The following is a 72,089-nucleotide window of genomic DNA, read 5'->3' on the forward strand; positions in this document are numbered from 1 at the left end:
CATCTTAGGACACCACCTTCAGGAGGCAAGGCTGTCTGGGGTCCTGCCCACCCAAACCCCAGGGAAGTGCTCAAGCAAGGAAAGACAAGTACAGAGACTACACAAGAGGAAGCAGCAACACCTTTGGTGGAAATGATATGGGCACATGGGCCAGGAAGAGAGGCCTGACACTCCATCTTTGGATCCACGTCTGGTGCACCTGGATATATCATACCCTTGATAACCAAGGGCCAAGGCTTAGCTGAAACATCTCCCTCATGCTGGGCTACTCACCGCATTAGAGCCTACAGGCTGGTTTTTTCAGAGCAGAAAGACACAGCCAGGTGCAAAGCAATAACCTGTAGTCATGTTGGGGCTTGCAGCTTCAAGAAGCCCAGCATTAGAGGTTTCCACACACAGTTACCCTGGCAGAGGGAAAAAATTGAGTTATGACCAGCAGAAGAAAGTCTGCTGTTAAAAGCAAAGCTGGGGTTGGTGTTCACTGATCTGCCCCTCGTATCTCGGTCTGCAATGCAGAGGGGACAGCAAAAGGTAATTACAGGAATATATAAGAAAGAAAGCCTCTTGGCCCCCTTCCAAAGAGACCTCAGCACTTGCTAGCAAAGGGCAATCTTCACCTGCAGCCAGACATCTCCCTGCTCTTCAGTCTGGCCAGCAAGATGAAACCTGAGAGCTTAATCCATAGTAAATTAAAGAACCAGTATGTGTTTTAACAATTAATAAGAACATTCCAGGGAGTAGCAGAGTTTGTGCATATAAACTGGCTAGGACAAAAACCTAAAACATTCTTGCATGTCCTACTCCACAGCTGGGATGGCCACCTCTTCTGACAGAATCTGTTCTGGTAGCACAAGCTTTGTTCTTATTTCTCAATGAAAAACAATAGGAATAATGAGATCACTATGCTCTTTTATACATTTTTCCCTTTGCAGAAATAAAAGGCCAGATTTATGTTTTGTTTCATACTTCATTCCAATTTGGAAAAAGACACATATATCTTGTTAAGCAGCCTCATGCTGCAGTAGGACTGAGCACTGCTCTCCCAGTGTGAACAGATCACATAGAGATTTTGATATCACAGAAATGGGTCATCTGAAGTTTCCTTGGTTCTGGATTTTGCAAGTAAGCCAAAGCTTTCTGGGAGTAAAGGAAGGGTGTTTGTTACCAAGGAAACTCAGCTGGTCCTTACAGTAACAGAAGATGGATTATATGAGCAGAACAAAACTTCTGGTTATACCTAACCACAATAAATACCAGATGCTTCCAATATATTTCTGCTCCCCTCAGGGTGGAGTTCCCAAGCTTTCAAGACAACGCCGTACAAGTCCTTTAGACACCTAACTGTAAAAGGAGGACAACAGCCTGCCCAAAGAAATCTTTCATGTAAGGAGGTACAAGTATCCCAGTTGAGTTTCATATTGTTGCAGGAGGAAAACAAAATTTTTACATAGCCCTTACAATGATTAATAATTGAATAAGGAGTTGCATAGGAAAATGTTATATTGCTAAACATCTTTCACACAGATGAACGTTAGAATTGTTTCTCCCTTGCATTTCAGGAATTAGTAAATAATGCTGGGGCCAATTCCCAAACACAAGGTGATTTTAGTAGACCCCCTTGTTTGGGACCAACCCAGTGTCACCAACAGTTAAATATAATTATACACCACTGGTACTGTCTGACAAATGCAAGTGTAAAACAAACTCTGGGTAGCACTTCAACACCAAAGGCAAGGGCAATCTTGGGATTTAGGGGCAGCAAAGTCTCTTCATTCCCAAATGGCAGATACATCAGTGTCTCCAATAAGGGGGTTCATTGACAGGTTCAGAGCATGGACTAAGAACACATGGCAGGATGCAGACACACATGCTGTGTCAGGCATTTGAACAGGGAGGGCTGCAGACCCTGAGGGGAACAACACCATGAGCTACACTGTGAGATGCCTTAATTCTTTCTGTTCCTTGCATCACCTGGGATCCCAAGCAGGCTCATGAATTTCAGTTCACAATCTAGAAACAGAAGAGCTAATTGGAACCCAGCACACCAATGCAGCCAAGCCCATCGCCAAACCTCTCTCTGGGGCTTGCTGTAACCACAAAACTTCTGGGTGCATTTCAAGCCATAGCCCTCACAGCAAGCCCAGCCCTTCCCTAGGGAAAGGGATGGGTGTTAAGGAGGAGATCCTAGGGAAGTGCTTTGTTAATCACACTTTCAGCTCCAGGAAAGTGTTCATGTCCCCAGGCAATGTTTTTGACAAAATTGCATCTGAATGCCAAAAATTAAGGAAATGAAAAATGAGTAAAGAGCAAATTAAAATCCCATAGCATTTAATTGTGGAATCAACAGAATGTTGTGTTCCTGGAACAAGCACCGTGCCCCAGGCACCTCAGCAACTGCAGCCCGGCACTGAGAGGGGCTGAGTCTCCTCAGCGTCCCACTGTCCCAGCCAAATGACAACTCGGAACGCACGAGACTCAAAGCTAAAATCCTGGTACACGCCAGGGTTTCTCCTCCCTTTCCTTTTTAGTGTTTGCAGCACTGTCTTGAACGTGACTAACGAGAACAACTGAAACAATGGATGTGGCTTCTGCAAAGGGGCCCATTGTCAGAGAGGGGATCGCAGGGCTGGTGACTCAGTGGCTGCCCAGCATCCCTGTTTCCCCCACACGTGTCCTTGCAGGCTGATCTGCTCATTAGGATATAACTACAGGATGCCATGTGATCTCTGTTTAATGGAAGCATAGTCATGGTGCATTCATACATTCCTTTAAAAATTTAACTGATGGACATGCCTCCTTGCAAATTGCTTTCAACTGTTAAAGCTACTTTCACAAGGGGGAAAAAAGGGGTTAATTAATAAGAAACATGTAATTCAAAGTTAAGAAAAATCATATTAATACAGAATGAATTTGTTAAGTTCTTACTTATTATCACTATGATAACATTGTGCTGAAAACTGTTTTCTTTCCTTCACCAGAAGATATGTTGGCTCCTCCCATCCCTTAAGTTTACAAGTTTAGAAACTGCAGCTTTTGTGATGTGAAAAATCTAATAGCAAATTCCATCTGTGCTGAAAGATCATGAGTCTCTCTAAGGCTGCCCCAATGCCTGCAATATTAATAATTACTCAACCTGTCTGAATATGAGATATATCCTTCTGAAATCTGTCAATAACAACTGGAAAATCTATTATGTCATTGGAAAAAAAAAATTGTGGACTTGAGCAATGGGATTGCTTGGTACCTAAGTTTCCACATCACCTGTATTTTATTTTAATTACATTGAGCAACTGACTGCAATTTCCCATGTCTCTGGTGCAAAAAAAATATTTTTGTAGCTTTTATAAGATTCTGAAAAAAAGAGATGTTCCACTCAGTTTGCAAAAGCTGATCCTAGAGATGAGAAGGGACCCTCTCTGATAAAACAGGTAAGTAATTGCAACTATGGCCAAGTAACTCAGTAAACAGAGCATTACCCCCCCTCCCCCCACCCCACGTTGTACATACTGCATGCACTAAGCATTAAATATATTGGAGGTTGTACATAATAATGAAGATACCAGTGCAGAACTAAGATTCCAAATTCCTCTGTTTCTGACTGCCAAGTGTCAGAAAAATCAGAATAAAAATCAAAGCCAGCTCTGGAGAGGAGGAGTCACATAAAATCAACATAATAAAACAGAATTTGTCAAAACCCATGGAAACTGAAGTCCTGGACATGTACACAGCTCTGCCGCAGACTTAAGTTTTATGGACACTTTCCCTTCTGGCCACAGGGCCCCAACTGTCTCAGGTCAAACCTACTGACAGGCCTGTGGTTCCTGCTGAAAGTTCTGCCCATACACTTGGCAGAAAAAGCACTTCATGGCCCCTGCAAAGCTGCCTCTAAAGCTCACTGGTTTAAGGTTACATTTTGACTTCTCCTTACTTGGAATTTGACTGAAAATACCACTCGTTTTGGCAAGAAAACTGGAAGAAATTCAGTGTAATCGGGGGGAGCAGACCAGTTATTAGCATCTCAGCAGGAGCCACTCAGGGATGCACTTCAGTCTCCACATACTTAAGAGCTAAGACAGTTTCAGTCTTGCCTGAAATTTCTGTCCACTCCCCACTCCCACAGGATTTACTTCACTCTTTGGTGAACAAGTACTGAGTTCAGGAAGCCAAAGAAAGTCAATCATACCATAGATGGGTACTAAGCAATCCTCCTTGAGAGTTTCTATGCAAACCACAATCCCTACTTACAAAAAAAGCACTCCCAAAAGACAAAACCCCACCCCAACACATAAAGCTCTCCCCTCCTCCTCATCCTCCCTTTCAGCCCCAGACTGCCTGGAAGCAGATATGATGTTTTGGGAACCACCATTCAGGTGACAGAGAAAGGATAGATGGACTATGTGTTGATTCCTACTGACTCAGTAACCCCTTCATGGAGTTCCCAAGCTCACAGTAGGAGAAGGCAAGGCAAAGGAAGCGAACACATTAATTTACAGCTTCTTTTACCTTTTTCTTTATCTGCCTGCTCCAAATTGAACACATAAGAGACTTTCATTAGGAGCTGACAGCTCTATATAAAGTTTATCAGGATTTTATCATCTAGCATTTCCTCTCCAGCACACAAGGTATCCTTTGTTCAACAGATAGTTTCCCTGTCTTTCCTCTCAGAGGGAGGTCCAACTACGTGCTGTGACAATTCCCCTTTCATCTTTTAACTCTGCAGTTAGAAGTTATGATATAAAAGGATGTGCAGGCAGAGTCTTTCTCAAGTTTTCACTTCACACATGGATAGAAAATTTTAAAAGTTCACAAAGCAATCAAGTTTCTTACTGAAACTACAAAACACAGCAAGTTATATCTACTGTAAGTCCTCTGTTAAACTTATGGATATATCTATCCACACAAATATTTTTGTATGTATATACACCCAAACGCAAAAGCTGTGGTCTCCATACAATTTCTGCTCATGCAATTACAATTCTGCATTCAAAACAGATAGGATCCATAGCAATCCTGCCAGAGTAAATCCAGTGCAACACAGAAATCAGAAGGTTGCAATGCAGCTGAACCCAGTCAGCCTGTTTGCCCTCAGTCGGTACCACCGTGGACACACTAAGCACCTGCTTCTGTTCTGCTGCTCACGGTTTGACATAAGAAAAGCTCCTTCATGTAAGTTCTTTCTCTGGCCTGAATTTAAGGATTAAATAACCCCCCCACCATTTAGGGAAGACACGGCACCCCTTTGCTTTCTTGTAAGGCCGCCAGCTCATGAAGCGGCTCTCAGCCGGTGCAATCGGCGTCAGCTCCCCTGCGGAGACTGCGGGCGGAGCGCTGCTCGCTGGCAGCAGCTGTCCCCCGCCTCGCACCCACCCGGGCTGCCCCCCGCCTCGCACCCACCCGGGCTGCCCCTTCCCTCCCAGCCACCCGGGCTGCCCCCTCCCTCCCAGCCACCCGGGCTGCCCCCCGCCTCGCACCCACCCGGGCTGCCCCTTCCCTCCCAGCCACCCGGGCTGCCCCCTCCCTCACACCCACCCGGGCTGCCCCCCGCCTCGCACCCACCCGGGCTGCCCCTTCCCTCCCAGCCACCCGGGCTGCCCCCTCCCTCCCAGCCACCCGGGCTGCCTCAGGGCCCTCCGGGGGATTGTAACTGAGCCCTGTAACCAGTCATGGAAGAAAGGGAACGAACTATCGGTACTTAAAACACATCGTACCCCACAAGCCCGAGCCACAGCAGTGTTTTCACATTGGTGTCCTAGCTCAATTTGGGTGCACGTTTAACAGTAACAAGCTTTTCCCACAGGAAAACGGCAGCTCATAGGCAATGCATTTGAACTGTCTTTTCTGCCTTGTATTTTTCCATATAAATTTAAGTTGATGAACATAAACATGTCTTTTGAATCAAGGAAAGTAGAAAATTATACCATTTTCACTTCAACGTCACTTGCTACGCGCAGCAGTGCCCCACAGCACAAGGGGGTGACAGAGCCCTGGCGCATCCCCTCAGGTCTCGTGGCAGGCCTGAGGGGAGGAAGCTCCGCACAGAAGAAAGCCTTGCATGCAGGTAGTCACAGGCTCAAGATTTAACATGCCTACCCACAGGAGTTACCAAATCCTGTCGATCTTTGGTTAGCTCTCCAAGGGACAACTTCCAGATTTGCTCTTTTAACGTAACGCCGGCCTGTGCCACAATCAGACACGCAGGCTTGTATAACACCCACCATTACAGTACCCCCCACAAGTATCCCCCACACACTGCTCCTGACATAGCCACGGCAGGGTGAAGCTGGATACCCCACAGGGCACGTACGCACCCCTCCTTCGCCTCCAGCCCAGCAGCCGCCATCCCGCAGGCTCCTGCAGCAGCCCAGCTCCCGGGGTAGAGCTGCGCATCCCCGAGGGACGCTCAGCCGCTGCTCACCCGCACCAAAAGCGCCGATTCCCCGCTGCCAGGGCCCACCTGAACCCCATCAGGGCTCGCTGTGCTCGTGGCTCGGCCAGGTGTGTGCGCTGCCTCTCTGTCCGCCTGGCTGCTGCTCACCAGCGGGGCACTGGCTCACACAGCTCAGTGCCAGAGTATACACAGAGCTGCACGGGCCTCCCACGTGCTCCAAACCAGCCTGGAACCAGCAGAAATGGCTTCATCTTCCCTGACAGCATTTTGGGGGCTGACTGAAAGAGTAAAAGAAGCCTAAAAAGTGAAGGTTACTTTACCACTTACTCCTCTGTGTATTCTCCATGTGTTTTTCTTACATGTTTTATTTCAAACCATCCTCATGGGTGAAAGAAGCCTTGTCAGCCCAATTTTTTCACATGGGCAAATAAGTTGTGGGAGGAAGGAAAAATTCTATGGTGTGCAATAGGCTAGAGTAATCACAAAACTCCCCCTCTAGAGAAAATAAACTCATGACCTTTAGAGAATTCATGTATGGTGGGCAACTAATCAAAAGTATTTCTCAAATGACTGTACAGATCCAGGTCCAGTAGTTTGGGGTTCCCCCCCTCGCCTTGATCTATTGTTCTGAATTTCTCCCATGAGAGCTGAAAATACCTGCCTTTCATTTCCTGAATCAACCTGTTGGGACATGTAGGACTGGCTGTAAAAGGGCATGAAAGCAGTGCACTGCTGAACAAGCTGGATTGAGCACTAGATGTACAGAAGCAATGTCATACAAGGTCATGCAGGTACTTTTAAAAATTTCATCCTGGCACAATGCCTGGGACTCACTGATGTCCAGAGGCTGTGTTGCCATGCTCTCAATGGCACCAAAATGTCACAGGCCAAATCAGTGAAACTATTCTTTAGTAAGAAAAACACTTCTAAATTTGACAAAGAAGATGTCAAATGACTGTGGGACCACACACTCATGATTTAAATTACCAGTGTGCACTGTGTGCACTGGTAATTCTTACTCAGGGATTCATGGTGAAGGCAGCAGGAACACTGCTGTGCTTGAAACTGCCAATACCCATACACTGGTGGTATCAAATCAACACACAATCTAGCACTGCTTTTCTATGAACCACTTGCTGCACTTAGAACTGTTGCATTAGATATATTCTGCTGTTCTAATTTGAAAAACATGTATTTTATTACTGTTTTAAGACTTTACATATGAACTTACAGGGCACTATGTAAGCTGACCTAACATTTTGCAAAAGAGTAATCCTTAACCCAGAACCACAAACAGGAGCTTTACAAATGAATTTTCATTTTTTCATAAATTATTATCTTCCAAGATTAGGAACACACAAGTAAATCACTGAGTCCACTCTGCTGATTTGCCACACTTTTCTGAACAGCAAACAAAAACATTTCTCTCTGGAGAGTGAAATCTCAACAGCCATGTTGGTTACCTTTATCCATGAATCAGAAACCTGACTTTAGTTTGGAAAAAGCACATCCATATTCATATCCTTAACACATGTTTAGGTTACAATATGCCCTGTAAATATTGTGTGGCTCTATTTTCAGCTTATACACGTAGGCAATTCAAACCAGCTCATAATTAATCTTAATAAACAAAACACATGAAGAGCGGACAGACTGTGTTTGCGTGTGTGTAACTTGGGTATGTAGCTAAGGAGCTTAACCCCACAGTCACATCATGGGTCAGCAGCACTACCAAGCACAGAGCTCAGATTGTTCATATTCAAGTTTGCACTGGATCCCACAGATACTTCTAGAGTAATTGGTTGTTTATTTAAATGAGTAAAATATTTCCTAAAAAAAAAAAATTATTAATGTTTCACATTCTTAGTTCCAGTGCTTCATTTCCCAGCATCACACATGCATGGGTTACACAAACATAGACGGGGCCAGAAAAGCTTACTTCTTTTTGTATTGTCAAGACAGTTTGATTTGTTTCTTCTCCAAGGAACTTGGAAGCCTGTGAGAAGGAAAAGTGCTGGAAAATAAGAATATAACCTTATATGCAGAAGGAAAACAGAGCAAATAATAATGTGGCCTTTCAGAGTCACTCCTTCTTGAGTTTGCACTGGATGAATGCTGCAATACAATTTCATCATATTACCACAAGATTTTCTGATTTGGAGTAGGTATAATGTACTACTGTGCCCACTGAAAAAAAACACCACAAGACTAGCCTCCAGAATGTCCAGGAAAATTCCAGAAAACCCACCAATCTTGCTCAATTCATAATACCTCACTACAGTTCTAGGTACTTCAAGCAGAATGTGATCAGGTAGTAATGGCTGAAGGTAAGTAGATCCAAATAAGCTGCTATGTTTGGGTTCAACATGGCTGGATCTCTGGGTAGCCATTCCTTCATTGCATTTCTTTTGTTGTTGCTTTGGTTTCAGTGTTGCTTTTTGCTTTTGGGGGTAGTTTGTTTGGTTGGCTTTTTAGTTTTTTAGTAGACTTTTACTACTATAATAACAGAGTTTTAGGCATGGATTTATGTGAGGTTTTTTTTTTAACTTGAACTGGACATTCTTTTCTAGATCATCAGCTACTCTCACCACTAGTGGACAGCTTTCTAACTGATTGCAGAAGTCAGTGTATTGATATTACTACACAGAAATGCACAGCTCACCATGACTCAGCAGAAGGAAACACAGTGCTCTAAACAGAGTAGTATGAGAGAGTGTATCTGTTACCATTTCCACAATGTGCCTGTGCCATTGCGACCAAAAAATGTATTACATGCTTTGTGTGTTGGGAGGGACAACTGCAAAGGGATTAGGCTTCAGTGACAGAAGCCTTAGCCTCACCACAAGAAATAAAACTTACCTCAGTCATCACAGATGGCAGAACTAGTAGTTTTAACTGTACTGAAGCACATAAATCCTGATACCAGGTCAAGGCCCCCTGAGCTCACTTTTTTCAAGTATGTAAAGAGACATATTACACAGAGGATTTACAGTGTATGTACTGGAGCAGAGACCAAACAATAGATGCCACAGCAGAAGAACTGAAGGAGGTACCATGGCGTCAGGAAGCCTGCAGCCCTATCTGCTCCACATGGCCTCAAACCCGCAGGGGGTTAATACAGAATCACAGACTCTAGCTCCTCCACAGAGACAAAACTACGGAAGTGACTGTCTGCTTGTGGATATTTTAAACAAAAAAGAAAACATATGGCCTCTGGAGCTATGCTTGCTTTTTCTCCAGCTGGTATGACACAGAGAACAGATAGCCTGGGCCTACAACTAAATGCAAAAGCTTTATTCCAAGGAGCAATCTAGGGAAAGTGCTTCAATTTTAAAAGTTCTCCGATTAGAAAATCAGAGACAAAAAAATTGAGAATGCTCATGTATACTAATTAGCAAAAACTTTTAAAAGCACAAAATATCTTAGCTGTTTCTTACCTGTGTGACTAATATTTCTGCAAACTACTAAAGACAGTTTAGAATTAAATAAGCCCAGCATTTCTCTCACAGATATTAATTTGTAATTCTACACATACACTAGTAATGAGCAAAAATTAAAACTGAATAATGGGCTTAATTCAGAAGGCTGAAAAGAAAGATCAGTAATTTCATTTATAAAATCATAAATTTCTTTTAAAATGTAACCATGTGGATTAAAACCACAGTTATAATAAACAGTCAACAGCAGTCATGATGCACATCTTTAAATTCAAGTCGTGAAACATGCTGTTAAATACTTCAGAGCACAAACTCATTTGGTAGTCTGGGCCCAAAGCTGAGCCAGTGTGTGCAGACCCAGCCCACTGACTTCTGAACCCCTGCAGGAGTGCCTGCAGCTCATAGGGAGCTGGAGTTGTGCACTGCCCAGGGACAGCAAGGCCAGGAGGGATATCAAGAAGTCATCTAGTCCAACCTCTGCCAGAGGATGAACGTGCCTTAAACACTGCCTATGTATGAAATCTGATTTAACTTTTATACAAAAACTTAAGTAAATGATTTTATAATGTTCTCAGGAAATGTATTGCAGGGCTTTGCAAAGTTACCATCAGGATCATTTTCTCCTAATGCCTAATCTGAAGGCAGGCAATTACCTCTTGCCCTATGAATAGGGAATTTGGAGAACAAGGTTTGGGGTTCTTTTTTTACTGTCTTGTCTGCAAAAGCTTTTTACAAATGTGAATACTCCTTTAGTCCTTGCTCCTGCAGACTAAACACACCAAATTCTTTCATGTTTTACACGCAAAATAATGTTGTCTAGCACTCTCATCTTTCTTGTCTCTCTCTTCACTGGACTCCTTCCAGTTAGACCCCAACCTCCCTCAAGTGTGGTGCCTGAAACCAGATACAGTACACCAGCTCAGACCTCATTAGCACTTATTAGGCCTAATTAGAGCAAAAGGTTATTTCATGTGAATTTAATGGGGAATGTTTATTTATTCAGTCTAGTATGAAATTTGCTTTTTCACAAAAACATAACATTATTGACCCATGATTAACTTGCCACTCACTGGAATCTGCATGTCCTTTTCCATAGAATTACAACTGGCCTGGTCTCCTCCAATCTCTTTCTGTTAATTACTTCTATTCAAGACTTTATATTTGCCCTCAATGAAGTAAATCCTAATTATGTCATGTAATTTCAGTAATTAATGTAAGTAACTTCTTGTTCTAATCTATTTTTCCAATGCACTTTCAGCTTTTATCAGCAATAATTACTTGTAAATGAAGTATCTATTGCATAATCCAACTTATTTTATAAAGGATACAAATTAGCATAAAAATTATTTCAGGAAAGGCCTCCTTATTACATCTTCCTAGGTGACAGTGAGTTGTTAACAACCCCAAGTACAAATCACTCTTGTAGATTCTTTTAAACTATGCTTCCTGCACTGTCTACGAAAACATCAAAAGCAGACTTTACCAAGAGCCCCTTACCAAAATCATGATGTGTCACCTTTCCAGCTTCCCCATTCACAAGCCAATTACTCTGTGTGAATCACAAGACTGTCACAGAAGGAAGTGTTAGGATTAATCTTTCATTTTCCCTCTTCTCTGAGGTTATGTATGGAAAAAAATAACTCTTGAAATGAGGACATATAGAAACTATTTTTCCCACAGGATGAACATTCAAAAAAAAAAAAAGCATATTTCAATTTGTGAAGATCTCCCCATCTTTGCTATAAAGTGGTCCACATTATCTTACACATCAAATTGATCAAGGGAACATATAGTTGTCCCTACTCAATTCAATGTTCTTTAACAGAAATGCCAACTTCTTCAAGGTAGACTCCCTGCATCTAGATTAAGAACCTGAATTAAAAGCCAATCACAACTGGCCTCTCTTCTTCTACAGACTCTGGTGTACTCTGGATCAGTCCAGTGGTGAATGGAAATTCTTTCCCTATCTGCTACATTTTATTGAAAACACTGCTGTCCAACACACTCAGAAGTAGTAGGTCTTTAGTAGTCTATTTTTATGTACAGGTTATGTCATATAGATGATATAAAAGGTTAGTGATGGACACATGCTAGACTAGGTTCTTCAAAGACACTCTGATGAAACCACATTAGGCAACTCTTCAAAGACAGAGAGCCAGACTTCACAAACTTGATGGAGATCCTGATACAAATCCATTAAATATCAGAGCTGTAATAGATTATTCTAAACCACTTTATTTAATTGGTCTTATCTTTCATATTGTTCTTGATGTTACAAATAAATTATAATATTTAATTTATAAAATTTTCACATTTCTTTGTAAAACCAACAATAGGTTTAAAGTAAAAAGAGCTTTGTTGCAGCAACAGCTTTGTTTAACTTCAACAAGATTGTAATATTTTAAGAGTAGAGAAATGTGTAAACATAAATAGTAATGATTTTCTTCTGTACACATCCGTGTAAATTAGTTGATATAAATATAATTTACTATAGAAACATTTTTTTATTTGTTTATGCTACACACAGTTCTATGCTGGCATCATGTACTAGTTGATTCATCTTTCAAAGAGCGAGATTTATTCCTTTTGCATTCAAACCCCCAGTAAGTCCATTGCCAGCACTGGACTTCATGTTCAGAGAATCAGACTCACAGTGTCAGAAATCTAAAATTAAACTTCAGTACAAGATTATAAATAATCAAAAATGAATGTATTATTTTAATACCATAATTGCCAGACACTTAAAGGCCACGATCCAAGCCAACCAAAATCAATGACTGTTTTTCCATTGACTTAGCTGAAATTTACCCGCAGTTTCCAGTCGCATTTTAGTTTTACAATTTTATTACAGCATGAAGAGTTAAAAGTACGTAGTATCAGAGCTTCAGCGTAAGAAGTAAAGCCTCTAAGTCTTTCTGGGCCTCTTTATCCTGAAAGAAACAGACAACCATGCATCAATTTAGAGAGGATAAATCCCTTCATTTGCCTAATACGTGCCTATCCACATTTCTTTACTAACAACAGACATAACACACAACTGCAACAGCCACAAAATGTAAAGACTGCATAGTAAGTTAATTTATCAGTGAATACAAAAATAAAGTTTGAAGTGAAAACAAGAGCCAGATGGCGGCCCTCCCTTTACAGCTCTGTTAAAGCACTTAAAATGTTAGCCCACAAATAGCCTTCTCAGCAGACCAGTAAGCCCTTCAAGCCTGGGATATAATTTTTATTGGTGTACTTTGCACAAAGTATTGCCTTGCCTTATACCTGATGTAATCTCGCATCCCGACCACATGCAGTTTCTCTAAAGATGTTCTGTGATGTTTGCTAATGATTTATTATGCAACTAAGAAGAAAACATTGGGAAATGTAACTAATGACATAGGTTAGATTGTGGGTTCAGAGCATACAGCCATACCTACCTGTAACAGCCACCATGGGCTAACTCCACCCTCAGTAGCTTCCAGACTGGGCTTTGCCTATGCTACTGGGCTCATGGCAGACCCAAGGTGGGAGCAAGTGCCAGGTGACCTGCTGTGCTCAGAGCCAACACTACACTGCACTCCTAGGGCAGCAGGAAAAGGCTCCTTTTAGGCCAATGCTCGGAGCCAACACTACACTGTACTCCTTGGGCAGCAGGAGAAAGCAGGAAAAGGCTCCTTTTAGGCCCAAATGTTTTAAGTGCACAGCTTGCATGGGGCTTCAAACCTAAGCCAGGCCTAAGACTGTCTCACAGGTACCCACTGACATATGTTTTGGGTATTCCATGTATAATCTGCTTGGAAAGGGGGACATGCATATGAGCATGTAACCACAGTACAAAAACTCCATTATTCTACTTGTTTTTAAGTGTCCCCTGAATATAATCTGTTTCCTTTAGCTGCTGTTGCTGTGAAACTTCTAGCTTGAAAAATGCACCTTGGTTTAAAAAACACATTTCTAAAATGTCACCACCTCATGCCTGAAGGCTCATAAGGGTCTAAACACCCAACACATGCACCTATGGATATTTACCAGTGCAAGTGAAAAGTGCCTGCAACATCACAGATTTTGTGTAAGTATTTCTAATGACAGGGTCCAGTAATGATAATGCCATGGGATATTCTGAAGGAAAATACTGTAGATAGTCAGTGAAGTAATCACTAGATTTCAGGATCACTTCATTACTCAATCAACCAAAGAGCTGGAACAAAATACAGAACATTTTAGAATGTATTTCATGGGTGAAGAAATTCCTGCTTCTCTTTATTTTGGTTAGTTGTCTATAATGTCATGGAGGAACAGAGAAGAATATTGAGATGATAGAAACCATATGCCAGACATGTCAAACTACATCATATTATTGGTCTGGATTAAGGCATTAATACATTAGCTGGACACTTCTCTTGGAGTTACTGCCTTACTCCTACTGGCAACAATAGGCTAAACTATCTGCCTAATCATTTATCAGAGGCCTTTAAAGGCACACACTGCAAAGCTAGTAAGCTCTTGCCAAAATACTCTAACAGAAGGAAATGTCATGCAGCATTGAGCAGCCCTTAAACTCCACATCACTACAGGCTGTCTGGAGTACCATGCCGTCCATTGCTTTCAACAAAAATTGAAAACCTCAAAATTTTCCCTTAATTCAGGGAAAACAGACTCTTTTCTGTACTGACTGTGGTCAACTTGTGAAAATGATTCTAAACTCCATTAAATAAAAAAGTAAAAAGCCAGATATTGTCCCATGCTAGTAAGAAATGGAAAAGCTTAATTGTATCTGGTTGTACTCTTATGATACTTTTCTAAGTTGAAAATTATAAAGGTGCAGGTTTTCTCATATCTGAATAGTGTTCAGCATTTCATGAGTTGATGGGATTCTCTACTCATTTTGCAGGATACAGCATTTTAAAAATATATCTCCAAACAACTTTGGATAATTGTCTCTTTAGAAGGAAAGGATTTTATTGGGCAATGAGCTTTACAAGTTGCAAAGGTCCAGAAAACATTGGGCAATCTTCCCTGAATCTTCCTCTGGGCTTAGGAAAAAGAATGGAACAAAACCCAAGATTGTTCTGAGAACTGTCTGGAGAAGAAACTGCAAACGTGCAAAGCATTCTACCTCTGGTTTGCCAGTTCTAAACAGGCAAATATCAGTTAAAGCAGGAATTACTGTTGCAAACTGCTTGACGGGTTGCATTAAAGCCAGCAGCTTCTGGTCAATAACAACTCCTACGGCAAAAGCATTGAAAAAAATCAGTAATGGCATTAAAAACAGAGCTAAGAATGGTCAGTGAAGGGAATATTATGTCACCTTTGGAGAGACTCCTTCCAGACCAAGAGGTGTGTCATGCTAAAAGGAGAGAGAAGCCACAACTCTGTTCAGTGTACTAGTTTCTGGTTTTAGGGTGAAAACTTCATTATTGCCCAAAGCTTTGCTGCTAATGGAAAGAAAAAGCCATAAATCCTGTCCTGGGTCAACTCTCTTCCTTGTTGATTTCTGGGTCTGTGGCTTTCTGAAAATGAACAATAAGGTCAGCCTTTTTTTTTCTTTCTTTTTTTTTTTTTTCCCAGACAGCAGGGTTTCTCTTTAGAGTGTGGCAAACAGAAGAAGAGGTGCAAGTTGTAGGAGGAATGCAACGTACTTGAGTCAATCCCATTTGTTCACCCTGAGGCTTAGTTCAGCACTGACTAAATACACAACCATTTTCAACCTTGTCTTTCTACTGTCAAGGCTTACATTTATTAAACACTCCTTATATCATTTTCAGAGTTGAATATGAGTTCAAAATGTTCTGCAAACTGCTACACAAAATGTATTCAAATTACAGGGTCAGGGACCGTATTTTGCCTTATTTTGTTGCTTTACTTTTATGTTTCATCATTCACAGGGGATATGCACAGGAAAAAAAGACCTGGGAGGCCAGGGACTGAACAAGGGGAGAGAGGGAGTTGAAAACAAGAGCAAGAAGGAAGAGAGAGATGGTGGGAAAAAGGGAATGTTGGCTTAACTGGAAGTAGTCCACATTTTGACAGTTCATTTTTGCTGAAAAAAATTTACTGATACATATACATGGAGAATTACACATATAAGTATGAATGTAAAAATTAAATGGTAATTAAAGCCAAGAAAGAAAGATAATGATTTTACCTTCCATCTCTGTTAATTATTTCCTTATGTGCTAATACACTCAACCCAGGCACTGCACATGTGTGCACTTGTTGACAAAGTCCCAAGTGTCAGCAGAGAACGATACAGCCCCATGACCACAACCAAAATGGTTACACCAGCCAACGAAAACATAATTGTGTGCAACCACTGCCAAATCCCAAGCTGACATGCATCCTGTAGGGTTTCACTGAAGTCAGCAGGGCAGCATGGTATATTAAATGAGCTGGGCTGCAAGGGTGGTCCAAAGCTGTACTCTGATATGCAGTAACAGCAATGAGGTGCTGAGAGACACTCCTGCTTTGGGGTACAGCTGTATCATTCCCTCACAGCTCCAGCAGAAATCCTGGACTAGCAGAAGAGACTCCCAAGTATGTACAAGGGTTGATAGAGAGCAATAGCTCTTGTGGACAGTACAAATCATGCAAAGCTAAATGCTATCCTATCCCTTCCTGGTTTCCTGACAGACTCTCACAGATGGTGTGACTGTAGTGTGCACTAACAATTGTATAGTACCATGAGTTTTCTCCTTTGATATTGCAACACACCAATGCAATCACCCATGTGATTCTCCTTCTTCTACATGACTGCTGTATGCCACAATCTGGTGTATTCTATGTTCTTTCATATTACCACTATCTTCTCTGGGGATTAACCGTAACTTTTCAAGGCTTTTAGGATCAAGGCAATCACAGCTTTAAAATATGCAGCTGTCAATAATTACAGATTTTTGGATATTACTTCAAGTAGAGGGGAAAATACCCTTTCTCACCCAGAAGAATATGAAAATGAGCTCATTCAAGGACTACTGTTGAAAAATTACAAACCAGCAGAATACAATTCAGAATAGTTAGTAGTCATGTAAAATTTTAATTGGCTAGTTCCTTCCTGACTTGAAAGACTACATTTCACCTATGATCTGTTTTTCTTTTACTACTGTACACAATATGGAGCTTTTGGTGTTCAAGACATTCTCTTTCTGTCTGCCTCTCCCATGATGGGACCGACAGCTTTTCTTTCTGCACAGTCATTGCTGAAACAGCCTGAAGACAATCACACCCAGTTAAAGCCCTCTCAGAAAGGTGCCTGTCAAGGCTTTCCTTCACCCTGCATTTTGCCTCTAAGACAATGTATTTCAAAATCCCAGGAGTCTGACTTGGCCCAGCTACTCTACAAAAATTCAGAATGGGTTTTTGCCAATCTGTTTTGTAATCCTGGAGTGTACCACTACCTCAGTGAATACTTCTTCCATTCTGTCCCTGCATCATGAGAATGCCAGTGGAAGAGACACACTCCATACTTTGGGGAACTGGCTGCTGACCAGTCTTGCTGGACTAAGAACTATGCTAAAACTGTGTTAGCTTTGATAGGATGTTGAAATGAATACTGTGTGACAGTCAGTTTCATCATAAACATAATAAGCTTGGTATTTATCAGGATAAACTTCATCCTTATGTATGAAACTGTGACACCACAAAAAATATCTTCACTTTTCGGAATCATTTTCAGAGGGAGAGAAGAAATAAGTACACAATGCAAACAAAGCTTTTTTCAAGGACTTCAAAAACATGCAGATAGAAAATTGATCTGATCACTAAGATAGAGAAAAATAGACTATTCTTTTAAGTACAAAATAATGTAAAATATGGGCAGTCTCAAATTATTTTAGCAACTCTTTACCAAATGTCTCACTTCCCCTAGAATTTTAGTTTGAAGTTTGATTTCTTTATAATGAGTTTTTAAAAAGTGTATTCCCTGCACTTGAAGCAGTCACATTCATTGTATACAAACCCACTAGTTACAGAATAGTTTTTTTAAGCACACTCAAAAAATATTTTAGCTTTGAGTTGGTGGTAGCTATTAGGAAATTCTTGTTCAACTCCACAAACAGTACTAGCAGGAAAACAATAGCCTAGAATTCAAAATGAACACAAATCAGAACACTTCCATTATTTTTCAATTGAAACATCATTGATTTTTGCTGGCCATTTGGAGGACAAATATGCAAAAAATCTAAAGCAACAAATATTCACTGAAAAGCATGACATTTTGTATTGAGCTGAAGATATGAAAAGAAAATATTCTGGTTGATGAGAAAACAAAAACACTTTATAAGGTTAGTTGAAATTACGCCGTTTCAATTGGTATTTTTTTTTCAAAAACAAGTCATAATTTGTAACCTTCACTTTAAAAGCAAGGGTAAATTACTTTTTTCTCCTCAAAATCTTACTCAGAAGGACAGATTACAATAGCAGCTTCAAATAAGATCTGTTGGAAATATCACAACAAGGTCTGCTCATATGACCAATCCATGGCTGCTGGAGTGGTATTTCTTGGAAAAACTTGAAAATACAGATAGAGAAATGGTCTGTTGGAACGGAACAGCTGATGGGTGCTGAAATTTATACTCTGACCTCTCTTCCATCCCTCTGCAAATCCCACTTTTTTCCTTATAGACAATATTAAAAATGAAATTAACAGCCGAGGAAATCAATTATGGTGTTGTACAAAAAAGTGTAAGAAAACTGTATGAGTTCTCCTCAGCAGCTGCATTCTTGTGCAAAAATTCAGCCATTGTTGCTGCCTATTATTACATTTATCACCTCCTCCACACAAGTTTCAGATGTCACTGAGGCTGAAGGCAAAGTCTTTAACAAGTCTCTGCTTCCTGCTATTCTATACTTGTAAGAAGTGAATGTCATAATCATGAATTTCTGTAGGATCTAAATCTCTCTTCTTTGTTAATTTCAACTCTGAATTGCTATCATTTCTAATTCCTGGGAAGGACAGAGTGCACAAAATCACCAATAATTTTGTAAAACACTTTCTTATCTTTAGGGAAGTTTTAATCTACATTTTAAGTAAGTCTTTCAGCAACTCAGTGCAAATAGATTTCCTTTGCATTTTTCCTGCTTTCCTGTCTTCATCTCTTCCAAGACTACACCTTTTGTAATGCAACTGCTGCTTTTGAGATTAATTTAAAAAAAATGTAATAGAGACCAGAACCTTTACATTTTAATCTCTTTCTCTGCTAGGCTGTTAACTCCTTTGTGGTGAGTTTACTGGTCCTACAAGCACAGAATTCATTGTCATGCTCATGGTTGTCTCCAGACACAAGAAAAAACAGTTCAGTGACTATTATACTTTATAATTCTACATTGAGACTTGAAATTCTAAGAGTTCCAGTCTTGAAAACTTCCAACAATCTTTATTATAAACAAGAAATTAGGGTCTTATTCCCCTTACAAGCAAAGGACCACGTGTTTAACCATACACACACACACGCACCCCCTACCTGTTCTGTCTTTCTGTATGCAAGACAGACATTCATGATTTCAAAATTAAATTACATTTTTGTCTTCAAATTAAAAAAGTAATTTTGTTCCACCACAATAGTCCACCACATCTGGTTTCAAGAGCCCTTCACACAGTCACAGTCAGCAAGGCTCTGAGCACACTACAAAGTAATGAGTCTCAGTAAGGGTAATGCAACATCCTCTAGATGAACAGAGCAGCTGTTAAGCACTTAACAATAACTCACAGCAGCCCTGAACATTGGGATCTCTTTTACTGAAGGGCAAATGTTTCCCAGGACCCTGAGGTTATCCACCTGGGTAGCAACCAGAGAAAAACTGGACAATTAAATGTCCCATGCACCTCCAGCAGTGAAGTACCACTCTACACTATTTATGGCCAAGGAAGGACTGTATGATTCATTGGAGGCTTTTTGTTTAGAAAGGATAGAGAAAGGTCTTTAAAGTTGCACTGTAATATCAGCTATGTTTTTCCAGATGTAATTTGAACCAAATCTCACATATTTCCTTTTAAAATAAAAAGAATCCATAGACTGATAAGTTAAAAATGTGCCAAATTATTTTTAAAAACTGTCCTGTTTTTACAAATCCTCCTGTAACTCTTAATTTATAGGACTCACTCAATCAGAACTTGTTTCTTTTTTTATAATTTCTGTGTGTCCTTTTTAAGATTCAGAATAGGTTTGAAACAGGCCATTTGATTTTTTTTTCCTTTAACAAGAATTAACTATGTTTGGAAGCCCCTTTACCCCTTGAATTAAAACAAACTCTGTAAATGGTAAAACAGAGGCACAGAAGTGATATCTGGATGTGACATAACATTCAAGACAAAAATACTATCACTTAACTTGAAATGTCATGTGAAATGAATCCTAGAAAAAGTGTCAAAGAAGTGTCCTGAATTACAGCAGCTGAGAATTTGACTTGAGGATTAAAATGAGCTATGGGCTACTTTACTGATGCCAAGCACCTCTGGTTCCCAGAAGGCACTGGAAACTGTGGATGCTCAGAAGCAATAAAAAGTAAACCACTGTCTATGATAATTTTTCTGCAGGATGAGTTTTATCATGAAATACTATACATTGCCTCAACGTGGCACCTTTCCAGAAACTTTGTCTCTCAGCCTGCTCCTGATTTTATGCCTTTATACAAATACATGTTTCTCACTAGAATCCAACATTTAAAAACAATAAAGGAGTTCCCCTGCTTGAAGAAAGAGAAAATTCATATGAGAAACTATGATTACACTTGGGAATGATGGGTTTCACATGACTGTGACAAAATACCACACTGCTGACAACCCTGAGATCCTGAGCTGTGGCAAATGGAAAGAAATCCTCACACTGCTGCTGACCTGTGCTTTTTTTTAGACCATGAGCCCCAACTTCTACAGGGCTGCAGTCAATTCAGGCAATAATAAAGTGCATATTAGCATCTGTTTATTACTCTCTCCCCAATGCCTCTTCAGTCTTATTACAGTCTCTCTCCCCTCTTAAACTAATCTCACTAAATGTTATTCCTACATATAGCTCCAAGCCCTGAACCACTTCACTTCCAACACATTTTCCCAAAAATCAGTAACAGTCTTTCTGTAACACAATAACCAAAACAACATGTAATATTCAAATTCAGATGGGATTTGAGGTAACAGCCAGCAACAGCAGAGTTCGTGTTCCAGATCTCCATTTCACAGTAATTTCTTTCAGCATGCACTTGGTTTTTTTACCCTGTGCTGAGTGCTTGGTTGTTTTTTTAAAATTGAATTACATACTACTGCCCTAATGCCATATTCTTCTGGACTCTTTTTTCCTAAATCTAACTCAAAAACATCACAAGTAAACAAGACAAAGGAGATTAATCTTTGATATCTATAGAATTTTTCAAAATAGGAGAGGTCAAATCATCTTGTCCTCTTTAGATGGACAAAAGATTTTTGGGGGCCATTTGATGCTCACTCTTCTGATTACACAAATCAGCGTAATTCTTGTTCTCATCACCACCCTGGTTGTCAGAATATATATCCCTCGGACACCTATCTCTCAGACTCATTTTGAATTCCTGCTCTCACCTCAGGGTTCCTTCTCCTTCTCAGGTCTGCTGATACTTCACAAATGTGATGGGATATTAAACAGATAATTTATAGCAGCCTTTCCTATGTTCTGTAATAGGCAAGCTGAAGGTATATTTTAACAGTAAGTAAAGAATAAAGAGAATTAAATCATTGTTAATGTCATATCAGTATCAATACATATTTAAAGAAACACTGAACTTAAGCAATGATTACTTAATTTATGATTGGTACATACTATGACTGGGGCCAAAAATCAGGCCACCCAGGAGCAGCGGCTGGTGAGGCATGCAGGGGTCTTTCTTCCCAGCAGGAACACTTGACATAAACATGTTAGTGCTCCACACACAGCATTTATTGTCAATCAAGTTAAAGAGTTATTTAATGGTCTTTTTCCTTAACTTCAAAGAATTAAATGGGGTGGGGCCAATTCCTCTCAGGAATCACCTCTCTCTCTCCATACCACATCTGCTGTGCTCAGAGGGGGTCCCTTAGGCTGAAAAAGCTCAGGTTTGAACTCATCATGCTCTAGGATGGTAAGATGTTTCCAGTTATGGGTCATTTATGGAACTTGCTTCTACATGAGATCAGACAGAGTGAACCTTCTTGCCATGACTTGGTTTATATTTGAGAAATTAAACAACTTAAAATCTCTCAAATATTTGTAGAAATTTTGTGTCCACATACCAAAATGCTCTAATGGGCCTAAAATACTCTAATGGGCCTCAAGAGGAATCTAGTAACCTCTCAGAACAAACTCTAGGCTAGCAGATGTGACTTGAAGAACTGTGCCCTCTTAACTGCCCTGTCGTTGAAGACAAAGCCAATCTTTAATAACTCATCTGTCTCTGCTGTAATTAACATACTGCCCTTAACAAGAATCACAAATCAGAGGCTTTCAGGAGCAGAGACAGAGACTGTAGGACAAAAATCCAGAGTGCTTTCAATTGAGAAAAGCATAGGTCTGGGGCAAAATTTCAGCACAGCTAGAGTGACACACTCAACTGCTTATGCTCAAGATGATCTAATGAAGTGGGTTGAATTACAAAGAGTACAATTCAATTTCTGATACAGACGAGTCCCTAACAGTTCCCCAAACAAAGATTTTTTTAAAGCTGTTGATACAGACAACTGTAATGAGCCAACCTAGAGTGGAGGAAAAAGGAATGTTCTGTCTTCAGAGGAAAAACTGAAACATTATGTTGTTACCCGCAGTGCAATAATGGATGCCAAAGACAAGAGAGCAGTCACAAGGGAACAAGTTATCACTCTCAATACCCACCTCATTAGTAACTGAGAGAATTGACAGTGCAGAATCACAGCACTTCAGTGCATTGCTTTTCTGGCCAAGATCTTTATAGCACTGAAAAGAAAAAACATTTTGTTTCCAATCAGACCACTGTAAGAACACCAGAGTCTACAAATCATTATTTTTAAAAGAACTTGGTTACCTTTGCCAAATACACATAATTGCATTTGGAATATCCTGGATGCATTTCTTCTGCCTAAATAATAAAAAACAGGAAAGAAAATAGACATAAAACTTGCATGATGAGATTTATGTGGTCTGCATAACATTTTTAGTAATGCACTACATTTCCTCAAACATCAGACTGAATCATCCCTACTCTGTGTAATGCAATCTGTTTAGTAGCACTTCAAAAAAATCAAGAAAACAAAAAAATTACAACACTCAAAACCTAAACCAGGCACATGAGATGCTGACAATGAACACAGAAAATGTTCTGTACTGCTTGCTCTCCTCTCTCCCTAAGCACTCTGTAAAAATTTAGGGTCCTTCTGTACAAGATCTATTGGATTCATTCACTTACAGGGTAGGTTTAAAGATACCACTGTCTATAGATTATTAACATTTATTTCCTCATCAAAGAAGTGAGAAAGTAACCAACATTCACATTTTGTATAATGAGTAAAGAACTGTGTTTATCAATTTTACAGTTATTTCCCTTCCACATTCTCTTATCTTCTAGCTTTGGGTTCACTTTTCTTTTTAAATTATCATCTTCTAAAAAGTTCAGGTAATTTAAAAAGTTTAATAATGTCCTTTTTTTTTAAACAAATCAAGGATGTAGAAGCTTGCAAGATGAGTAAAACTTTTACTAATTATCTTCTAACAAAGAAGCAGCTTTTAATCAAAGAACAGCTATTGGGAGGGGAAAATTACATCAGTGAAATTTATGGTAGCTGTAATCTTTGGACCAAAACAATGCTGCTTTACCACAACTGTGTAGAATCAAACAACTGAAAAAGAAACCTAAACAGTTGTCTTTTAGACAATAATTTGATTTTTGTTGCTGAAGATGACTTAAAACCACAGTCACTCTGCAGCCCACCACAAAATACCCTGAGGCTAAAGCAAATGTTTCAAATTATTTCTACCGCTTTTGGAATTTGACCTTCAAGATAAAATCTCTTAAACTGGGAAGATGGTAATGTATTGTCCTGTCCAAAATTTAGGAGATTTTCAGTCTTTAAATAGACTAAGAACAAAGAAAAGAAGAACTTTTTATAGTGAGGAAAAGATGCCTGTCCAATTTCTTTGAAAAACTTTGATAGCAATTGTAACAATAGAATTTTATGCTTTGAATCTAGTCATGTGAAAAACTTGTATGCTTTTGAGCTCCAGAAGCAGAAATTATTCATATGGAAAGCAATAAAAGATAGATTTATTTTATTCATGTGATGTTTTCTCATAACTGTGTTCAAATAGAATGTCCAGGAACATGGACCTATATATGACAGGGCTTTCTTCTCTACTTCACTACAAAAGCCATTTCATCTCCACAAATAAGAAAGACTTTTACTGAAATTCAGTGGAAAATAGTTTCAGATCAGGAAAAAGAGAAGCATCACAATGTCAAAGTTTTCCTTGCCTATGTCAACTCTCTTGCAGAAACAGGCAAATCAGCAATCACTATCACTATGGTTCATCTGTTTTAGCAGCATATGTAACTAATCTATATTCACATCACATTCAATTCAATAACTATTAACCATGGCAATTAATTGGAGAATTTCCTGAAACTAAATAAAGAAAAGAAAGGTGCTAACCACTCATGTCCAAACTAATTTTAAAACTGAAAAGAAAAAAAATATTTTAATAGAAAGCTCAGTGGTGTTTAGAAGAGCCCTGAATGGATAGCTACTGAACACAGTCTGCTGAACAGACATCTTGACAATACTCACATATAACAGCTGGCAAACAGCAATATAGGAAAACCCTTAGCTAGGACTTACCTTAAGGAAATTCTGCAATGCTTCTTCTACTGTTGAAGTTGGTGGAGTCCCAAAGAGAGCAGCAGCTACTTTCTTTTCAAGCCACGACAACTGAGCTACCTAGAAATAAGAATCAAACAAACAAAAAATTAAAAAGTGAGATTTCTTAAGAGTTGCTTTTCAGTTTTGCAGTAAATACTGTCTTTCATATTGTACTACCTATACAACATATTTTGGAAAAGAACCTGTAAAGGAATGCTTTATAGTGTCAGTTTGGCCAGCTCAAAGCAGTCTTTTGGATTTTAGAGTCATATGACCAAACACCAACATCCTCAATATAAGGTTATTTCCATGTTCAAAGCTTAAAGTACATTTTAGGTTTCATAGCATCTTGTCTTTTTTAAAAACCTAAGGCTAGAAATAGTACTTGAAACCTGTTAAGATTTTCATGAAATAGACAGCTTTGCAAGAGAATCTATGCACTTGACTACTTTCCTATGTTATAAAAAGGTGTTGCTGCTGTAAAAATGTGAGTGGTTTTGGAGCTTGTATAACAAGTTCATTTATTACACAGAGGCTAGTGACAACCACTGTTAAGAAATAGGCTCAATTTTTAGCTCCTCCAATCTGACAAATAACACTTGCCAATGACCTCTTCTCATTTCAGGAAGATCAACTGCTATAAAAGGACTTTAGGGAACTGTCATATTGCCACACAATGCATATGACTTACATACACTGACACCTGACAGAAACTGCTTTGGTTACTGCCATAAGGTATTCGGCTCCATCACCCAACCCTCACATCTCTAGCAAAGGATGGAGTTGTTAAGAAATGCAGTGTGAAAGAAAAGCCTGTTTAAGTGGAGGAGTGAAGCCACTTTCCTTTGGTCACTTCTACCACATCTGTAAAGAAAAGCCAGAAGGTTTTCCTTCACATCCATATTTGAAGCACAGCACTGATGGCTCCTGTCACTAGCAGATGAGTCAAAAAATGGTAAAAACCAAGGTTCTGTATTTTCTGGCCTGATCTATGCAGAGGCAACACAGAGAAGAGGCACACATAGGGTGTGTGAAAGAGAGCCCCTCATCAGAGACTTGGACATGAGATATGAATCACATAAAGACATCTCTTTTTCCGAAGGAGCTGCAATTCAAATAATGGAGTTCAGCCTTGAAGTCAAGTCTCTCCTACTGCTATAAAATTTAAAATGGTTTTGCTTTGCTTTAGATTTTTCCTGCCTCATTCCCTGGCTTCTCAATATTTGCAGGGCTGCTGCTGCTCCCCGTACCAGCTCCACCTATATCCAGCAATTATCCAGGAGATGTCAGCTAATAATTGTAAAATATGGGAATCCACTTTGTCATAACTATCCACAGCTACCAACCAGAATGCTTCTCCTCTGAACAGACATCAAGTTCTACCTACTTCTTCTTGCAAACGAAAAATACCATTGCAAGGAAAAGAAATACAGGTCAGCATGCAGCAGGGAAATGCACAGGACCATGTTTTCTCATCTGGCCCCAATGCCTCTAGCCACATGAGAGCAGCATTGCATGGAGACAGAAGGCATCCTGTCCCAGTCATGCTAGCTGCTCAGTAGGGTCCCAAGGCCTTATTTGTTACATGTTGTGTCTCACACCAAAGCACTAAATTATAACCTAGAGAGAAACAATATTACAAAAAAAAAAAAGCTTTTGTTTTCATTCTCTTTCACATACCTCGCTTTTGAAGCTTCTTCTGAGAACAGAAAATGTTTTTAACAAAACCTCTCCAGCAATCATGGAGTTCTTACTCATTGGAGCAACAAGATGCTGTTGCCCCTGCAGTGCTTTCCCACTGTGTTACAAACTGCAACATGCTGCTTAAAACTTCTAATTGTAGGTATAGATAAAATGTCCTTCCCCATTTCATTTCTCTCACTGTTGCATAGTTTCTGAGACACATTCTGCAAGAGTTATTAAAAGATTTTTTGCCAAAGTGCTGGTTTTTTCATGTCAATCTACTGTCGCCTTGTTCTCTCTTCTCCTGGAAGAGGAAGGGCGTTTCTATATTTCTAGGTCCCTCACATCAAGAAGGAGGAAGAGAGGGGGTAAAAATAAAGGGAAAGTGTTACACTGTTCTCTGCAAAAGCACACAACACCCTGGAGATACACACTGCACAGATACAATTACCACACTCATGTCTGCTGTTATGCAATAATGAGGAAACAAAATTGCAGTTTTTCCATGTGGAGTTATAATTAACTATTGAAAACACAAGTTCTTCCTGGCAGTTACTTTATTTTCTTATGAGATTTAATCAGAACTGATTTGCTGAGGTTTTAGTCTTTATTTTGTCTGGCTTGGGTGCTGCTTTGCACTACTCAAATTTCTAAAAAGCCCAAACATATATGCAGTTGGCCATTTTTATTTCACCATCCCCATCAAGCTAAAACAATGTTTAAAAGTGAAATGCATGTAAGCGCATGCACATTTCACACAAAACCACCCACACTGAAAGGAGGTTGTAGCAAGGTGGCCGTCAGTCTCTCCTCCCAGGTAACAAGTGATGGGACCAGACAAAATAGTACCAAGGGAAGGTTTGGACTGGATCTTAGGAAAATTTCCTTTACTGAGAAGGCGGTCAAGCATTGGGATAGGTTGCCCAAGGAAGTGATATAATCACCTCCCTGGAAGTGTTCAAAGACATGTGGGTGTGGCACTTGTGGACATGGGTTGGTGGTGAACAGGACAGTGCTGGGTTAACAGCTGGACTTGATCTTAATAGGTCTTCTCCAACCTTGATGATTCTATGATTCTATGGCAATAGTGAGGTTTTTATAATGTGCACTCTATCCAGCATTATACTTTGTGACTATTCCAGAGACAATCTGAGAATTCTGTAATGTTTCAGCAGTGAGACTTACATGCCACTGCCTTTATGAATTTGTCACAGCAAGCCTAGCCCTCCATATATGAAGTATCTAGTTCACACAAGTTGTCCAGGTTCCTTGCATGGTCAATACAGAGAAGCACTTCCATTAGGCAATTCTTCTTCACCTACTTTAGCCTGAGATGAACACTCCTATCTTTCTTTTCTTCAACTACAAAAGGAGCAGACCCTGGGGATAGCTAAAGGCAGCTGAGGTGAATCCCATCACAACAGCTTAACTGTGCCCCACCTGAGTCTGTCTGCACCCCTCTACGACTGAAGTATTTATCCAACTTGAACTGGGCTTTTCACCTTCCAGTAAGGGAAGCCCACGTAGAGAGCACACAAAGGAACGGTATCAATTTATTCCCTGATGTAACCCAAACAGATATTGGGATACACCAGAGACAAACCCAAAATATGGCCTATAACCTGCAGAAGGAAAATCCCAGGAGATCTAATTTTTAATACACTACTAGCATTTACCAGGGACTTTGATCCAGTTTCACAAGTACATGATAGCTGTTCTGTGCCTGTCCTGTAATGGCAAGTAGACATAAGTCTTAACTAGAAAGTTTTATCAGCTATTTGAAACATTAAAACACTTAACTCCCCTCCCCCCCCAACCATACAACTATAAAGAATTATCAGATAATTGTGCTGAAAACTTTAAGGAAATAATTCTTATATACCATGCATCATAGATCCATTCACTTCTTGTATACACAGCAGGTCTCATAGGCAAAATTTTGCCCACTATGACATCTATGAAATGACTGGTGAAAATCTTGCCTACCTGATTGTGATACCAGGAGTAATTTTCTAACAGAGCTGAGAGGATTCTATGATCCTCCTCTTTTGTACAGCTCTACTGACTTTAAATGGTAAGAGAAATAAGAAACAGCAAAAACTGATTTTTAGACAAGGTGGTGCACAACTGTCACTGGCTCTGCATCACAGACAAACCCCAGCTGATGTGAGGCAGTGAAAACCCAGCTCATCCTTTCTCCTGGAAGGTGCTATGACACCTTGCATCAGCTTCATTTCTGGCCCAGCAAGAAAAACTGCTGGTAAGAAACTTGGCAGCACTGTACCACTGCTCCTTGCAAAGGACTGTGGCACACTGAGGAAGGTGGGAAATGGCAGGCAGTCAGGCCAGATTAAACTCCACTAATTAAACAGCTTTTACTAGCACAGCATGCAGTCTTTGCATATATATTTCAGTCTTCAATAAATCTTCTGCATCTGCCTCCACTGGTTTAGGGGTGACAGTATTGACAATTGGATTTGATGATCTTGAAGGTCTCTTCTAACATTGATGATTCTATGATTATATACTTTTTACCTCAAAGTCTTTTCAATGGATTTCCACTTGTGAAAATGAACTGTTGCCCTGAGTTACACTTGAAGCATCTGCATTTACAATATCTTATGCAATTCCTGTTTGTCATCCAAAAAAACCGTATGCTAAACAATAGTAATAAGATCCCCTAACATTAAATCAGGAGTGAATGGGAAATATCTGACTATACTGGGAAGACTTAAGTACATCAGATTTCACAAAACTGTTATCAAGGCCTATAAAATACCAAAACCTTGTTATCTTTTTTAATTACACTGCTTCAGAAAAAGAATATGTGACCAAAATTACACAAAAATACCCTGGGAAGCAATACCTACAAAAGAACAAACATTGTGGCCAATCCTAACTTGCTCCCAAAGTCAGCTAGGCTAAATGTAAAAACTAACCTTCTTGCCTGAATCATCCCCTTTCTGGTTTAATTATCTCACACTGGACAACACCTTCCCAGCCTCAGCAACAGTGAGACTGAACATTAAAAACAGAGCAGCTAAGAGGAGCATTATCACTCCATCTAGAGGTACCAGAACAGATGAGTGACAAAGGACTTTTTCAACACTCCATCATAATCTCTACCCTGACAAAGTATTTGGAATCAAGGCCACAGCCAACAATCTTCTTTTGGGATAATTACCACAGCATGAAACTTCACAGTCTGCAGAACAGGAGCAAGGAATTTGGCATACCTTCCACAAGCTCCCATGACTACCTATATCACAGGCATAGCCAAAACCTGGGTTAGTGAATCAGCACAGAAACAATTCACTCTGCTAAAACTAGTGAGGATATTACCAATCTCACTGGGCTAGGGTTAAAATTAGTAATGCCTCAAAACTAGTGTTTCCAAATGACCTCATTTTGCTACTGAAAGTGTACAAAGACAGTAAGGTTTTAAGAGCTGACAGCCCCAAAAGTTGAACAATATGTTATTCATACTTGCATTTGTTTAGAGTACGAAAATTTGTTCTGTGTGTTTCAGGTTACTATTTTGTCATGGCAGTCACAGAAGGCAAGAATTAAAAAAAAAAAAGAAGAACAACAGAAATCTGAATTCAATCATTACATATTTCAGTGGCTGCATCTGTTTAGGTAGATTGTTTCACTTAAATAAATGCAGGTCAGGTCATAACCTAAAGCAAATGCTAATCTGTGGTTTCAATGTTTTGTAAGGAAGTCCTGCATATATGTTGCAAGTGTGGGATATGAATTTGTAACAATACAGTACAACAAACCACATGTATTACTCAGTCAGGAAGTGGTGATTATCACGAAAATGAAATGAGTAAAAAAAAAAGTGCAATAAGAACAAAGTGAGGTATACTGAGATTGTGTGTTACAAAAAGCAGCAGCTCACAGGAGAAATAAGCCATGAAAAACATCTGGGAGTATTTGGCTTAAATGGAAGCTGCAGTTAGCTGTTGGGCACAGCACAGTATAAAAGTGCTTAAGGAATCATTGGTCAGAGAGATGCTTCCCACAGGCAGGACAGCAGGCATACTATAGGATCATCTTCAGCAACTTATTTTTGCATAGCTAATGCTGATATTCAAGATTACACTGTGACAAAAAGCAAAAAGCCAAATTCCTTGCAAAAGCTGGTGTCATTCCTTATTCAAATCAACAGAGAAAAAACATGGTTGCTGAAAGCTATTTGGAAGTTATATATATGACCTGAAAAACTGCTGAAAGATTACTTTGCATTAAGTCTTGTTGCAGATAAAGACAAAGTCTGCAATGTGTCACAGCAAATCCTTCTTTCCAGTTTGCCGGCACTTTGTAGTGACTTGCACTGGAAGTATCCGAAAGAAAAAAGCTTGGCTGGAATTCACTGTGCATTAGCAGTCATTATTCTGAGAAGACTCACAGTGATCTTTTACAGCATAGACAATGCAAGAATGTTTTCTTCCAACAAAAGATTCCTCAAAGCACTAGAGATGAACCAGTATGGACAGCCAGCTCAAAGATGTGGATTACCAAAAAGACAACTCTCTTATTAAAGCACAAGCACAATTTTTCTAAAAAATTAATGAATAGTTAATCTTGTAAACCAATTATCCTATTTTTTCATATATGAGTACTTATCACTACAGAATCTACTGCAATCTAATATAATCTTTATAAAACAAAAATATATAACTAAAACAATCTTTAAAAGCAGCTGTTGTACTGGTAGGACACAAATTGTATTTCTTGCAAAACTCATAGGTGAATTACAGATTTTTATGCATGAATATTTTTTGGACATTCCTTGGAATTTACCAAGCCAGTATGGTACCCTTGCTGCCACAGACATAATCCCACAGCATTGTCAGTGCCTTTAACTTAAGTTATGGATGGGAAATAAAGTTACCACAAGGCTATGCTACCAGCCCAGGTCCACCCAGAAAATTTATGGCAGAACAAAGAAGTAAACTCAAGAGGTCATCCTTCCTCCCTTCCAAAAATCAGTTACTTTTCATTCATTCATTCAGATAAAAAACCTGAACAAACAATGAGGTACATACAAGCACAGCTTACCTAATTACATTGCAGGAATGGTCAGCTGTGAGCATCATGCATCTGGTATTGAACTCAGGAAGTGTAAATGTCTATTTAGCTCAAAACATCTACTTAAATAAACACCTACTTTGTCTTAAGTCCCACTATTTAATTACAATTCTTTATTATACTCAATTCATATGTTAGATAAATAAAACACAACTTACTGAATAGCACCATCTTCCATTTAGGTAATATAAAAAGGGATCTTGAGGCTTAAGTTCAATTGCCTTGTCTAGGTGCTCCTATTGGAAAGAAAATTAGTATCACTTTAGATGTTTGTTTGGCAAGTGTGTTTACATCCTAAGTAGTTTGCTGCAAGTCAGAAACAAATTCAGAAATTCTCTCCTGCTGCAATTGTCTTCTAACAACCTAAAACTTCAACTAGCAAATCCCTTCCTCATGGAGGGAAACCACAAAATTATTTAGCAACTTTGCACACAATGCAAGAAGGCATGCTGTATTTAGAACATGACTAAATAGCTCTAAAGTTCAGTCAAATAATTCAAGAACTTTTGTCTTAAAAAGGCAAAAACTTCAATTACATTAATTTCATTTACAGTTTAATATTAGGAAACTATCACAGATCAAATCAGTGAGTAAGCAACTACTCTTGAAGAGATCTTACATGTGAGCACCCATTACTGAAGCATAGTTCCTTCCACCCTGGAATGTGACAGCCCCAATGAAATGGCACTTGACACAAACAACTGTTATTATATTGTGATATTCAGAAAATAAAATGGTTCTGTTTATAGTGAAACTACAAAACCTATAAAGTATCTAATGAGGCCCTTCCAAATCATTCTCATTTCAGGTCATGAGTACCTTTAATTTACCAAAAAAAAGCTCTTATTGCTCAACCTGAGCTGGAAGAAAAAATAAATATTTCAGCCTTACCATTTGCCTCTCAAAATAAATTTCATTCAAACATTTCTTTTTTTCCCCCATATATCTTTCTAATTAAGCCAGTCACAAAAGTATTTGACTAACATATATATAAGAGACTACTATACTCTCATACTCACAAACTATTCAGATAGGAGCTACATTTTCATACTACTATTTTCCCAAATCAACAGATTTCAGGATTACTTGTGAGAAGCAAAACTTCCCTGAAACGGCTACTGCTCACACTGCAGTGACTCTTTTAAAACTTTTAAAAACTCCATCCTTGAACAGCTGCAGCACTTGTGTTATTTGTCTTTTTCCCTTTGTTCCCAGCCCGTCCCAGTGCTCGGGGCTTAGCTGGCTTGGCACAGCTCAGATGTAATGAATGCTCTCTCATAGGAAAGCTCTGCCACACTCCAAGTCCTAACACGGACATGATGTGAAAGGAGCCCACCCCAGGCATTCCCCAGGGATTGGAACTCGTCTGTTGCCTTTCACTGTCACCCAGAAAGGGGGGACGCCAGCTTGGAGGGCAAGGCATGGATGGAAAGTGTCTAAGCAATGCTGAGGACAAGGAGGGGGAGAGTAGCACATGTAACACAAACAGCTAACTCTAAAAAACACAATTACCTTTGCAAGGACAGAGTTAAAACAAACATTACTTAAGGGCAACATGAAGGATGACTGCAGAACTGTGTTAGTTCATCGCTTGCCATTTCATGTTTTGGTTTTCTAAACAGAATCATTATTGCCTTTCCCCCCCCCTCTGACTACAAAGGAAATCAGAAATCTTAATGCTGTTCCCAGAATCCTACCTCAATTCTTATATTTTGCAAGCATATAATTTATTTTCATACATAATAATAACCTTTTCAATTTAACTTCAGCACCAAAATAGATCTGTGAGGCTGAATTACTGTGTTGGAAAACCTGTCTTTGACACTATGTAAGGAAATAACTTAAAGGAATAGCTTAAAAAAAACAACCCCAAATCCTACAAAAACATACCTTAAAGAGATAACCATTCCTGATTTTGTTTTGTACACTTTCAAACTGAGACATATAGCCACACATAATTGCAAACCTGAGAGGGGAAAAGAAAAACACACACACATACTTTTTGTGATTTAAATAAACCTTTGAATCATATTACAAAATATTTCAATACCTAATGCACACATTTACACTTTTATTTTTCCATCTGAATGGCTGGATGGAAGTTTGGTATGAGCTATACATATTGAAGAACAGACAAAAACACAAACCAAAACAAAACAATGGAAACAAGGAGAAGTTTAAATGACACTATTTGGGTTGTCAGTTAAGTGACAAAACAGATTTCATCTCCAAAATTTAGGCCATTTAGTTCAGAGTGCAACACTTCCAGACTGGCTCTACTGACAGCAGTTTACCTTGACACATTGTGCTCTGCACTTCACCGGGAACGTGAGCACCACCAGCTGCAGAAACTCACCCAGGAAGGCAAATGCTTCGGGTGTGCCCAGTTGGAAGCTGTACACACCTCAGAAACATTCACAGCTGCCTTCTACCCTTCTCAAGTATCCCAGTGCATTCCTGCACTTCTGACACTCTTCTAGTATCTTTAAAATTTGAAAACATACACACACATTCTGCTCTAACAGGATCACTACTGCTATTATTAGATTTCTATTGCTAAGATCATTATTATTTCTATTATTATTACTATGATTATCATAAATTGGGGACACTGAGTGGTAAAAGAAATGTGAGATAATTTCTATAAAATATTTGTACTGTTAAGCAGTTATAAGTGAACATATTTTCAGAGGTAAGCCTATAAAGATTCAGATCTCCTAAGCAGCACTAGTATCTTATTGACACTCCACCTAAATTTCTATTGCTTTCTTCTTATTTCTTCAACAGTTATAGAACCTTTATGCATAAGGAATTTCTTGCACAGATATCAATAACAGTTTCCTTGGACCTATTTTCATTGGTATTAAGACAACTTTGCACCTCTGTATAAAACTAATAAAATCACCAAAGAAATAGTTAAGCAGCAAAACCTCATGTAGATTACTTTTCTAATATTTTTCAGAATTTTGCTTTTTTATCAAATATTTTACAATGCAACACCAGACAAAAATAAAATATAATCCTAAAAGAAGGAAATCAAGTTGAAGTCCAGAGGAAAATATGAGTTATGCAAGAAGCTTACCGAGTTAATTATGGCAACACAACCACAATCTGTAAAGCACACACAGTTTATAAGGACTATTAAACATCAGCTTTCTTGAATTGCTTTATATAATGTAATTATTCAAGCTCCAGTGAATCCTGATTAAAATGTCATTGCTAACACAACTCAAGAAATTACTTTATTGCTCAGTTATACCTAATGGTTTTAAGTCAGAAATGCTTATGCTACAGGTAATTTTGGCCAGAAGTGTTTTGGTCACTAAGTGTTCCCAGGTAAGGCACGGAGTCAGCAGAACACCAGTTGAGCTTGTAAGAGCTCCAGACACACTGTCAAACACTGCTGGGCAGGGTGTTTGCTGTGACCAATGTGCACTGGGCAAAATCCAGCTAATGGCAGCATTAGTGCTGACAGAGCTGCAGCCAGAGTGCATTTCCTATAGGAACAAGCTGCAGTTGAGGGAAAGGCAAGGGGTGGGGGTGAGGAAAGTTCAGGTATTTAGGCAGAGGGGGGAGGTAGTGAAAACTTTATTAGGGTTAAGTAACTCAAGCAACATTGTCCCTATTCCCTTCACTCATTAAGTGCTAATCAGATAAACTCAGCATACCATAGCTAAACGGATTGCTGCTACAAAAGAAAACAATGAAAAGCGAACAAGCTAATCCAGCATCTTGCAGTATTTCCCTGTCTGTGCGTGACAAGAAAGAGGGCCTTAGTTTAAACTAGTTCAAAGAAAAACTTCTACTTACAGCTAAAATCTCTTGGGAGGGAAATCCCAATGAAATTTCCACTGAATTAAAAGTAAGCTAACCTACTAACTTTAAATACCCATTATTTTTCCACAGAAAAGATAAAAATGTCTTTCATATCTTTAGGTTTTTTTAACTTGCTTTGGTTTGGTTTTTTAAATTTTATACTTTTGAAATGGACTAGGCAGCCAATTGATAAAAAGTAATTATATCATTTTTTAAATTCTATGGCATTTTGGATATTAATTTAATTTCTAAAAAATCCCACAAACAACATAAAAATGTGTCCTTTCTTTCCTGAGAAGAATTTTTAGACATTTTAAATAATTTTCAAAGAGTTTAAGACACCAGGCAAACTTTTATTTTCAATGGTGCAAAGGGTAATGTTAATCATTGAATGGTCTATATTGTAAGGGGCCTTAAAGATCGAGTTTCAACCGCCCTGCCATAGGCAGGGACCCTTCCACTAGACCAGGTTGCTCAAAGCCCCATCCAGCCTGGCCTTGAACACCTCCAGGGATGCCCATTCTCTAGGCAATCTGTTCCAGTGCCTCACCACTCTCATGGTGAAGAAAATGACCAAAGAAAACGAGGCAGGGAGTAACTAGAAATGCTTCCATGTCAGTCTGTCCACAGCCCTGGACTCCGTGGTCACCTGCCCCATCTCGTGGTGACAGGGGGAATACTGAAAAGATGATCATACAACAATATGCAAATACCTAATGAAATGGGTAAAAAGCACACCTCTTAGAAGTGCAAGCAATACTGGTTCTCTGCACAGCCATTACCTCCCTCACACCCTCTGAATATCAGAGTACTGCTTACAGAACTTTCACAGACAAAAATAAAGAGGAAATTGTATCAGGAAAGCTCTGCCAGGAATGACCTCTTTGCTGAGCTGATGTTACTACTGGGTAATGTAAAAACCAGCCCCAGACACATTCATCTAGATAAACACAACAATAATCACCTCAAGTGACACAGTACTTGGTTGGTGTAAAAAATGTTATTCCCAGACGGAAGAAAAATTACTGAACACAGTGTAGCAGCATATGATTAATCCCCACAATTAGCAAACCTTTATTAAGCATAAACACAATCAAACAAACTCAATATAATAGGTCAGCACCATGTTCCTCCATGATGTCCTGGAACTCAGACTTGCAAGAAACTCTAGCTGACAGAGATGGATGCCAAGTACCTATGTAGCCATCATGCAGAAGGTCCTAATCAAAGTGAATTAACATTTTCCCTTCTGGTGATACATGTGTATTCAGGCCAGGGAAAACTGTAAGGGACATATCTTAACCTATTGCCAAAAAAAGAGAAGCAGGTTGATCCAATAATTTTATCAAGCCAATTTGAATTTTAATAGAAAAAATGATACCTACACTTAAGACTCTGTCATCCACAGCTTATTCTACATGAGACAGATTTACAGAAAAGATTTTGAAGTCTCAAATGAAGATTAAACCACAGTAGGGCAGTTAAATATAGCATTATTTATCTTTGCCCTGATAAATTTCACATGGCCAAAACCAGAAACAACATGCACCTTCCCAGACTTGTTCCTTCCTCTCCTATATACCCTTTTATATATCCCAAATCTAAAAAAAACCTTTTATGTCACATAGACTTTGGAAATGTGTGGGTACAGGTTACATTTAGAAATCCAGATCTCCATTTTAGCATCTCAGTATCAATAGGAAAGAAAAAGATCAATTTTTTAAATTATCTGACAAGACTTTGCAAATGGGAGGAGAGTTTGTGATATTTACCACCACCAAAGTTTAATTCATGTGTTTCATAACTGTTTTTCACTCCCTCCTCCTTATCTGAGAAATATTTAACATGTAAAGTAGTGTGAGCAAAGGCTAATGCGTGGGCAGCACAAAAGAGGCCCAGTGAAAAGAAAGTTCATTCCCCTTCCAGTTCTAAATATGTTCCTGCATCCCTCCACCTCTGCATGGCTCAGTTCTGTGCATGCCATCTTATATTTTAGCCCAGAACTCCCTCACTCACCAGTTTCACCCACTTATATATTCTGACAGTCTCTGCAATGTAGTGAGACCCACAGGATTTCTTTTTGACATTATTTCAATGAGATACCAATTTCTATGTAGAGAGATTTTGCAACTGAAATTACTAATTATGATCCCTGTTGCATTGCCCTTCCTGAGATCCCAGTTTTTCATACTTCATATCATATCACTTTGGTACCAAGATATTTAATCTACAAAAATGCATCTGACACAAAGTTTCCATGCAAGGGTAAATTATTGGTTTGCACTGGTATATGATCATCCTCATGGGGATATGGAAGCAGGGCCTAAGAACGCCTGAGATGGCCAACAAACCAAGTAAGATGTGCCAAAGTGCAAAGTGAAGTGTTTAGGTGATATTTTGTTTGCAGAGATTTTTTTGCTAATGGGGATTTCATTTCCCTTTCCTTTTTCTGGGAATATAACTGAGTCCACACTGTAGAAATTGGCAGAAATACACTTTTCACATTAAAAATTCAACAGAGCATTGAAGCTGAGCTCCAGGGAAACATCAGATGTAGCGCACGCTTGTGTAGGTAACACTTGCAAAAACATGACAAACCCCTACTTTGGTTTAAAAAACCTCAAAGGTAAGGCATTAAGAATTCTGGATTTATTTACTGCAACACATGCAGTATACCAAATCAAAGGAAAATGCTGCTGTTAATGTGTATTCACAGAAGTTCACCAGTAGAACGTGTGGATGCCATGTTCAGCATTCCTTAGGCTGTGAAACCCACAACTGTGCTAAATTTCTGTTTCCAGAAATTTAACTTTTATTTTTATAATAGACAGTTGTTACAGATGGAAATACAATCTTGAAGAAATTAGCAGGACAGTCCTCACAAGTGTAGAAACAGAGTGAAACAATAGCTTTCAGAGACAGTAACACAACAATTCTGCTTGATAGAAATGTAATAGGCATCATTAGGTTGTCAGAATTATTTCCTCTGTGACCATTCTGGCAAAAAGCTTGTAGTAAACAGATCTTTTCACATGTCAAACCTTCCTCCTTTGCACTTGGCATGAGCATGCTGCAGTGTTTCACTGATCCACTTACTTCAGGACAACTTAACAGCTTTTGAGAAATGGCTTCTCAATTTGAAATTTTCAATTATTAAAAAAAAAAATTACATAATTCAAAGATTACTGACTAAGATTACACATAATTAAGAAAAAAGATTGCTGTAAAATTTCTTTGGTCTTTCCATGAATCAAATACAGGGCAAACAACTAAGAGCTGGAAACCTTGTATTTCTGTACAAACTATCAATTCCTGAAAAATGCGACTGCCTGATAGAAACAGATGCTTGTCACTTGCAAGTTATCTGCCTCATCTAAGTTTAAATAAGGGATAATTAAGGGCAGCAGGTAACAAGCATTTAGTTAGAAACAGTTGAGGATTTAATTTTAAAAGTGACCGTATCCTACAACATATTCCAAAATTTTGAAAAGTTTTGTTTCACTGGAAAATTACTTTTATGCCATTACACCTTACAAACCTGACAAATTATCTGCTAGAATTCTATTACTGAGATGGAATGTTCACTTTTTTGTAGGAAGTTTGTGTAAAATCACCAAAATACGCAAATGACAATGATTATTCGTGTCCTTGAACCAACCTGCACTACTGTTCCGTAGTGCTGCCTGCCAGTGAGAGACTGTACCTAAGCTCTGGAACTCACTTCCATGGAAAACCCAGGGCTTGTGAAAATATCTGTACTTCTGATGACCACTCATACACATGACAGAGAAAACTCTTGGGGGGAGGTGTGTTCAGAAAGGGTCTTCACATACAGCCACTGGGTTTTCACTTGCTAACTTCACTTGCACCTAAATGAGATGTGCTGTATGACTCCCACCAACGGGTGACTTCTAGAGAGTAACACAAACTCAAGAGCAGCACCAAGTTTGTTTGTGGCAAACAAACCAAAGCTCAATGCAAATAATTACCGTTTTAAGCAACTTTCCTGAAAATTTGCTATAACAGTAACCTTTTTGTTCTTGCAAAGCCTGTAACAAGTTCTCCTCCACAAAAAAGGAAGTGTGGGGATCTGCACAACAGCAAAGAAACCTTCCAGACCTCTTTCCCAAACTCCTGAAGTAAACCAGCAACAAACCTCCCACAAATATAAAAATTCACTGGTTTTCCAAAAGAATTTAAAAGTGATAGTTTAGTTTTAAATAAAAGCACTGTTCTTATGCATCTACATGTTGTTTTCTGTAACTGTAAGGTTGTAAAGCAGCACAACTACAAAGCAACTGTAGCATCAAATTGTTCACATAGCACTTCTAATTAAAATCTGGGTGATAAAGATGCTCCATGATCCAAGATGAGCTGCAAGGATTCACAGCTGTCCTTTGGGAATCACTGACCCACAAAATGAATTTGTTTGAGGCTTGGAAAAAATAAGACGACCTGCAATGGCTGATGATAACTTTTGCATGCGAGTTCCTCTACAACTTGAAAAATTGACATTGGCTGAACAAAGCCACAAATCACTTAGAATATTTACTCTATCTTTCTTTAGGGTATTCATACAAATATTAAAGCTCTCTTTTTCCTTTCCAGTGTTGCCATTTACTTCAGTTATTTAGAGGTCAACATTCAAAAAGTCTGAAGGTTTTTGATCTCATTGGCAACTACAAGATTAAGTATTATCACATGTTTTCAAGAATCTGGATTCAGATATGAAAATTATTTGCAGCTGCAGTTCATTACCAAAACCAACTGACTACTTCAAGATATTTTGCTTTCTTTGTTCTGCATATGTTTCCTCAAATTTAATTTGAGGCTGAATACTGTTAGTATTCTGATCAGTAAGTTGAACAGTTGGAGAGTTGATCATTTTATCATACAATTTTACAGAAAAACATAGGTGATGCACTAAGAAGATATATGGCATCTTTTGTTCTTAACTGAAGTAAATATCAAAAGTAAGGCAATACAGCTGAACTCTAAGCCTACATTAGCAAGTTTGCTCATGGAACCATTCCACTAAATTCCACTGGTGGACACAAAAAATGTGTTCTGTCTTACAGACACCTTATAGCAATTCCACAAAACAGAAAAATACCTGCTCTGGAAAAGGGATGCTTTTTCTTGTATAACTCTGTCTACACTAGGAAAATTATGTGGGTCAAAGTGTCAAAAGAACCTGTTTATTTGGTAAATAGAATTTTCAAGCAGCAGGGATAAGCTTCCAAAAGAAACTTCCAAATGGGTCTATAGACCTAACCACTGCATGACAGGCATAGTGCATATTTTTAATGGAAAAAAAAGAAATCGTTAAAAAATGCCTTTTTCTAGTATTTCTAATTATTAGGAAAAGCCCTATAAAAGATTTAGTAAGAGACAATATTCAACAGCACAACTCCAAATGACCCTTTAGTCACAGCAGGGAATATTTTTAGATCAATTCAGCTCCATTGAGGAATTCCCAATTAACTTAAAACCCAAAAGAAATTTACTCTAAAAATAAAAACAAGAGTCCACATCTTAGCTAGGGATATTGGTAAGACAATAAGAAGAGGTTCTATAAATACACCAGAAGGAAAAAAAAAACCAGAAAGAAATGAAAGTGCAGAACAATTAGCAATGAGGAAATAATGGCAAAAGATGAAACCAACGAGGCTGAATTCAATTTCTTCCTCACTTATATCCCCCCTGCTCCACAAGGGTTAACTGTAAGTAGAGAGCAAGGTAAAGGACCAGGAAAAGAACAGGGTATCATTTAATCCTCACTCACTTAGTAAGCCATAATATATTAAACAGTTTAAGAGAACACTAGAAATAATGTATGAGTAGACAACATAGATGGCAGCTATACCAAACATGAGTGAAAACCTCAGTTGTGCTGATGGAAATATCAAACCCCCTCAGAAATTAGTAAGAAATCAAGAAAAACTTTCTCAACTTTCTTCAGTCAAGGTCAGAAAACCAGCTTGGTTATCAATAGCTGATACAGACTGACATAGTCTTACATGCATCAAACAGATGGGCTCATCTTACACAGGCTAGGATTATTTACCTTGTACAGCTTTAGAAAACGTTATGTTGGCAGTGAGATGAAAAGGAAGGATTTTGGTCTCAGACAGCATTGCTTTCACACTGACCTTGCACTCATGCTGAGCTTCTCATTTCTCTCTGTTGCAGCCAGCAGAGACCCTGTTCAATTCACAGGACCCCTGCCCAAACACAGATGCCTACTGCCACTGGAGGTGCCCTAGGGTTTCTCACCACTTCTGGATGATGGCCTGGAAGCGTAGAGACCCCAAAGGTCCTGTGCGATATCCGTCATGCCATGCAAATATCCTGGCACATCAAATGGCACATGCTGCCTCTCAACTCTCCCTCCCTTCTAAGTGCAGGATCTGGCCCTTGCTCACATGCAGGCACATATGACAGAGACAGAACATCCACATGTCCATCTGGAGCTGGGCACTGCCCTTTAGCTCTGATCTTGACCACCCACTAGTGATCCTAGCATCTTTTTGTATATATATTTGTTCTATTTTTTTTCTTTTCAGTTCTTTTCTCTATTATTCTTATTAACTATGGATTTCATATTACTTTCACATATTATTTATTCATAACTTAATTGTATTGCATCGTTATCTGTTTACACACAGTCTTTTCTATTTATAACCTCAGGGAAAATTCTGTTTGTGTACAACTTTGAGAGAACAGTTTTTACAGAGAAGATTCCCTAAAGTCTTATTTCCTGTTCATGGGGATTAACATGTGAAATAATGTTTAGATAAACTGGAAAAATTTGCATTAGGCCAGACTCAAACAATATAGATCTGGCACAGAGCTGACTACAGAAGCCTTGTGAGTAATGCAGAAAGCCCCAATAGCAAGCAAAAAGGCAAACATAGCTGCTATCAGGGAGAAGGAGAAGTGTTACAGGCAAACCAGCCTAACCTGAAGACAATACAGGATAAATTATTCTGGAAGTGCATAAGCATACAAAACAGTTAGCACAAGATTTTTGTGAAAAAAACAGGATAAAAGAAGAGTTCTGGCAAGATAAAAAAGCCTGGGTAAGAGGAATGCAACAAATGAGATACACCTTGTTTATGTGGCCTTTGACTTTGTCCTACCTGCTGTTCCTCAAAACATAACTGTGGAAATATTTAGATTAAATCACCTGTAGAAATGGTTGCAGAACCAGGTTCATGTGAACCTGAGCATCCCTACAGGTGTCACCCAGAGTTTAGTGCTGGGTCCATTATCTTCCAGTAATTTCATTAATTAAGTTAGTGATTTTAAAAAGCCCATACAACAAAAACCACTTTTGAAATAAAATGTTAATCCATGAGGGGATGCATTTACAAACCTAAATGGCCTCAAACCTCAGAAATAGTCAGAAATAAACATGAAATCAATTAAATGTGTGTAAAACACTTTAAAAAGAATAAAATAGAATAAAACAAGTTTAAAAAATAAGTTACAAAACAAGTCCAATTGGTTAAGTAGCAGCACAGCACAAAAATGTCTATTGGGACCACAGATGGAACAACTATTGTTATGCTAAACAAAAATATACCAAAGTCTCGCTGGAGCATGGAAGTCCATTCTGCCCAGTATTTAGAGCCTCAGTTAGATTGGCACAACCATTACACTTACATCACACTTTAAAAATCATGCAGTAAGTCAGAAAGATGTCAGAAAATAAAGACAAGCTGATAATATATTCAGAAAAAAAAATAGTGAACTATTTTAATCTATAATGTCTATCTATACCTCTAGAAAGACATCAGTTAAACAATAACTGATAAAAACCTCATGTTCACTTGCAACCCAGATACATGAAGGCTGAAAACTGCAAACCATACAAAAATCCATTGCCTGTTACAAGAAGCAGTAGCTTAAAAAATGTAAGATTTTCCTCTTAAACCTCTCAATTTGGCTTTCTGAGCTAACCTCTGGAACACATCTCCTTACACTCATAATTCTTCCCCTGCTAGATGTTCCTGCCAGGACAGGATCTCACATGTGAAGTCCAGAAGACCACCTATATCTCCCTGCACAACACGTAAGGGTCTATCAGGATAGTTTCTGCCAGTGAAGCTGCATTTATACTAGGATATTTTGTCAGTCTTGTGGGCTGAGGAGGAAGGGAGGGGCAGGATTCATACTTGAATGTGATTTTGTGGTTGTTTATACACAGAGTTCTAGCTGAGAGGGGTACACCAGCATTACCCTGAGGAAGTGGCCATGGCTGTGGTGAAGTAAAGAGCAGGAATGGCTTTAAATTGCTTTCAGAAAGAGAGAAAGCAAGACAGAGAATTACCTAATTAAATTACAATGCCTGTGACTAATCAAGTATCTAAACCTGAGATAGCTGACATGTGCTCCCTTTGTTGGCAATGGAGATGTTGTCAACTGAGCCCCAGGAGAAATTCATCTCACCCTCATGCAAGACTAAATGAGCAAAATTGACTCCAGTGAACTGCACTCCAGAAGTGGCTGATTCCTTTAGATTGTGAAAGGAGCCTGGGGTAAAAGTATTTGTTTTAGATATGAAGAAGTTTGGTGAAATCCCATCCCACCAGTGCAAAGACAAAATTAATGAAGAATGTAGAAACCAAAATGCAGAGGAAAAGTTAATAATATTAGAAAAGAAATCAGAAGCTCAGTAAAATTTACTAATAAAATACTAAGGTGAGGAACTATCAGCTAGAACTCAGAAGAATTATCTTTTACCTGATAATGTTGATTTGATAAAAAAATATTTATATTTGCAGAGTTTGTTAGTTCTGGCAAGGTCTACAAAACTAAACTAAGAGTCATGCTTGGAGAAAAACTGTATGATAAAACAAAAATTGAGAAGTTAATTCAAATTTCCATAGTCCTCTACATCTATTTTTAATTATCACAATTTAGACTATTACAAGAAAAGGAAAGCACAATTCAAGGTCAAATGACATTATTTTGTGAATTGTTGAAAGGGAAGGCAAATGGAAAACTATGGCTTCTCTGAGCAAAAAAATAGTGGCTTAAGCAAATACTGTTATGTCCATTTCTTGGTACTTATTGAAGTATGGTTATTGAGTTGTTTCACATGCTATAGTAAATGCTTCACAGAATATTTCGATGTAATTTTTAGTAGCAACTGGTAATAACTGAATTTCATAAAACTATGAAAAAATATTAATGACTAATTTATGAAACTGATGTCAGGCTGGGGTTTTTTCCTTGAACTTAATAAATGTACACAAGTTTGTAAAAACTTTGTCAAACTTACCACTGGTGACTCTCAGCACTCCCAGCATCCAGCTGAATAGCTTTTTCAGCTTTAATCTTTCCTGTAAATGGAGTACAATATATGAAAGTATTTATTGTACTCTTCCACATTTTAGGTGACTCCCAAGAACAAAGCAATCTGATTTACTCTAGCAGCAAAGAAATTGCTTCCTGTTCTTAGAAACATTTAGATAAACAATGTAACATCCTAGCTTTACTTCATTTACATAGTCATACACTTACATGTAAGTATATATAAACTATACATGCAATTTTAGTATTTTCCTTTACAATCCGGTTCAGATGCAGTTAAATCAGGGAAGGATTGGACTGGACTGCCAAAGGAGGCCATCATGTCTGAAAGACTGAAGAGCCTTAAAAGCAGGCCAGACAAGCACCTGTCAGAAGAACCAGCAAAGCCATTTCAATGCCTTGGGTACAGGAATAAACTAGCTGAAGTTCCTTTCTAGCACAAAGCCTTCCCTTAAGTTCCACTTTTAACTGAATAAAGATGACAGTAGGTGATTTGATCAAACCCACACCCCCAGTAAGAAGTTCAGATGAGATGCTTGCTGTTTGCAGAGTCTCAGCTGCAAGCAATTAAGCTGCACTGACATTTCTGTATTGTAAGTTAACTTCATAAAAACAAAGAATAGCATACACACTCCTCCTACCCAGTGGAATGAAAAATAACCATGAAACTACTGCCAGCTCTCCTGCAGTCTCAAGCCCTCTGCAGCACTTCCAAAAACTGAGATGAAAAAGGCTGCCGCCACCCCCACTTCATGAGAATGAGCCAAACTAGGCTGGTTACTCAACACCTAAGACTCACTTTCATTCCATCATTCTTTATCTCTCCCTGTCTTTTGCTATCATTCATCAGCTGAGGTTAGATGCAGTTACAGAATCACAGAATCTGCTGAGTTGGAAAGGACCTGCAAAGATCATTGAATCCAATTCCTGGCTTGCACAGGACCACCCCAAAGAGTCACACCATGTGCCTGACAGCATTGTCCAAATGCTTCTTGAACTCTGTCAGGCTGTGCTTGACTACTTCCCTGGGGAGCTGTTCCAGTGCCCAACCATACTCCAGTGAATAACCTTTTCTTGATATCCATCCTAAACCTCCCTGACACAACTTCAGGCCATTCCCTTGGGTCCTGTCACTGGCACCACAGAGATCAGTGTCTGCCCCTCCTCTTCCCCTGATGAGGAAGTTGTAGCTGCAACGAGGTTTCCCCTCAGTCTCCTCTTCTCCAAACTGAACAGACCAAGTGACCTCAGCTGCTCCTCATGTGGCTTCCCAACAAGGTCCTTCACCGCCCTCGTGGCCCTCCTTTGGATGCTCTCCAATAGTTCAATGTCATTTTTACACTGTGTCACCCAAAACTACCCCCAGCACTCAAGGTGAGGCTGTCCCAGTGCAGAGCAGAGCGGGACAATCCCCTCCCTTGCCTGGCTGGTGATGCCCCCCAGGACGGGGTTGGCCCTCCTGGCTGCCAGGGCACTGCTGGCTCATATTCAACTTGCCAGTGACCAGGATCCATGGTGCTGCTTCCCAGCATCTCATTCCCCAGCCTGTCTGTACATCCAGGGTTGTCCCATCCCAGGTACAGAATCCAACACTTTCCCTTGTTGACTTCATACCATTGGTGATTGCCCAGCTCTCTGATTTGTTGAGGTTCTCTCTGCCCTCAAAGTACTCAACAGCTCCTCCCAGTTTTGTATCCTCTGTGAACTTGCTGTGTATCCCTTCCATTCCCATGTCCAAGTCATTTATGAAGATGTTGAAGAGCACAGGGCAGAGAATGGAACCCCCCTAGTGACAGATCCAGTCTGATGTCACCCCATTCACTGTAACCCTTTGTGCCTGGCCCGTGAGCCAGTTGCTCACCCATCCCATGATGTCTTTATCCAGCTGTGTACTGGACATTTTGTCCAGAAAGATCCTGTGAGAGACAGTATCCAAAACTTTACTGATATTCAAAAATATTATATCAACCGGTTTCCCTTGATCAGCTAGGTGGGGTACTTTGTCATAAAAGGAAACCAGGTTTGATAAGCAACACCTTCCTTTCATGAAGCTGTGCCGGCTGCAACCAATGACTTCATTGTCCTCCAGATGTTTTTCTGTACCTCCCAGAATAATCTGCTCCATAACTTCACCAGGCACTGAAGTAAGACTGACAGACCTATAGTTGCCAGGGTCCTCCTTCTTGCCCTTTTTGAAAATCTGGACAATGTCAGCCAACTTCCAGTCAGCTGGACCTCTCCAGATTCCCAAGACTGCTCAAAAATTATCAGGAGAGGTTTTGAGATGACACCAACTAGTTCTTTGAGGATTGTTGGATGAATCCCATCAGGCCCACAGATTTTTAGGAATCCAGCTGAAGCAGCAGATCATACACAATTTCCAGGTTGACTGGGAATTGATCATTCTTGGTAGCCATGGTACTCCAGCTCAGGACACTGATAACCCCTTGCTCCATTACCCGTGTTGAAGACAGAGGCAAAGAATACATTAAACATCTCTGCCTTGTTCATGTCCCCGTTTGTGAGGCAACCACCCTCATCCTGTAATAGGCTGATGTTATTTTTACACTGCCTATTGCCATTAATACATTTGAAAAAACTCTTTATTGTCCCCCACAGTCCTGGCCAGCTTCAAGTCCAGTCACTGGTAAAAGCAAAAGATTCAGCAACAGAATTTACTGTTTTCATTTACTTTGTGTCATAATCCTCACTGTAGGATTTATGTACAAAGCCAAGTTGCTACTAAAGCAAAGACAGTATCAATTAAGTTGCTGAGACAGTGCAAGTCTTTAGGAATATTTAGATGACAAAAGGATTGGAAAAAGGAAGGACCTTGAACAAACTGAGGGTGACTGTGGAATATGTTACAACAGCATGAAGGCATCACACAGCCTTTAAGGATGACAAAGGACAGCTGAAACTGCTTTGTCAGTGACACTATCACTGCCAACACAACAAAAAGTTAATGAGAGGTGTCACAAAAGACAAAACAACCCAAACTTGAGTTACACTTACAAATCCGATTTGGTGCGGCCAAAAAAGAAGGGGAAATGGAGAGACAAAAGAAAGAGAGAAGTATCCTGAGATAAAGGCAAAATAGATTATTTTAAAAACAGTGCCTTGACTGGAGGAGAGTGACACATTATAGAGAAAATGTAGGTTGTAATGTAATAAAAAGGGAAACAAACTGTTCCTCTAGCCAATATCCATCCAGACAGTGAAAGGGCGGGCAATGATTTTAAAAGCAGCCAAAAAAAAGTGCTATGACGGAGAAAATGAAAATCTTGTAGAGATTAAATTGTCAAACAGGACACATGGGGAGAGATGACTGGAAGCAACATCAACTGTCACACACCACTTCTGTTTCTGGTCAACAGTTCCTCCAGATTCACAGAGTTTCATCACCACAAAAGAGACTGCTGATATGAAGGAGTGCTCTCTGACCACAGGAAAGCAGAAAAACAAACCTTGACCCAGCCCCAACATTTATTTATTCCTCTTGCTCTCCCAAAGATGTAATTAAGAAACTGTGCTAAAAACATCTGGGAGTTTTCACATTCTCTATCCGTTTCTCAACAAAATACAGGATTTTCCAGCCATCTGCAGAGACAACAGCCACTAACCATGACCCATTATACTTCTCTGCCACTGATTTTGGATGTCTCATTGAGGAAAGAATGAAGTTGCAAACTGTGGTGGTTTACTTTACAAAACATTACCATTACAGTACAAATGCTCCCATCTATTGGATTGCAAATTCCTTATATTGGAAAACTTAACCAAAGTTCAAAGCATGTTTCACTACATTCATACGGCATTCTTCATAAACATTTTTCCTCTTACCATCAGTTACATATTTCCTCTTCTCCTCAGCATCAGTAGTCATCTCAAACAGATCTCCATAAGCACGTGCAAGCCTCCAAAGAAAGTCCACACAGTTTTCGTACTGAAAGTAGAGGACAGCTACATAATTCAACTGATCAGAATGTGATTTAAACAGTTTACTTTCACAATGCTTAAAATTAATAACATGCTTAAAGCAAATAATCACAAGATGGCATAATTTTTTTGTTAATTTTCCATTCTTCTACACACTACTTTTAGTTTCATGTGAGAACCAATTGACCAATCTTCCATGTACAAAAGAGAATACAGCTTTTGGAAATACCCTAGACTGTCTAAAGAGATTTTATTTTATAAATCAGTTTAAACTTCTTTCAGTATAAACATTTACAAGGTAATCCAGCAAAACACAACAAATCCCTGAACAAAGTGATGTGTATTTTCTTTAGGGAAGCCATAAGCACCACACTCACTCACAATATCCCATTTACCTTTCTTGGTATTCCAATATTCAGATGAAAATACAGTCAGAACTAATGCTTGCCAAACCAGAATAAAATGGTACACTGAATTGAGAACTGCACATCAAACCACCTTTAAATTTTATCTGGAGTTACATATGGGCCCAGTAAAGCAAAAGCAAAAATTCACATGAATGGTATTAGAAAGGTATGAGCAGACAAGATGCTCACAGTTTCAGAACAGTAGGTCCGGTTTATTACTTAATTTTACAGGATTTTCTCACACAAACTATTCCAAAAGCAGCAGAAGTAAGTGTATTTTACATTGAAAAAAGCCCATGATCTTTCTTTCATGGAAGAACTCCTATGTCAAACAAAGCTTCAAGGTTATTGAATCAGAATGGGATATAAAATAGAAGAACTCCTATGTCCACACAACATGAATATTGACACCACTCTGCAATACTGCTTTTTGACTGTATTTTAAAAATATGCTTGAAATTTCATAGTCCATTTCTATGTGCATTTTAAAGCTTGTATTTAGTTCTCAAAAGCAAAGTATAAGTTAGTAGCAACATAATATGAAGTTTACCCATAATACCTTGTCATCGTTCTCAAGCAGCAGTCTGAAGCCCTCCTTTTTATCAACCTCTGAACCCTTGTGCAAATTGTCCACCTGCTGTAAAAAATTAAGTAAGTCTTCATCTTTTTCTGATTCCACCATGGCATCAGGTGATTTCATCCATCTCTTTTCTTCCTCAGAGTCTCCTTCAGAATCAGTATGAGCGGTAAGGTAACTAAAATCACAGAAAATAATAACCATTTTTTTCTTAAAAAAAAAAGGGCATTGTTAAATAAAAAGCAAAAGTTTCAGAGTACAATTTATCCTGGTTGTCCAACTTTAAAGGATTTTTTATTAAGGATATCAAGCTTATTGTTATTATTACAAAACCTTTATCTTCAAAGGATAGCACAGTCATATTCTAAATATAACAGGTAAGTAATTGTACTGCTGTCTGATACTCCATTAAAAAAATGCAGATACATATTAGAAACACATGTAGCCTTGTGTTTCATATGCAGAACACTTGAAATCATTAATGTGTTTTAAGACATGCTCTGTAACCCTGAATAGGCCTCTTCAACTCTTTACCTCTATTTCCTTATTTTTTGAACAAGGAATGAGCTTACTAACCAAAATATAAGCGCTATAACAATCATTTATACAATATTTTCTTAAATACTTTTAAGATCTAAATACAAGCCAATAAAAATAACACCATTGTTATAAATTCCTTATTTCTTCTAAGCATTCTGAAGTTCAGAGTATCTGAAACTGGAAAAGAGCTTATATTGATTCATGATGCTTAGTGCACAAGGCAGTCAAGGGCAAAGAAATATTTGCAAAAGCATAAATATCACATAGAGATAAGCAGGTGGCCTTACTGTCCAAAGTGCTGAGAATATATTAGGGTACTCCAATTTCAAAGAGGAGCAGCTGATAGCATTGTTTTTAAAAAGCAGCCTTTTGCTTATGTACTAAAAATGGACAGAGAAGCTTCATCTTCTGCATTTCCACTTTTGAAAATATTGCTCTGGGGAGAAGTAATACCTACCAGCTGCCAGGTTCAGAGATTTTCTAAATGGTTACTATGAGTATGAAAAGCATGGAATGTACTATACACATCAAGTAACTGAATAATTGAAGTAGACCACAACAGTCAGAATTGTAAAAAAATCTATTTTTTTTTTCAGAAATATAACCAGGAGAGAATGCTAGCAGTCAAAATGAAGGTTATTAATCATGGCTTTCAAATATTCTGTTTTCAGTATGTTCCTTTCAGAACAGATGAGTGTATCAAAGCAGATACACTTCCAGCCTGTAAATGAACAAATGCTTATGAAGCTACAGAAGTGCTATATGTGGCATGACAGTTTTGCTGCAAAATTAACCCAGTGACACCAGAAAGAGGAGTCAAAATACATTTGGATAAAACAATATATACACAGACCATGTGTACATGTTCAAACTGAAAAATACCATTGAGCAGACCAGAGATGGGAAACTTCATATGTTTCTACAGATTTGTTTTACAAAATCTTGATGATGCTGAAGTTGATGACACATTGTATGCTGTATCTTGCAGAAACTATATTCAGTCACTGAACATTTATTTTCATTTTCTGAAGCATGTTTAAAAACACAGCATATTGTTCTTCCATAGTTATTTTGAAGTGGGCACAGATATATATCATGGCTGCATTTATAAGAGCCCCAACTTAACCAAATGTATAAGGGAGTTCCTGGGGAGTGGGACAATCTTTTAGCTCCAATACAAAAGTCTGTGATGTGAAGCTTGTTTGGAAAGTATCTTTCCCCACATGGTTTAGAGGCTCCATTCCCCCTAAATAAAAGATAAATTCGCTGAGGATCTGGGCAATTCTGAACCTAAAATAAGGGCACCAGATAATATAAAAGAGCAATAACTAAGCAGTAAAGACAATATCTTTAGTTACAGGAATTTTGGCACTGCATCAAATGCTACCTAATCAGGTAGATATGAAAGTCAGGAATCAGTGTTTTGGAAGTCAGTGTTGGGGTTGTATTCTTTACCTTTGCTGCGTAAACATCTGCTAAAATTTTTATGATCACTACTGTTCCTGTGTTAGATAACAGATAAAAATTATCATTAGAAAATGCTATTCTCCCAGCAAAAATATAATGGCCAGGTGACAAATAGAAGGTTGGGCTGACACCCAAGCCCATTGGGCTGTCAGTCCAAACAAGCCCAGCAGAGATTTCCAGCAGCACTATACCAAATGTCATGACAAGACATCAAATTGAGGCCAAACATCAAATTCACATGACATCAGGTAAGTCATATATTTATTGGGAGACTCATAGAAAAAGTGTGAAGTAGGTCACTATCTAACAGACCATGAGAACCCATAAGGAGTTAATTACAAAACAGCAGAGACAGCAGGGTCATGTCTTACCCATTCCCTCTCATGTCCACTGTACTTGCAAACTCTCCTCTATTTACCTGCTTTATGAACCCTCAAAGTATTTAAATGTGGAACAGACCCTCTTAAACGTTGATTAGAATGTCATAAATTTCAATTTACTTGTTGGGCAATATCTGCCTTCAACAAAGCAGCTAACAGTCTTATATATCTATGCACTCTAAAGCACTGAAATCAGTACTGACACAAACAGAATTGGAGATTCTTCTTAACAGTTTAAAAACTCTGGGACTTTAAGGACTGATAATACTACTCCAAAAAAGAAATAAACAGAAAACAAGGAATAGTCATTGTTGTTCATTTCATAAATATTCCATACAATATTCCATACAGAAAGCTGCAATATTACCTGGTATTTTCCTGCAAGAGGTTTTATCAGATAATAAACAGAAAAGTGATTTACAAGTGATAAACACATTGATCAGTATTTGAAAAAACGGAAGAATGTTTAAAAAATGTCCAGAGTCAGTGCCAACTTGTTTTCACCTTTATTACCAACAGATTTTAAATAAAAGAGAAAAACAGTGATAAGAATGTGAGGAGCAAGGATCAACCAACAGGACTCAGTTGTATCACAATGGACTGTTCAAAGTTCAAAGGACAAATGGAAAGTGTGCTGGAGACTCACCCCACTGTGGCTAAGCAGTTCAGTAAATCCCAGCATCCAGTACTGGATTAAAACAAGCTACATGGTATAAAACACCCCTGTGGTATAAACACAGTTGGGTGGTTCAAAAACTGTGTTGGGGTGTCTGTAAATTGGCAGACACTGGGCCTAACCAGGTATCATTTATTCACAACACTTCAGCTTTTACACAGATCAAATATCATCTGTCATCTCCCTGCCAACTTAGAAGAAAAACACAAGCTGACACAAACACCCTCTCATTTGCTCTGGCTAATTCCACAGAAAGGTGATTTTATGTCACAGATGGATCTGGATCAAATTTGCACTGTATGATTCAGCAAAGTGCATATCCATCAGTAATGATAAGTGGCTTTCAAGGAAAGGTTTGGCAAACTGGATTCTTAAGCCAACCGAAGGTTGCATTTAAAATAAATGAACAGCAAAATAAATTAGAAAATGCTAAGTGAAATGATACTCAAAAGCAGGCAGGGCAAATTTCTTTTCCTGTTGACTAAACTATTTCAAGGAAAAATTATAAATAGAGCATCTATCAGAGAAGAATTGACTGAAGTGAATCTTTCTGGTGCCTGATGCCAAATGCAATTTGAAGAGCTTGGATGCTGGGCCAGCTGAAGACGGGCTCCAAAATGACACTGATGTCCAGGGTTCATCACTGCCATATCAGGGAGGAAATAACTTGAAAATCACAAAGAGGAGAATTCGGTGACATGTTCCATTCCAGGTGATCATCTAGACACAATTTATTGCATTTGTAAATAAATGAGTGCTTGTTACACATTCTCAAATATTAAACATTGAAGTTTTCACTACGACATTACTGGAACTGAAACAAACTAAAAAAAAAAATAGAATACAGAGAAGCACACACTAGAAACCACAGACTCTTTACCATTTAATGTCTCATCTATTCAGTGCACCTTCCATTCACACTGTCATTATGTAAAAACATAGCTCATTTATTAAAACACACAGGACATTTCTCCACTTACAGAAATACATAACTTTTGAAAGGCAAAACAGAAAACTTCTCTTCCCAAGGTATTGAATACCAACAGTGACATTGAGAATGTGCCCAGAGCAGATCAAAGCAGTGAGGGCCTTATCAGAGACTGTCAGCTTCCAATATTTAATGAAAAAACTAGGTAGTACTAAAAGCTTTTCTGGAAGAAGTTTACAAACCTGAAACCAATGTAGTCATCCAGCACAAATCCATAAAACTCTTCAGATTAGTTTATCTGTCAATTCCCAGCACCTACCCATTTGTCAATTAAAAACAGAAGTGCTTAACTCAAGCAAAATCCTATCTTCTAGATCATGAAATTACTGCTGAGGCAGTGAAACACAATGCACTTTAGATGGGAGTATAGAAAGGTGAAAAAATGTTTTATCAGTAACAAAGAGCAAAATTTTTTTTCTGTAGTGCAAAAACAAGCACCTGAATGCACCATTGTGTGTGGAATTAGCTAAAAAAGAGTATAAAACAATGTGCATGGTGTAATGCCTACAGCATATGAAGCAGTGATGTAGAGTAACTGGAAAAAACCCAAGTCTTGCTATTGACCCTCCCGGCCATGCACCAGTCATTAAAGTTACAGAAGACCTTGGGAAATGCTGTATACACTGCAACTGTACACATTAGGATTAACAATCTATTTGCAAGAGGAAGAAAAAAAAATACTATTTACTTAAATGAAATCAAATTATCTCAAATTTAGAGAAGATATGAAAAACAAACACATCAAGTACAACGTGTTAATAGGAAAAAAGCCCACCTTTTTTCATAAGGGATTGAAAAACAGCATTGGGAAAGAACATAGCCAAATGACTAATGCTAACTGTAACCTTGAATTATCTTCCTTGCTTCTGACTGTACACAAATACTTGTCAGAGAAGGTCTCTCTTAAGGACACACTCAATGCTCTGGAACACTATAATCACTTGTATTGGATCACCGCATCAGCTTCTTCGTCACACACAAGAACCTGAAAACACAAGTCTCCTTGGCTTGTTTTCAAACAGCAACACATCATTCCTGATCAAAAAACAGGATTTCCTCAAATAATAAATAATGACAACAAATAATAAATTATAAAAACGTGTGGAATAACCCTTGCATTGTGTCTGTGGACCTGGTAATTCATAAACTGGTCCCTTTGCCTTATCTGCATCTCTGAATATTTTATCCATAACATGAAGGCCTATGCAAACCAACCAATGGATGAAATAATCTAAGAAATGAAGAGAACGAAGATGTTTCCACACCAGAAGAAGGAGGACTGTGGTTGAATACTTATGCCAACCCCGAATACTTAAAATAAAGAACTGGTTCATAATAGAACTGACAAGTCTTAAAATATGGTATCAAAATATAAGACTTGTGAACCATGTGGGCTGGAATGTAACACAGAAAGAAATTCTGCTCACAGGAACTGAAAATGAATGTGGAGAAACTGTTAAATATAGAATTCCATTAATATGCAGCATGTTAGCTGTCTCCAGAATATTACAGTTAGTTAAAATATTTTAAAGAGAAAAGGTGACATAAGATGGGCAATTTACAGACATAATGCTGCCTACACAGACGTGTAAGACATGCTGAGAAGTAGCTCAAAAAACTCAGTTGCTATAAACATAGTATTAGTAAATTGCATGTAAGTATCTAATCTGATTATACCAAAACAAAGTTGTAATTACAGGAGATTAATGTCAAGACAAAAATATAGTGCCTCTCCTGGACTCCTGATACAAATCATTCCTCAGCATGTTCCTCAACTCATGAGAATAAATGACCCTATTAACTATAACGTGACTACAAGATGTGATCAAAACTAGGAACTTTCCACCTGACTGAGTCAGTACTCTAAATTCCTCATGGTCACTTTTTGAGCCACCAAAGAGTGTATGCAACAGCTCATATACATAAACGTTGCCACTTGTACAGAAGTTCTCTCAGATGTAGCTTCCATAGTACGCAATGCCTCTAGGCAGAACACGGTAATAACTCATCTGTGAGGCTGATAAAAAACAATTATCAGGAAAAGCACATGAGCATTTGTACAGTTGGAACAAACTCTATCAAAGACACTTTGCACTAGAAGAACTTTTAAAATTACACCATTATTCTGAACTTTGCCTCTCATTGCATAGCTATGTAGCAATACTGCATCAGTGTTACCAAACACACTCTTAAAAAAGAATCTGTATTATGCTTGGCATTAAGCCAAATTCAGCCATCGTGCAGACTCAGAGATGGTCACCAAGAGTCTTCTCTGATCTAAAAACTGTTAATCTAAACGTTTGTAATTATTTTTCCAGAAGTATAAAATCTGTATCAACTTTTAAAAGGCTCCTGTTTACAATTTCATATAGGTAATGATGCAACTTGCACTGCATGTGTACAGTAGAATATGCAGATTATTATTAACTCACCCTCCTTCACTTTCTGCCTCCTCAGAGCTGGTAGTTTCTCTTGCACTAGGAGCTGTCTCTGCTTTTCTCCGCCTTGTTGCTCTGTGTGATGGGCTAACTCTCTGAACATCACCACTTCCTTGAAGCTCATTTCGAACAAGCTCTTCAAGTTTTGGAATAGCTTCTTTCAGAAATTCCACCTCTCTCTTCAGTTCATCCACGCTTAGTAGCAGGCCATTCAATTTTTCTAGTATCTGCAGTTGCCTTCCATGTAAAACCATTACTGCTCCTTGCTCATTAGGAGCCTCATTTGGCAAGACCACAGAATTAATTCTGTTACCTATATCCTGGAACCCTCGAATACGCACAGCTGCACCAGGCTTTCGGATCTTGCGGTAACAAACCAGCACCAGGCTTAATCCAGCGGTCCCTGCCATTATGCCCAGCATTAGTCCTCTATTTTCGAAGGGAGACATTTCTGCACACTCCTAGAATTGTAAGACAACAATAAAAGTTTAAGATGTTTCCCAGTGCTCTACGCAAGCGACTTGCTCTGCTCTGAAACCACGAAAGGACAAGGCAGGAAGAACTGCAGACACAAATTTACACTTTTTGCAGGTTCTGCAATAGGAGGCAGCAAAAACAAGCTCAAAGTGGGTTTGGGGGTGTGAGGGGCGCTGGCACGTGGGCAGGACCGAAGCCTTCACTCTTAACCGTCCCGGCATCCTGGGATTTTTTTGTTTTAATGCGAGAAACTCATATAATCGGATTTTCCGCCACCGCAGAGAGGCGGAAACCCAGCTGTCAGGCCGGAGCGCCGCCCGGAGGGGCGTCACGCCGGTCCCCCAGCCCCACCGCGCCGAGGGCTGCCGGAGCCCCGCGCTCGCCTCCTGCCCACCCGCAACCGCCCCGGCCCCGGCCGCCCCGGCAGCGCCGGCCCCGAGCCCAGCGCCGCCCCCGCTACGTACGTACGGCCGGGCCGGGCCGGGTCGGACCAAGCCGGGAGCAGCAGCGCGTCCGGCCCAGAGCCCGCAGCTCTCCCGCCGCGGCACAGGGGGCGGCGGCGGGGCCGCCCCGGGGCGGCGATACCCGGATCGAGGGGGCCGGGCCTGGGCCGCAGCGCCGGCCGGGCCGCCCGGGTGACGCGCGCTGCCCGGTGGAGGAGGGATCCCCGCAGCGCTGGGAGTCCCGGCGGGCCGTGCTGCTGCTGCTGCGGGACGCCGGCTGCACCTGCCACGGACATGGCTGGAAATAGGCCGTTCTAGAGCAAGTGTACCTGTTCGTGTGTCTGTCCTCAGTCTGGTGGCCGCTCGATTTCACCGGTTTAACCTTTTGCTACTTCTAGGCCACAGAGAAATTGTGTTTCCACTGCATTGGTGGAGACCTGAAGCTGCAAAATCACGGAGAAACCCCGCCCAGTTTCCAGGAGGACGGGCAGTCCCGGCACAAAAGCCTCATTGCAATTTAAGCCATCTAAGGGCCCAAAGCTGATTTTACCAAAGTCCATTATGGATTCCCCAAAGCCTGGAGGAACTTACCATAGAGTGATAGAATGGTTTGGGGTGGAAGGGAACCTTAAAGGCCATCTAGTTCCAGTCCCCCTGCTGTGGGCAGGGACACCTTCCACTAGAACAGGTAGCTCAAAGCCCCCTCCAGCTTGGCCATAAACACTTGCAGGGTCGGGGCATCCACAGCTTCCCTGGCAATCTGTCCCAGTGCCTCGACCACCCTCACAGTAAAGATTTTTGTACTAGTGCCTAATCTAAACCTATTCTCTTTCAATCTGAACCCACTTCCCCTTGTCCTGTCACTCCATGCTCTTTTAAATGGTATTGCCCCATCTTTCCTCTAAGTTCACTACAGGTCCCAGGCCACAATTAGGCACAACAAAGCCTTCTCTTTTCCAGGCTGAACAATCCAAGTTCTCTCAGCATTTTTCATAGGAGAGGTGCTCCATCCCTCTGATTAACCTGGTTTTCCTCATCTGGACTCATTCCAACAGATTAATGTCCTGTGTTGGGGACCCTAGAGCTGGATGCAGCAATGGAGGTGGAACCTCACCAGAGCAGAGGGGCAGAAATTGGATTTATCAGAGTGTAGAAGGTATTGCTCCTATGCCCCATCTGAGATCACTTTTATTGGTGACTCTCACAAGACTCTCTTTTCCCTTTTATGACAAAATGATCTGGCTCCTGTTTCTGGCCTCGGATGGAAGAAGGATCACCACAGGCAACTCGCTCTGACATTTGTCTTGGAGTGGCAAGACCTTGAAGGCTTGTGGAGAGCCTGTGCACAACATCCTGCCAGAATTTACAAGCATAAAACTCGTGTTGTTCTGTGTGAGGGCTTAAGGAAACCATCATGGATACCGCTGTGTCTGTGCAATGGAAGAACTACTTCAGCAGCTGAAATTGTCCTCAACCATAGCAATCAGAAACAAAGGAACACAATTCTTAAAAAACGTACTAATTGCCTTTAAAAAGTGAGCAGACTGCTGTTCAAAACAAAAAAAGTACCTGAAACAGGTACCAAGAGCTCAAAATTTTTCAGTCTTAGTACAAATTAGCAATTGTAAATCAGTCTAATGTCTATTTATCATCAAACAATTTAGTTTAAATCAATTACAGCTCTAAAATATTTTTTCATTAAGATCCTGAGGATGAAATTACCCTTATGAGACCAAACTACAATCTGAGACAAAGGTAGAAATTTGTTAGAATGAAGAAATGAATACTGTTTCAGTGTTTTGCAGGTTTCCTAGTTACAATATAATAATAACAAAACAAGGTGTAATCTGTTTATATGTTTGTAACTTGAAATTACAAAGGATGGAAATCTCTTCAATTTTATGGAAACCTCACTAAACTCAATTATTTTAAGAAATTTCACTATAAGTAATGGGTTTAAGATACACAATCCCTCAGTGTTTTAAAATGGAATAAGAAAACATAAATTTCCATGTGCTGATAGTGTTTCAAGTGTTCACGAATGGTAATATATATGTGTTGGAAAACCTTTAATTTTTGTTTTCCTTTTTTTCCCAGTATATTCTGCCAAAATCTTTCCATAAGCCAATTAAAACAGGAAAAGATTTTTAAAAGAGAATTAATTGGAGAGCAAACATAGCATGGAGCTGAAACAAAATACTATGGATGCAAAAAGCTAAATTAGTATTTTTGAAGATTTTTCGAGGTGACTGCCTCAGGCTGCAGGCCTTAGACAAGGAGAGCTGTTTTCAAAAATAATGGCCCAGGAGAACTACCATCTATAGCTGCCTAGATATGTAGCAACTATGAAAATCAGGTCACCTGTCTGGTCCCAAGAAGTTATTGCATATGTGTAGAAACTTGCTGGAACACAGCAGCTTTCCAAGCTGGAGAACTAAACATTAGTTTACCTAGATTTGACACATAATTCAATTGGCCTAGATATGACATATGTTCTAAAAAAACTGAAATAAATGTTTTTAGAAAAGTACTGTTCTTTTGCATATGAATTTTTCCTAGTTAAAAAAAAACTTTGTTCCTGAAGTCCTAAGAAACAAGTCCAGACAACCATCTGTTATGAAATGGTTAGCCCCAAATATTTTTAGTGTATTTTCAGCCTTATTTCCTAAGAACACAAAGTTTATGCCCCCAGGTTGTCCACGTGTTGTCCTTCTGACAAGCCATACCATGACACTTTCTCCACCCACTAGCTTCTGAACATGGAGCTTAATTTCAGCCAATTGTGACAGAATATGTCAAGATCATAGAATTGTAGGATCATGGAGTGGTTTGGGTTGGAAGGCATGTTCATGATCATCAAATTCCAACTGTCCTGTGATGGGCAGGGACAACCTTCACTGGAACAGGTTGCTCAGGCTGCATCCAACCTGGCCTTGAACACTTCCAGGGACGGGGCATCCACAGCTTCCCTGGGCACCCTGTTCCAGTTCTCACCACCCTCTGAGTAAAGAATTGCTCCCTAACATCTAATCTAAATCTCTCTTCTTTTAATCTAAACCTACTTGTCCTGTCATTATTTGCCCAAGTAAAAGTCCACTTTCCCTCTTTTTTTGTAGACTCTTTGAAGTATTGAAAGGCCACTCCAGGTAGTTTCAGGAAGGCCAGCACTTTGGAGTGGCAAGACCTTGTGAATATCCTGCCTCCCTCCACCCCCAGCCCCAGGCAGATGCACAGGAATGAACTTAGCACACCAGTGCTGCAACACTGACACACCTGCACAGGGCACCAGCCTTCTTACAGCACTATTTTTGTAAAACCAGGACAGGCAGTTTACTGGTCTTTTGGGAAATGTTGAACTTTGGACAACACTTTTGTGTCATTGTAGAAAAGTTAGGACATTATTGAGTGATTGTGTTCAATGGATCAGAGAGCCATTACATAGTAAGTAATTGATGCATTCTGTTTCCAGACAAGGTAAGTGTAATCTACCGGTGGTTTCACTTCTGTATGGAAGGCATTTGTGTTTTACAATTTTCATCATTTTCTTTAGCTGTAATTCTTCTGTCCATTTTCTTTCATGATATGCTTTTCTTTCTGAAATGGCCCTCCCTCCCCCACCCCCAAGAGATTAATCTATTGCTTGTAACAGATACAGAAACCTTTAATGAGCTAGTAGCAGTTCATACTTATGACTTCAGCAGTTGTCTTGTAGGTGTAAAGTCAAATATTGTTAATATGTCACCAAACATTGTGAAAGCTTAAATACCTTTGACCACACTTGCAATCAGCCTGCCAGAAATCCTGTCTGGAAGTCAGAACAGTCAGAAATCACTGTTCTGTCAAGTTTGGTTAAATTCTTCTGAAATTTTTGCTATAAAAATAAAGTTATATCTTACCTCAAAGGGAAACACTCACTGTCAGACTTGTCAGTATTCTCTGCTGCTTTTGGCCTGAACAGTTGTCCAGTGCCCCTAATGAGAAATTAATCAATTGAAGTTAAAAGGAGATGGGTAATAGCACCCTGATATTTTCTGTTTTCTTTAAATAAAGATATACTGCTTAGCACAGTTCCCTGGGGAGATGAGGCTGCCTCTGCCTTTATGTCACCATGCATGCAAATGTAACTGTACCTTTCCCTCCTCCCCAGTATTTTTGAATCTTTGGCCAGTCTTAGTCAAATTCAACAGAGAAACTCTAACAAATTTTGTTAAGGTAGTTGATCTTTTAAAGAAGAAATTTCTGAATTAGAGTCATTGCTAGGGGAAGATTGCTTATCCCTTGGTGCAAAACTGAAAATACACACAGGAGAAAAGCATTTTGCAAGGACAGGAAAAGCTAAAGCTGAGCTCACATTTTATCAGATGTGAACAAACAGAATTACAAGTTATAACCTGATAGGAAACCTGGCTTCGTTAGTTCAACTGCACTCACAATCATCTGTTTATTTATTTATTGTGTTGATAGGATCCAGTGCTGCAATTTCACCTAAGTACAAATGGTCACTGATGGCATGGCTTTTCAAACAGCAAAAGAAAAAATGTACATACTGCTCCTGCTTCTTTGTGTCTTCAGGAATCTCAAGGACATTATCAAAATATATTTATAGAAGCTCTGTTAACTTTTTTAAGGCCAAGGTAGATGATTCAGTTTCCTTGATGTAAGAGATGATAGCTGGCAGTCCAAAAGAGTTTGCATATGTTGTGTTGACAACAATAGGAAAAAATAAGCAAGGCTACATCTGATGTAATTTCACAGCACTGCCTGATTTCTTCACAAAGAGAAATTGTCCTTGTAGTGCCTGGGTAAAAAGAGGAAAAATATATGAACAGTCATAAAAAGAAAAACAATATGTGTGTATAAAAACATATTTTAAATGTATATGTATATGTTCCTTGGGAGTTAAAACTCAAAGAGAATCAATGTTTTTATAAAGATGTGTGTATGTGCACACTGTATTCCACATCACCCACTGTATTTTCTTTTACTGAATGAAAAGTGTCCTTTTTTCAGCTTCTCTATAAATATGCTATTTCAGAACATACTGAGGTATTTTAAAGAGCTTTACTGTTTCCACCTGCAAAGGGCAGCATGCCCCTTCCTGAACTCCAGTAAATATTGCCTGATGGCCCTAGGATTTCTACAATTTCACATTAAAAAATCATCATCCAGGTGACGTGGTCTGTTCTTCCATCATTTCTGTCCCTCTTCTCTGTTACCTCTTGTGAGCTTATAAAAAAATTTCCTTTCTGATTTCAAGTTTCCATCTAGGCCACTAAGGCTTTGTGTACATTAGCAAGCACTGGGGTCTGACAGGAGTGGGTGTCTGGGCCAAACAGCTGGTGCTGATGCCATGACATCCATGCTGTGCCCTGGGCTAACTTTTGCCAACTCCAGCCTGATCACAGGGGCTGTGTGCCTGTTTGTGGCTGCAGTGCCTCTGCTGTGCTTCTGCAAGGGATATTCCCAAAGTGCAACCAGGTGTTCCATGCCTGGTACGCGGTGAAGCAAAGCTTGCCAAGCTGGGACAATTGGGAGATTTGCCTGCGAGGTGCACACCTGACCCAACCCAAAGCATTGCTGTCCACATACATATTTACACTAGGAGAATCTGATGTGGCTTCCACCACCATTCAGGGCAGAGTGAATACAGCAGGAGTGCACCTCCCCCCAGCAATTGCTGAGTGCTGGCAAAGGGGCTCCTCCTTCATCGTGGGAGCACTTCTGAACAATGACAATCAGTAAGTGCAGCTAAAAGCACCAGGAAAAGTGGTGAAACCAGGTGAGTTAAGGAGAAGCATAAACAAACACCTAACCACTTAAGAGAGTTTTGCTATATACAGTAACAAGATTATTACTGTATGCAATGCACCCACACATACACACTAACAAAAATATATTTATGTACACAGCATTTTAGTTTTGCAGATGGTTTCAAGACACCTGATGTGCTTTTTCATAAGGAGATAGGTGTTAAACTAAAATGTAAATGTAGATTTTAGTCCTTTAATTGATGTTTGCAGCCCATCCTGGTATTTAAGAAATTTTCCTTGTGATTCTGTGCTGCAGATTCCTAAAGAGTAAATAAACCAAGTGGGCTTTCTGAATTTTGGAGAGATGGGCTCACAAGTCCTTTGCTCATTCATAGTTACAGTGCTGCTATCTTGTGGCAGCAGCAACTGCAACACCTGCAAAAGCTGATATTGAGTCATTGTCAAGAATTGCAATTATGGCATTTAAATGTTTGCACGTTTCTTTCTAATTTAGAAAAACTGTGTTTGTGTGATTATTGCATTATGTTATATGGGGAACCATTATTCAGTGTGGTCCAGAATTTTGTCCTGCATTTCAGCAGAAGTAACAAAACCCCTCCCAGGACATTCTGAAATATTAGCAGTGAAAGCAGCGAAACTGTTTCTTCTATTGCCACCTCTCAGAAACACTATTTAAAGCTATTGCATGGCTGTGCAATGTGCAATTTCAAAAATCCATATCTAATGAAAAGATAGAAAAGTATCTCAGGCAACATTACAGTATTTCTATGAAACAGGCAGATTTTTGGCCAGGGTAGTTTTTTTTAGCTGCATTTTCATTGGCATGTGCTTTGATAGCCAAACTGAAATACCAGAGTATGATTCCAGAGCTAGGAAGAAATTGTACAAACAACCGAAACATGTTTTTATTTGGTTGGTTTGTTTGTTTTCCAGTTTGCAAAAGTACATGGACATACAGGATTCTATGTCAGCAGGCACATAGAATTTTTGACAGACTTCTATTGCATACTGTTATTATCCACTTTACCAAGTTACTAAGCAGCTTTTCAAGATCATCTGTTTTCATAAAAGAAATACTTTTTCTCAATAGTCTTGGATTGTGAAAGCAGGACTTAAGCAACCAAAACACCTAGAAGAGTCACATACAGCCCTGCCCTTCCAAAGGGCAAGAAAATAATTTCCAAAAGTATTATCTTATATTTTATTTATACTAAAATATGGTTTATCTTCCAGTTGTGAAACAATCCTTTTTTTCACTTTCCTATATTTAAAAAAACATTTTTTAAATTTAAAACACTTTAAAAGGAGTCTGTAGATCTGTATTCCTCACACAACTACAAGTCCTACTGAGCAAGAAGTTTAAAATATGCATAAAATTTAGCACCACACCTGAACAAGTCTGATACTAATCAAGAGTTACTCTGAAGAGCCAACAGCATGTGAGGTAGATAAGGTATCCATTCCACTATTTTGCATCAGAACCTGATTTCAAAATACAGAAAGAATGCTAAAAATGTGCTTATTTTTTAACTTACTGCAGCATTATCCCTTATGAGGATGCAAAAGGAATTTGTAAATGTGCAGAATAGGAAATCTGTTTCATCTCCGGGTACCGTCTACTCATTTGTGTAGGCCTGCAAACCAATGTCGAGCAACAGCATTTAAAAACTCTTTGATATTGTCACTAAAAACAATACTGTGCCAGTGTCATGATGCAATTACGCCTCTGGGTCGTGATGTTTGGAACTGCTGTTGCGGGCTTGCAAGTGGGAATCTGGAGGGCAAGGTGGGGCTGTGCACATCGAGCAACACCAGGTTAGGGAGGTCAGGGCAAAAGCCAGCTACTGGCTGCCTCCAAGGTCACGCATGGATTAAGCTGCTTCCTATAACCAGCCTGGTTCCCTCCCAGCAGCAGAGCTTTTGCAGGGCTGGTTTAAGGCACACGTGGCCCACAGGATTTCCCCGAGGCCACACACCGTCCTGAGGACAGCACCTGCCTCACGGCCACACCGCCCCGCGTTTGCCACCTTCCCCTCACCCCAGAGCGGCAACAGCCGCCTCCTGCCGAGGGTTGGGTTTGTCCTACCCCAAAGCCACCTCCTGCCTAGGGTTGGGTTTGTACAACCCCAAAGCCACCTCCTGCGGAGGGCTGGGGTTTGTCTTACCCCAAAGCCACCTCTTGCCGAGGGTTGGGGTTTGTCCAAACCCCACAGCCACCTCTTGCCGAGGGTTGGGTTTGTCCAACCCCACAGCCACCTCTTGCCGAGGGGTGCTGCCACCGGAGCTCGGGGCGGGGCAGCCGGGCTCACACGGGAGAAGGGGTACCCGTGCCAAAGCACACACCTGGCACAAGAGCAAGGCGGTCCGTGCTAGGCATGGGCAGGCACAGCCTGCAGACTCGAGCTGTCAGAGGAGCCGGGTTACACAAGAGCCTGGCAACGGAGCGTGAGAAGCAGCGTCGCTGCCTGGTTACAGAGGGGCCGTGAGGGGACGGTTTCCCCCGGGACAGCAGGGGACAGGAGCCACACCGTGCACTGCGCCATACATGGCGGGCGTGCTTCTGGGGCAGGAGGGGCGCGGAGCCCACCCCACCACGTCCCCGAGCATGTCCCCACATACCACAGGCTCTCGGAGACGCCCGGCAGCCACGCGGGTCACTGTCCCTGAAGGATTGCCACCCCGTCCTCCGCCTCTCCCGGGCGCACCCAGCGGCACCACTGGGTGGCGCCCGAGCGCCGCGGCCGCCAGGGGCGGTCGCTCTCTCGCCTTTGCTCCCAGTGTGTGTCCCAGAGGCCGGCGGCGCCCCTGGACACGCCCCTGGATACGAGAGAAGGAAAAAAACGTTCTAAAGCACGCCCATCCCCGGTGCTCCTCACTTCTCCGGGTGCTTCTCGAGTGCGTTTGGAGAGATCGGGTGGCAGCGGCATGCCACGCGTTCCTGCTGCCATCCAAAGCAGTACTTTTACATCCTTCCTTGCGCTGAATCCAGCATTCATTAGATAGCTCAGCTCACTGCCTTGGCTGAGAAAACCGCGGTTTTGTTGTCACTGTTCTGCCAGGTTGCTGCGTTGAATCGGCTCAAGGCAAAGCCCTTAGTAAGAAAAAGAGGCAGGAGCGCGTGGCCAGGAGCTGAAGGAGAAAAGTGACTGATTTGGCTCATCTTGTGGAAGTGCATCACGAATTGCAATTGTTGTAGGAGAAAGGGTGCAAGAGATACAAATTAAGAAAGGAAAGACAACACTTTGTATCCTATACCTGTATCAGAGGCAGACTATCATATCTCAGGACTAGTTAAGAGAGCAGCATATATTTGCAGTATATGGTCTTGTTTCTAATGTAGATCTGAATGACAGTGCATTATCATGGTGTGGCTCTCTGTAAGTTGTCCCTTAATAAGAAAAATTCAGCTCAGAGTGGTGTGTCCTTCAAGTCTTAAAAAAAACCCCCAAAAAACAACAAAATAATCCAAAGAGACATGGAAGCAGTAGAATAGATGCTCAGAAGTAGAATAATCACAAATGAAAAGTAAAGGTAGAAACAAAGAAGTTGGAGAAAGTCCCAGTAAAATTTTAAATGCCAAGAGAGCTTGTTTCTGCAACAAAGGTGGTCATGACCTGGATTCCTACCTCCTGAATTTACATGTGTCACCGGGGTACATAGCTATAGGTTTTCTGTAACTTCTCTGGGGAGAAAGGCCCCTCGAAAAGGGAACAACTCTTCAAGTTCAGTGTCAGTAGTTGTCCAACTGCTTCAGGCTGTAGACTTCAGTCTTGCTCTCTATGTGCCTAGGGTATACTGACCTCTGCCACCTGCAAGACATCCTTGTCATGGAAATTATTTGAGGCACGTATTGGGTTGCGTTATATGGGAGGCCAGGCCATGTGATACTCATTATCACTTTGGTAGTAAAAAGGGTGACTTTATTTACAACCTTTGGCAAAATGTCCTGCAATCTATTTTGAACTGAAACAGGAGGACGAGCAGAATATCACGAAGTTGTGGCGACTTCCCTGCTTATCTTGGCTGCCTTCTCCTCTAGGTTTGTACTGAACAGCAGTCTGGTACAGCAAACAAGCTTGGCCAATATTTATAAACAAACATGGGTTTCTCAATGCATTTTTTCTTATCTGCATCTTTCTTTCCCTTTTTTAAAAAAATGCTTTAATTGCTCTGAGGCAATGGCCATCTTTATCTGTGATGATTCTAAGACCAAAATCACTGTTCAGCTGTAATGCATAATAAAAATTAGTTCAAACTGAGCTAGAAAACAGCATCGTTATAGGTACTTTAGTTAACCAGCCAAGTAACTACTTAACTCCTACTTCATTTACTAATGTCTACTTCTAAATACCATGAGAAGGTAAAAAACTTATAGCACTATTTTCATCATGTTTCATCATAATTTTCATCATGTTTCACTTTCTGGTATATGGAAAAAGATAGTACATGGAGAGTTACTATTTAAGAAAATAACATAACTGATTTGTTGCATAAGCTGAGCGAGCTGGTCATGGTAACACTTTTACAATATTACCCATCAGGCGCACTGTCCCAATTCATTTGAAGAGCCCAGCTTCAGTGGTAACAGTTTTGAACCCTGTAATTTTTGTAGTTCTGTATACATCAGATAGACACCATTGTCCAGCTTGGCTATTTCAGACAGGCAAGGTAAAAAAAAAATCAAGTTATTAAATAGTTTAATTTGAAAAAAAGCATATCCTTCTTTATGCAAAAAAAAAAAAAAATTCCAGAAGAATTCACTTACCTCTTAAATTCAAAGAATATTGACCAGGACTAGGACTCTAATAAGAAGCAGAACTTTTTATCAGAGGACTACAGTGTTGTACAAAAGCCTTTGAAGTCCCTGGCAAGGCACACACAGTGTTTTGGCGGTCACACTAGAGTGAATATGCATACGTAATTCTGGAGGGAACATCTGACATTTCGGAAGTGCATTCGTGCTTGGATTGTGGCAGCCAGGACTGCAGACCTGCTCTCATGCCAGGGCTCCCAAGGCCCTGCACCTTCCCTGTGTGAGGCCCTCTGGGCCATTTCGGCTTTCTCATTTGGAGCAGCAGTAGCAGCACAGAGCAGAGCTGGCTGGAAATTTCTGACAGCAAATTTCTCCACTGGGGAAAAAAATAACCCAAACTGTAATTGACAGGTTTCTGAGTAGCACATTGGCTGTGAGAGAAGCCAGGCAGGATCCCAAGCTGCCTGCTTCCCCTGCAGGCTTACTTGGCTTTCTCTATCAGCAGCTCTCATGCTTTCTGGGCTTCTTGACAGCTCAATAGGGAAATGAGGAAACCTGTAAACCTGAGAGGTGGGAGTAGGTTCAAGGTCCCATTGCCACTTTGGATGAGTAGTCTTTTCTGGAAATGTGGGAGACAAATTCCAGTTCTCCAGGGCTCTTTGCTCCAATGAAGCAGAGAGTAGTCAGTCTCCTATCCCAGAGCACCTCAGGCAATGCCAACAGCCAAAAGACCATCCATCCTTCTCCAACCCAGAAGAAGCAGCAGGGATAAAGTGCTATAAGGAAATAAAGGCATTCTCTCTTCCTTTTCTGAGATACACTGGCAGAAGGGACCCATTGACTTTTAATCATTCCATCAGCTACATGGGACTATTGTGCTTTTCCACTCCTGGCACACAACATTTTCTGTGGGGATATAGTTAAGGGCATTTAACCTCTACCAGAGAGTGAGGGGAAGGAACAAGAGAGTGATTCATAGTTCCAAATTACTGTTGTCAGGCTGAGAAAGGCATTAGTGCATTCTGGCTGCTCAGCTATCCATGTGTCCTTTTGAAACTCTTCTTTAAAACTGCTAGGATCTACAGGTTATTTCAGCAAGCAGTGAAATATAGCATGTATATTTCCTTTACCATAAATGCAACACAACAGATTAGCCAGACAACACAGGGGGATTCTGCTTCTCTTCAGCAGAGGTTAGAAACTGCTCTACAGGGAATTTAACTTAAGCACAAGAACACCCAGTCTCACGTAGCCTTCAGAACAGCTCAAACCCCAAAGTCTTTATTCAGGCCCTGATTAAACAAACGGAACAAGCATAAATCAAACTAAAATCATGGCTTTGCTGAATTCATATCCCAAGTCTTGCTCAAGTAAACTATTCAGGGAAGTTAAAACTGGGCTTTAACTTTTGATTTGCTGTTGCAAATTAAATTCCTTACACCTGTAAATGAAGCATATGACCATTTTTTCTTCTCTTAACTTAAAGTTGTCTTCATTTTTTCACAGTCATCTGTAATTTATTTTCCCAGTTAAAGGCATTTGTTGGAAAATAGAGCAGTACAGCCTTGTAAGATATCTGATCAAGAAGTGGAATTAAACTTGTCACAACTAAGCAGTTTGACAGAAAATAGTGAAAACTACATAAATCTTTCACTAGTTCAATTTTATTTTGTGAGAAGAGAGGTGAATATTTTTTTAAATATGTCTTCTGTACACAGCAACAAAAGGTTATACTTGTGTTTTCTTCTTTATAAGCAAGTCCAAGCTTCTGGCTAAAGTCCAGCGGACATTTTTCTTTGTCCATTAAGGCAATCTCCTACACAGTTTACCAGGGGAGGATGAAATTCCTCAAGCTGTGTTATAAACATTCATCAATGAAATCATGTTCTTAGTAACAAGAACAGCAGACAAAATGTAAGACAGTGCTACACTGAGTGTGCTTTACAGATGGAGACTATAGAATCAGGAGTGAACCAGCAAAGCCAAAGACCAAGTAAGCCACTGTGAAAAGATTAAACAAGAGAATTTTCCATCACAGAGAGTTTTGAGGTTCATGGAAAGTAGGAAAACCTGGTTCTGTCACTCCAAATATAAGACAAAGGAATATTTAGATGCCAAAGGAAATAGTCTGAGAAAGGATCTTTTTTACTCTGTTGAAAAGCCTTGATCCTTCCCTGTAGCAGTGCTTTACAGAGACAACCTACACATAATTTAAAGCCACACAGCCTGTAATTTCTTCTGGATGAACTTTTTGAGAATTCTATGAAATGTTCCTATTGTTTCTCTGTTTTTGTATTGCTCAAGTTCATTCCTGTTGAATAAAGTCTCTAGAGATGACAGCTGAAATGAGGGTCCTGTTGAGACCATGACATGCAATGGGCAGCATTGATTTTAACTTGGTGGTTCAGCATGGGACAGAAAACAGGCAGTGTTGACAGCAGTGCCTGCAAGCTGCTGGTCAGGGAGACTTTTTATCAGTTCACCTTCCTGTCTTCCTTTTAAGCTGCAATTTACCCCCTCCTCTGCCAGCCTCCCTAATTAGTGCAGAGGATTTGTTTGTGTATAGCCCTAATAAATCGTAATCACCTTCAATATAGCGCTTCCCCAGCTCTGACCTTTTGCTCTCTGACCATGTCCATGCCAAGTTCTGGGTGGGAGGATTGGGCAAGAATTTCCTATGTACTGCCATCACCAGCCACAGGGAACCCAGACTTCCCTTCCTCATTTAGGCCTATGCTAAAGGCTACTGCCATTAATGAATTATTTCCTTTATGAAAGCATTTCAGAAAATTAGATAAGGATAAAGCCAGAAAGTGACCTGAACAAGTTACTGCAGAACTCCTAAAGCATTTTAAAAGAAAATGAAAACTTCTCAGGGTCTTATATTTTGTGACAAAACGAAAGGCATATTGTTCCAGAAAAATAATAATTTATAGGAGACTCTGGAAAGGTTTCTTAAAATGCTGATGGCAAGAGGCTGATGAGGTGGGATTTTCTGGACATACTGTGAGAATATCAATACCAGCCTTTCTGCTGCTGCAGGCTGTAACTGGCTTTCAAAGAGTTACATTTTTTGCAGCATTGCTCGCAGGTTTCTGGTGTGTGAGTCTAGTGAATCTGGGAGCCCCATCGGGCTGTAACTTATGCAGAAGGCTGCACTGAGTCCTGGCAAGTGCAGGCCTCTGGAATTTAGCAGTGCAAGAGAAGGAAACAGGCCAAACCATCTACCTGAACTGCTACTCCCTCAACACATTCCTCTGTGGTGTTTCTTGGCTGGCTGCTTGATCCCTTGGCTCTAGGACTGAAAAAACCCTAGTGCTTGAAGTTATATTTCTCACAGTCCTTTACATAATGTATGTAGCAAAAATACATTATGTATTTTTGCTAGAATACTATGAAAGTTCAATTTTCCTAGAATACTATGAAAGTTCCATTTCCCAAAACAAAAAAAATCCTGAGAACTAATTGTCTTTTCCAAAAATCATTATTTATTTTTAGTTAATAGTCAAGAGTAGCAGATGGGTGCTCATTAATTAAGATTCAAATATATGAAAATCAGAAGCACATTGTTAGATAATTATGTTTCCAATTTTGTTTTGAGTAAGATATTGCAAAATTAAAACTTTGAATAGGCTGACTTTTAAAACATCCATAATTAGAGAAAGGTTTTTAGACTAATGCTACCAATCTAAACCTACAAATTTATCCTGGTCTGTCATAACTACATACCATTCTTTCTTCATTGTGGATGATTTGGTCAAAATCCCATCAACTGCATCCCCTCCTCTCCTCCCCAGAGGATGTCTATTTATATGGCTGTTTAAAGCAGATACACAACTGGTGTGAAATTGAGAAGCTTAGCACAGGAAAAGATCCAACATACAGTTAGCAAAGTATTATAGAGCTTACTTAATTTGTGTTTCCATACTTTACATATGTAGATGACTACAATCTTTGCTACAGAGAGTAGAGAGGCTTCTGTGTTTGTCACGAGAAAACAGTGTAGGTTAGATGGAAACGAAAGTCATTCAGGTCAGACAATGGGAAAAAGCAGGGCAGAATTCCTGGAAATGATGAAACTAATAGTTTTGTAAATTGTGGAGTATTTCAGATTCGAAGTGTATGGAATTGTTGCACATTTGTAATTCTTTTGGTGACTGTCACAAACATGGAAGGTTGTGTCCAACAGGAGTAGTGTTTAGCATGAATATTACTTAGCTGTAGGGTAGCTACATAGTGAACAGCATGTTTCAGCAGGGTAGCAGTCTCAGCACAGTGGTTGTGTGCACAACATGCTGCTGTACCTATTCCACACACCATACAAGCATCACTCAGCAAGGAGAGACAGGAATTTAGAAGTAGTTTTGCCCTATGTATTTGTGTTGATGAGACAAACTAAAGCAAGGATTCCTATTACTGTTCAAGCAATGATTGCCACTGGTAGCTTCTGCTACACCACAGACTTACGTCAAGATAGTCTCACGTATATAAAATTAAAGTTCTTTGTTGTTCTTTTCCATAAAGTAGATAGTCCTTCCAAATGTCCTGTGTCCAAATGACCATAATATGTCATAACATTTGAGTCACAGTTCCCTATTTCATGGTGCTATTGGATGTCACAGAGTCCTTAGATTCATGTCCAGCTGAAAAGAGCCCTTTCAGTGCCTTCAGCAAGCCTT

At 39.7% G+C, this 72,089-nt stretch overlaps 1 protein-coding gene across 3 annotated transcripts; it reads right to left on the reverse strand.

Moving 5' to 3' along the window:
• Positions 1 to 12,040: 12,040 nt before the first annotated feature.
• Positions 12,041 to 57,349, reverse strand: RMDN2 (regulator of microtubule dynamics 2). 3 transcript variants are annotated; one of them, XM_071429798.1, is made up of 11 exons: positions 57,216 to 57,349; positions 55,961 to 56,427; positions 49,460 to 49,655; positions 48,398 to 48,500; positions 44,523 to 44,583; positions 33,308 to 33,383; positions 31,576 to 31,653; positions 24,617 to 24,715; positions 22,810 to 22,863; positions 22,641 to 22,721; positions 12,041 to 12,755 (listed from the first exon to the last, which is right to left on the reverse strand). In XM_071429798.1, the coding sequence occupies exons 2-11, from the start codon at positions 56,413 to 56,415 to the stop codon at positions 12,702 to 12,704; spliced, it is 1,257 nt and encodes a 418-aa protein (XP_071285899.1). In that variant the 5' UTR covers positions 56,416 to 56,427; positions 57,216 to 57,349; the 3' UTR covers positions 12,041 to 12,701. The 3 variants fall into 3 exon arrangements, with proteins under 3 accessions (XP_071285899.1, XP_071285918.1, XP_071285910.1); XM_071429817.1 differs by lacking the exon at positions 57,216 to 57,349 and adding an exon at positions 56,912 to 57,083; XM_071429809.1 differs by lacking the exon at positions 57,216 to 57,349 and adding an exon at positions 56,908 to 57,081.
• Between the last annotated feature and the right edge of the window lie 14,740 nt (positions 57,350 to 72,089).

This window comes from Agelaius tricolor, unplaced genomic scaffold, assembly GCF_023055355.1.
Source record: "Agelaius tricolor isolate 1412-34295 unplaced genomic scaffold, bAgeTri1.0.p SCAF_1, whole genome shotgun sequence".
In the NCBI taxonomy this organism is placed as follows: Eukaryota; Metazoa; Chordata; class Aves; order Passeriformes; family Icteridae; genus Agelaius; species Agelaius tricolor.

What these genes read in the sequence shown, in the direction of transcription:
- RMDN2 (XM_071429798.1), bottom strand. Translation starts at nt 56,415, where the DNA reads ATGTCTCCCTTCGAAAATAGAGGACTAATGCTGGGCATAATGGCAGGG. An exon ending in AGTGCTGAGAGTCACCAGTG is followed by an intron (nt 33,384 to 44,522) that starts GTAAGTTTGACA and finishes TTCCCCTCTCAG; the next exon opens with GTTTGCAATTATGTGTGGCT. An exon ending in ATGGAAGATGGTGCTATTCA is followed by an intron (nt 24,716 to 31,575) that starts GTAAGTTGTGTT and finishes TCTTATTTCTAG; the next exon opens with GTAGCTCAGTTGTCGTGGCT.